At 40.5% G+C, this 70,518-nt stretch overlaps 6 protein-coding genes and 1 non-coding gene across 10 annotated transcripts; 4 read left to right on the top strand and 3 right to left on the bottom strand.

The window, feature by feature from the left end:
* The first annotated feature begins 14,902 nt into the window (after window positions 1-14,902).
* LOC121805591 (stachyose synthase-like) lies at window positions 14,903-18,035 on the top strand. Its single transcript, XM_042205510.1, has 4 exons — window positions 14,903-16,423; window positions 16,500-16,677; window positions 16,757-17,124; window positions 17,205-18,035. The coding sequence occupies exons 1-4, from the start codon at window positions 14,942-14,944 to the stop codon at window positions 17,766-17,768; spliced, it is 2,592 nt and encodes an 863-aa protein (XP_042061444.1). The 5' UTR covers window positions 14,903-14,941; the 3' UTR covers window positions 17,769-18,035.
* A 4,851-nt stretch (window positions 18,036-22,886) lies between these two features.
* Window positions 22,887-22,989, top strand: LOC121758465. Its single transcript, XR_006041473.1, has one exon. It is a non-coding gene; the product is annotated as a U6 spliceosomal RNA (small nuclear RNA).
* Window positions 22,990-26,261: 3,272 nt separating this feature from the next.
* On the top strand, window positions 26,262-27,140 carry LOC121757168 (putative ubiquitin-conjugating enzyme E2 38). The gene has a single exon (XM_042152680.1). It carries the CDS (start codon window positions 26,262-26,264, stop codon window positions 27,138-27,140), a length of 879 nt encoding a protein of 292 aa, XP_042008614.1.
* A 4,879-nt stretch (window positions 27,141-32,019) lies between these two features.
* LOC121805600 (flowering time control protein FCA-like) lies at window positions 32,020-37,463 on the bottom strand. The gene is made up of 12 exons (XM_042205522.1): window positions 37,154-37,463; window positions 36,994-37,064; window positions 36,766-36,844; window positions 35,905-35,987; window positions 35,768-35,819; window positions 35,013-35,089; window positions 34,486-34,552; window positions 34,085-34,164; window positions 33,942-34,006; window positions 33,206-33,272; window positions 32,462-32,635; window positions 32,020-32,368 (listed from the first exon to the last, which is right to left on the bottom strand). The coding sequence occupies exons 1-12, from the start codon at window positions 37,407-37,409 to the stop codon at window positions 32,306-32,308; spliced, it is 1,134 nt and encodes a 377-aa protein (XP_042061456.1). The 5' UTR covers window positions 37,410-37,463; the 3' UTR covers window positions 32,020-32,305.
* Window positions 37,464-42,881: 5,418 nt separating this feature from the next.
* Window positions 42,882-49,151, bottom strand: LOC121805610 (DUF724 domain-containing protein 7-like). 4 transcript variants are annotated; one of them, XM_042205543.1, is made up of 10 exons: window positions 48,588-49,151; window positions 47,867-48,280; window positions 46,882-47,322; window positions 46,191-46,317; window positions 45,889-46,109; window positions 45,180-45,279; window positions 45,069-45,086; window positions 44,763-44,993; window positions 44,375-44,566; window positions 42,882-44,288 (listed from the first exon to the last, which is right to left on the bottom strand). In XM_042205543.1, the coding sequence occupies exons 1-10, from the start codon at window positions 49,149-49,151 to the stop codon at window positions 43,165-43,167; spliced, it is 3,432 nt and encodes a 1,143-aa protein (XP_042061477.1). In that variant the 3' UTR covers window positions 42,882-43,164. The 4 variants fall into 4 exon arrangements, with proteins under 4 accessions (XP_042061477.1, XP_042061468.1, XP_042061485.1 ...); XM_042205534.1 differs by having other exon boundaries at window positions 44,763-45,086; XM_042205551.1 differs by lacking the exon at window positions 46,882-47,322 and having other exon boundaries at window positions 44,763-45,086.
* Window positions 49,152-49,304: 153 nt separating this feature from the next.
* LOC121805632 (nifU-like protein 1, chloroplastic) lies at window positions 49,305-50,704 on the top strand. Its single transcript, XM_042205573.1, has 3 exons — window positions 49,305-49,624; window positions 50,179-50,315; window positions 50,396-50,704. Exons 1-3 carry the CDS (start codon window positions 49,309-49,311, stop codon window positions 50,582-50,584), a joined length of 642 nt encoding a protein of 213 aa, XP_042061507.1. The 5' UTR covers window positions 49,305-49,308; the 3' UTR covers window positions 50,585-50,704.
* A 53-nt stretch (window positions 50,705-50,757) lies between these two features.
* LOC121805640 (SWR1-complex protein 4-like) lies at window positions 50,758-56,447 on the bottom strand. Its single transcript, XM_042205583.1, has 16 exons — window positions 56,109-56,447; window positions 55,933-56,022; window positions 55,803-55,868; window positions 55,659-55,718; window positions 55,488-55,544; window positions 54,738-54,867; window positions 54,518-54,586; window positions 54,250-54,341; window positions 54,094-54,141; window positions 53,753-53,914; window positions 53,446-53,556; window positions 52,210-52,305; window positions 51,657-51,731; window positions 51,508-51,568; window positions 51,340-51,374; window positions 50,758-51,212 (listed from the first exon to the last, which is right to left on the bottom strand). Exons 1-16 carry the CDS (start codon window positions 56,217-56,219, stop codon window positions 51,117-51,119), a joined length of 1,359 nt encoding a protein of 452 aa, XP_042061517.1. The 5' UTR covers window positions 56,220-56,447; the 3' UTR covers window positions 50,758-51,116.
* Window positions 56,448-70,518: the final 14,071 nt, after the last annotated feature.

Below are 70,518 nucleotides of genomic sequence, written 5' to 3' on the forward strand. Positions count from 1 at the left end.
GATGACTGGTTCCCTTACCTTAGCACACACATTCACACGTGCACTGATATTGCAATTAGATTAGGTTTTTGGTGGAGGTCCTCTCACAGGGCCACCGCCTTGCACATCAGCTTCATTATTCCCTGTTTGGTATACTGGTTTATCTGGACGGAGAGGAATAGCTGCAAGCACCGAGGCATTTCTTTTCGTTCTTCATATGTTATTTGGCAGGTTGTTCGGCACCTGCGGATCTTGGTGGCGGCGGGTGTGCTAGTCCCCCTTCATTGGTGCGGTTGCACCCCTGTCTTTGACTTCATGCCTTTGGCTCCTCCTCGCCGGCGAGTTCTGAGGTCCCTGCAAGTGCTTTGGCATACACCCGACGATCCCTGGGTGAAGCTGAACACCGATGGGGCCTTTATCACCTCGACGGGACAGGCTGGCGGTGGGGGAGTGGTTCGGGGCTCAGACGGTTCTCTCTTGGGTGCCTTTTGTACGCCCCTCGTAGCTGGGTCAGCCTTCGAGGCGGAGCTCTTAGCTCTTCTTCACGGGTTGACATTGGCTATGCAGTTCTCCTCGCAGGTTTGGGTTGAGATGGATGTTGCAGCAGTGGTTGGGGTGTTCACTTCAGGACGCGGGGGAGCAGCGAATGTGAGACACCACATGGCTCGCATTCGCACTCTGCTCTCACAGCTACAAGTTATGTTCTCTCACATCTATAGAGAGGGTAACCGGGCAGCCGATTTTTTGGCAGGTAGGGGGTCCAGACCCCTGCCATCACCTTCTTTGATGCAGATTCAGCACCTCGGTATTTGAAGTCGCTAGTGAGGATGGACCAGTTGGGCTATCCGAACTTCAGATTCAGATATCGAGATGGATGACTACTTCACATGGTTCGCGGTTTTGATTTATGGTTTTTTGTTTTCCTTTGGATTTGGCCAACTTTTGGCCATCATCCTTGTTATTATTTCTATGTATAGCTTCGTTATGTTTGTTTTCTCGTTAGTTAGATGGTTAGTACTCGGTCTGTGGGGATACCATATTAGCTCTGTTAGCTCTTGTTATTTGTATCTCTCGTGCGGACCGAGTCACTTTTGGGCTTGGCTGATGTATGTTCCTTTGATGATTTTTGATATAGACAGGTTGGGGGTCTGCCTTAACCCTCCGCCGTGATGGTGTTTGAGGAAAAAAAAAACCCTAAACCCTAAACCCTAACCCTGAACCCTAAACCCTTTACTATCCTAGCCTCCTAGCTCAACTGGTTGAGAAGGGAGGCAAGGATATGGCGCCATCCAGGAGGTCCTGAGTTCGAATCCTGGATGGCGCAACTTGCGATTAATTTCCCTGTGGGCTTACCAGTCTGAGGGTGGTCAACTTACGAGCCGAGTCCCGTCTGAGGGTGGTTAAGCAGCTAGTTCGTGGGCCACGAGGGAAAGGGACAGGCCGGTGCTTGGCCTAGACCCGTCTGAGGGTGGTTAAGCGGCTAGTTCATGGGCCACGAGGGGCAGGAGGAGGCTAGTTCGGACGTGACCACGAGGGGCTGGAAGAGGCTGGTTCGCTTGCCAATGTATCTCGAACTCCGATGTGTGTGTGTAAAAAAAAAAACTAAACCCTTTACTAGCTCAACGGGACAGGCAGGCGGTGGGGGAGTGGTTCGTGGTTCAGAGGGTTCCCTCCTGGTGGCCTTTTGCACGCCCCTTGTAGCCGGGTCGGCCTTCGAGGCGGAGCTATTAGCTCTTCTTCACGGGCTGACTTTGACTATGCAGTTCTCATCGCAGGTTTGGGTCGAGATGGATGCAGCAGCAGTGGTCGCGGTGTTCACTTCAGGACGCGGGGGAGCAGCGGATGTGAGACACCACATGGCTCGCATTCGCACTCTGCTCTCACAGCTACAAGTTATGTTCTCTGATATCTATCGAGAGGGCAACCGACCAGCCGATTTTCTGGTAGGTAGGGGGTCCAGACCCCTGCCATCACCTTCTTTGATGCGGATTCAGCGCCTCGGTATTTGAAGTCGCTCGTCAGGATGGACCAGTTGGGCTATCCAAACTTCAGATTCAGATATCGAGATGAATGACTACTTCACATGGTTCGTGGTTTTGATTTATGGTTTTTTGTTTTCCTTTGGATTTGGCCAACATTTGGCCATCATCCTTGTTATTATTTTGATGTATAGCTTTGTTATGTTTGTTTTCTCATTTGTTAGATGGTTAGTACCCGGTATGTGGGGATACCATAGTAGCTTTGTTAGCTCTTGTGATTTGTATCTCTCGTGCGGACCGAGTCACTGAGAGAGACTGTTGAAGAACCTGAATCTGAATCCAGACATCAGCCTAATGCCTCCACTGAGACTCTAAATCCAACTCAACCGAAAGAGACTGTTGAAGAACCTGAATCTGAATCCGGCCATCATTCTTCTGCAGTTGAGACACGTCCACTGACTGATGCTCAAAAGCAATCTCCCAACGGGGAGGATGTCTCGTTTAGTGATCTTGAAGACGACAAAGATGATGATCCATCAGAGAAGCTATCATCAGCACCTAGGGCATCAACGAGCGACAAAACGTGGGTTCAACTGGACGAGAGCTCTGGATCTCAGGGTCCTAAGTAGAATGCGTGCCAAGGTGTCTCGAAAGATAAAGAATCAGAAGGTGAAGACTCCAACGACTGGCTCACCGTTGATGATACTGATTTCAACAGCTTAGGAGCAGTGTGAAACTTCTCAATGTGCAAATTTGTTTCTCCATTCCTATTTTTTTTTTACTTTTACATTTGTGTGTATAAATTAGCCACCTTGATAATCAAAAGGTGGGTGGGTGTTATCACAATACATGTCAAGAAATATCAGATTCTTTCTTTCTTTTCATTTTAATGTTGCTTATAGTATTTGTCAAACTGTGATATATATGTGTTTGTTAAATTTGTATAAAATCATCAGTTTTTAGTGTAAAAAAAAACACCACTGCAGCCCAATCATCCACACCTGCCAAACCCCCCAGCAGCCCAAACCACAAACCAGCAAACCATGCTCTCACCACCTCCACCCCAAACGCATCTCCAACCTTCCAAAAAAATACAGCAACACCACAAGTCCAGGCTCCCCAAACCCCCAGCTCGTTCCAATGCTATTCCAATCTCTATTTCTAAAAATAAAATCTCAAACTCAAGCCATGGAACAACATCTCAGCCTGCTTTTGTTAAGGCTGTCCGAGAGCTCACGGCCTCTCTCTTTGCCGAAAATTACGTGCCTCTTCCTGCCCAGAAAACCGACGCTACCTCCACCATGCAGCCTTCCCAAACTGCCCAGAAAAATCAGAGGCATCGCCCAATTCAGCCGGTTTTTTATGATGAAAATATGTTGGATTTTCCTCCTCTTGAACGCACCGGACTTATTCACACAGGGGTCACCGGAGGTAGCTCTTTGCAAGGCAGTTCAGCGGCTGCCCCCTCGTCCTCATTGCAGCCCGAAAATGTCAACAACCCATGGAAAAATCTAAGGAAAAGGGACCGAACATGGATGCCAATAATTCGACACAAAATGCTCATCCCGAGAATTCAAATGAAGGACTGCCTAATGTTCATTTTGGCCGCTCAATGGCGATGTTCTTCGGTCGGGGCAGCCGGCAGAGGGTCCGTTTCTTCTCGATCCGGAAAAGGCCGATAAAAGAGGCGAAGTCCTCTACGTTGATGGTAAGCCTTGTCTTTATTTTTCGGCTAATGAGTCCTCCTTTCTTGCAGGCTATTTAGGACCTGCCATCGTTGGCAAATTTTCTCACTCCATCCCTCCTGCCCACCAAATTCAGAAAGCTCTAGGTAACTTAAAACTTGTTTGTGCCATGTCTTGGAACTTCTTAAATGCAAAGCATATTTTCATTCAATTGTCTGATATGCGTAATTATGTTAAGTTACTTAATGGTCCGAATAACTCTCATGTTTGGTATGTCGAGCACTATCCGATGCGTGTTTTTAAATGGACTCCGGATTTTGATCCTTTCTTCGAAATTCCTATAGTTGCCATTTGGTGTAACATACTTTCCTTGCATGTTCACTTGTTTGAAGAATCGTCTCTAATTGCTATTGGTGAAATGCTCGGTAAACCCGTGCATGTTGATAGGGCCACAATCTCTAGATCTCGCGTTTCATTTGCTAGAATTTGTGTCGAGGTCGACTTGTCGCGCCCCATCCTTGAGGAGATAGATGTCAACATTGTGGGGAAACAAGTGACGTTGAAAGTGAAATGGGACAAGATCCCTTTATATTGCTCCGAATGTAAACACGTAGGTCATTCGGCGTCGGCTTGCTACACATCAGGGAGGCGGCCTATGCCTCCCAAGAGGGACTATACCCGAGGCCCGCCCCCACAGAACCGGCCTCCTCCCAACAGAGAGGGAGAATCGCATCCGGCTGGTCTTAGTAGACAGCATCGGGTCCCGAGGCAGCAGCCTTTTGCTAGGCAGCCTTCGGAGAGGCCACCCCCCGTGGTTGGACTGCCACTGCGTCAGGAGAGGCGCAACCAGGGCCTGGTGATTAGAGAGCCGGCTCCTGGCCCCGTCTTACCCCCTGGGTCTTCTTCAGCAGCCTCAGAGGGTTCAAAGGCTGCAGGGGACGATGGCTTCGTCGTGTCTAAGAGGAAGTCCAAGAGGGTAGCTTACCGCGAGAGGCGGCGAGAGAGGCTCCTAGAGATGGAACAGACAAAATCCAACTCGGAGAGGACAGTGTCAGAGGCAGAGGGACAGCAGGGCATGGAGGCGGATGAGTCCTCGTCGGGGAGTGAGCGGGGCTCTAGATCCCGATCGCCTTCTATTATACGCGGCTTCGGTTATGGGCATCTAGCGATGGTTGTGCATGGTGATAACATGGTCGTGGCCTTGGAGGAATTTCCCTCGGATGACGATGAGGTGGATAGTGATGCCCACCGGGAGGCTATGGTTGTGGAGGTACCGATGACGAGGCTTGATTTCACAGACCCAGTGTTGGAGTACATTGGATACACTTCTCCTCCCGCAGAGGGTACATCGAAGAAGGTGAGGCTTTCGGCCTCGGGAGCCTACTGACCCTCCCATGTCTTCCCACTTCATGGTCTGGAATGCCCAGGGGATAGCCAACGCTACTACCCAAGGCACTTTCAAAAATATGATCGATATGTACAGTGTGTCGTTTACCGCGGTGCTTGAGCCACAGACGGATCCCCAGCCTTCTTTCTTTAGTAGGCGGATTGGGTTGCAGTTTAGGTGTTCGAACACAAACAGCAAGATTAGGATCTTCTCTCACAGGGACTGGCAGGTCGAGGTCATTGATGACTCTGAGCAGGTCCTTCACGTCCGAGTTACTGCTGCGATATTCCCTTTTTCAATCTATCTCTCCGTAGTGTACGCTAAGTGCTCGAGGGAGGGAAGATACGATCTATGGAATAAGCTCAGGGACATCTCTTTAGCTACTGACGGGGCTCCCTGGCTCGTTGGACGTGACTTCAACATCTTCTTGCTTGAGGAGGAGAGACGGGGTAGTGTCACAGATAGGCATGGAGAGATGATGGACTTCGCCGACGCCGTAGCAGACTGACAGCTCCTGGGCCCAGGTTTTGATGGCCCACCGTTCACCTGGACGAGGAATGGGCTCTGGGAGAGGTTGGATAGAGTACTTCTTGGGGAGCACTGGACGACCGCCTTTGCGGCTACTAGGGTGACTCATTTGCCTAGGATCTCTTCAGATCATGCCCCTTTGCTTGTGCGGTGTCAGCTCACTACTCAGATTCTGAGGCCTTCGTTTAGGTTTCAGAACATGTGGGTTTGGAATCACACTTTCAGGGATGAGGTTGCCAGAGTGTGGACGGCGGAGACAGGCTTCTTCGGCATGCTTAACCTTCAGTTCAAACTCAGCAGAGTTAAGGGTTTTCTCAAGAGATGGAACAAGGAGGTCTCTGGGAACATCTTTGACAAGCTGAGGGAGGCAGAGGAGGTAGTTGCCGCTGCGCAGGCGGCTTACGACGGGGACCCGACAGGGACCCACAGGAGTGAGCTTAGCCGATGCACCGCTCTCTATCTACTCCGCATTAGGATGGAGGATGATTTCTGGAAGCAGAAGGCTGCCATTCGGTGGGCGGCAGAAGGCGAAAGGAACTCCAAATTCTTCCATGGGTGGGTGCGACAGAAGCGGGTGAAGTCCCGGATTCACGCCATTCAGGCAGGAGGACAGACTCTCACGTCAGAGGAGGACATTAGACAGTCGGCGGTTGGTTACTTCCAGCGGCTTCTCACGACAGACGTTGAGCACTTGGAGCAGCCGGACCTTGATCTCCTGCGTGTTCGCCCAGAGTCCGTGGACCGCGAGTGCCTCTGTGCAGTCCCCGACTCCGATGAGGTGAGAGCGGCGGTCTTTGGCATCAGTGGGGACAGCTCCTGGGGATCGGATGGCTTCTCGTCCCTGTTTTTCCAGTACTGTTGGGACATCGTTGGAGCAGAGGTGGTGGCAGCTGTGGCGGATTTCTTCTTAGGAGCTCCTATGCCCCGCAGCTTCACAGCCACGGCCATCATACTCTTGCCGAAAAAGGCAAGCCCGGCGACCTGGGCAGAGTACAGACCGATTAGCCTTTGGAATGTGACCAACAAGATCATCACTAAGATCTTGACATCGCGCTTGGCGCCGCTGCTTCCACTAATTTTGGCGCCGAACCAGAGCGGTTTTGTAAAGGGTCACTTGCTTAGTGATAATGTGCTCTTGGCTCAGGAACTGATTCACGACATCGGCAGATCGCTCATTAAGAAGGCAAACTCGCCTAATCTGGCCATCAAGCTAGATATGGCAAAGGCCTATGATCGAGTGGAGTGGCCTTTTCTCCTCCTGGTGCTTGAGAGGATGGGATTCTCGCCGGGGTGGGTGAGTATGGTCGACCGATGCATCTCTTCATGCTGGTTCTCAGTGCTTGTGAACGGGGCTCCGGCAGGTTTCTTTCAGTCTACGGGGGGACTTCACCAGGGAGATCCGTTATCGCCATCGCTGTTCGTGCTTGCTGCAGATTATTTTTTGAGGACCTTGAATAGGCTTGTGGACACACATCCGGATATGGAGTATAGATGTGCTAGACGCGTGCCGTTCATATCCCATTTGTCTTATGCCGATGACATTATCATTTTTGTCAGGGCGCACAGATAGTAGGTGTAGAGGCTTGTTCGTTGTCTTGAGCGCTACGCTGTCGTGTCGGGTCAGATGGTAAACAGGGGAAAGAGTCATTTCTACCTCTTTGAGAAGTTCGACGCTTGGGCGGCTGAGGTGGCAGAGGCGAGTGGATTCCAGCAGGGATTCCTCCCTCTCACTTACCTGGGTGTCCCTATCTATAAGAGGGGGCTGAAGGCCGACTACCTTTTAGATATCCGACAGAAGATGGTGGACCGGATTCACAGCTGGTCTCACAGACATCTCTCTCTTGGAGGGCGCCTCGCTCTGATCAAGAGCACCCTTTTCACCGTCCCTCTTCACATCTTCCAGGTCCTGAAGCCGTATGAGTATTGGATGGGGGAGTTGGAGCAGATCTTGGCCTGGTTCTTTTGGGGCACGGTTGGGGAGCAGAGGAAGATTCACTGGGTTAGCTAGAAGAAGAAGATTTGCTTGGTGTTGGATGAGGGAGGCCTCGGCATCCGTCGTTTCCACGAGGTCGTCAAAGCTTTCAGCATCAAGCTCTGGTGGAAATTTCTCGCACAGGATTCTTTATGGGCGCAGTTCACTATGCGCAAGTATTGTTGCCATGCTGGTCGTGCTTTCATTTCCCCTTACTCTCCGCATGATAGTCCTATCTGGCATCGCCTCACTGGTATTAGGGGTCAGGTGCATGGTCTCATTAGGTGGTCCCTCGATGAGGGGCGGATTAGTTTCTGGGACGACGTGTAGGTCGGGGATCTTCCCCTTAGGACCTATTGTCCACCTGGGACTGAGGTTTCTAGGTTTTGGCGTGATCATATTTGGCATGTTGATAAACTGCATGATTATTTGGCCTTGTATGGTGTGCCTTTGTATGTGTTGGGTCCTATCAGGGCTGTTCCGATTGAGGTGGGCAGGCGAGATGTGATGCGATGGAGCCTCACTGGCGATGGCGAGTTCTTGACGGCCTCAGCTTGGGAGCTCATCCGGACACGGTCCCCTAGACATTTCGAACTTCGCATGGTTTGGAATGCTGGGCTGACCCGACATTCTCTGTCTTCATCTGGCGCCTCCTCCAGAGGGTCCCTGTTGAGTGTTATGTTCAGACCCGCGGTATCTCTCTTGCATCCAAGTGTCTGTGTTGTGTCTGTTCTTTTTCAGTCGAGTCGTTTCAGCATTTGTTTGTGTCGAGTCCTCTGGCGAGATCGGTTTGGGATTACTTCGATGGCGGGTTTCCTTACATTAGCACACACATTCACATGTGCACTGATATTGCACTTAGATTAGGTTTTTGGTGGAGGTCCTCTCACAGGGCCACCGTCTTGCACATCAGCTTCATTATTCCCTGTTTGGTATACTGGTTTATTTGGACGGAGAGGAATAGCTGCAAGCACCGCGGCATTTCTTTTCGTTCTTCACATGTTATTTGGCAGGTTGTTCGGCACCTGCGGATCTTGGTGGCGGCGGGTGTGCTAGTCCCCCTTCATTGGTGCGGTTGCACCCCTGTCTTTGACTTCATGCCTTTGGCTCCTCCTCGCCGGCGAGTTCTGAGGTCCCTGCAAGTGCTTTGGCATACACCCGACGATCCCTGGGTGAAGCTGAACACCGATGGGGCCTTTATCACCTCGACGGGACAGGCTGGCGGTGGGGGAGTGGTTCGGGGCTCAGACGGTTCTCTCTTGGGGGCCTTTTGTACGCCCCTCGTAGCTGGGTCAGCCTTCGAGGCGGAGCTCTTAGCTCTTCTTCACGGGTTGACATTGGCTATGCAGTTCTCCTCGCAGGTTTGGGTCGAGATGGATGTTGCAGCAGTGGTTGGGGTGTTCACTTCAGGACGCGGGGGAGCAGCGGATGTGAGACACCACATGGCTCGCATTCGCACTCTGCTCTCACAGCTACAAGTTATGTTCTCTCACATCTATAGAGAGGGCAACCGGGCAGCCAATTTTTTGGCAGGTAGGGGGGTCCAGACCCCTGTCATCACCTTCTTCGATGCGGATTCAGCGCCTCGGTATTTGAAGTCGCTCGTGAGGATGGACCAGTTGGGCTTCCGAACTTCAGATTCAGATATCGAGATGGATGACTACTACATTTGGTTTGTGGATTTATTTTGTGGTTTTTTGTTTTCCTTTGGACTTGGTCAATTTTTTGCCTTCATCCTTATCCTTTTTATGATGTATATCTTTGTTATTTTTGTTTTCTCGTTAGTTAGATGGTTAGTACCCAGTCTGTGGGGATACCATAGTAGCTTTGTTAGCTCTTGTGATTTGTATCTCTTATGCGGACCGAGCCACTTTTGGACTTGGTTGATGTATGTTCTTTTGATGATTTTTGATATAGACAGATTGGGGGTCAGCCTTAACCCCCCGCCGTGATGGTGTTTGAGAATAAAAAAAAAACCCTAAACCCTTCCACATTCAACCACGCCTCTGAACCCACATACATCAAGCCAATACATCACATTTTCATGTATTGGCACTGCCCAAACCTTACTCTCCGTCCTACGAACTCTCAACACATTTGTTGTGTCATTTGCCAACAATGAGGCTGAAATGTGTTCGTTTTGATAAAATAGTAATGATGGATCATCAGGTCCATAACATAACTGTTGTTCGAAACTTGCAGATGTCATCTACTTCAAAACATTCACCCAAGATTCAATTTTTTTCATAAAAACTCAACAATTCTAAATAATATGCATATGAAATACACAAATTACGGAAAATCGACCAAAAATTCCATCAATTTCATCATAACCCCTAATTTCATCATAATCCCTAAGTATAGGCAACAAAACAACAAAAATTGACCAAAAATCCATCAATTTCATCATAAACCCTAATTTTGCTAAATTACGAAAAACCTGTACAAATTAAGCAATAAATGATGTATTTAGCCAAATTTAAGAACAATTACCGGAATATGGTTGCAAAATGGTGGAAATTAGCCGAAAATTACTGGGAATCGTCGGAATTTGCTGGGAATCGTCGCTTGGGTCGCGGCTTTCTATCCGTGCTGCGAAGTGTTCTACCTTCTCTGCCTGTTTTAAAACCCACCGGAAGACGCATAAGCGTTATGCGTCACTAGCCAAAGACGCATAAGCATTATGCGTCGCTAGGGAAAGACGCATAATGCTTATGCGTCACTAATAAAAGACGCATGATGCTTATGCGTCACTAAATAACGACGCATGATGGTTATGCGTTTCTCAATTAACGACGCATAACGGTTGTGCGTCACTCCCTGAGTCGGAATACAACTAAAGCACTTCATTTAAATGGATTCCATTTACATGCTTTACCAAAAAAAGAATTTTTCCGTTTAGAATTCTATAAATTATAGAATTCTCTAGTATTTTGATTCATTGAGAAATAAAGTATAATTACTTGTTCTCATTCCCGGTCCTGGCGGAAATCACCCCCTAGCACCTCAACTAGGGTTTATCTTATTCTTTGTAATTGTTTTTGTTCTTCGTAATCGTTCGAGTGCTCTATTGCTGATCGATAGGATACAAAATCCAATCATGCTTGTGGGAAGGGGATGAGATTCTCAAAGTGGAAGTATTCTTGGAAAAAGCAAAATCACTTTTCTAATCCAATCCAAAAGATGGAATCATGTTCCTCATGTACGTACAGCTTAATGGAAAACATGAATTAATTAAACATTTATATTCCAGCAAATAAAAGAAAAAGATAAGGTGATAACTGATAACATCGTTATTTTCCGATCTAAATGCTCTAGTAAATAGCTAGTACTAACAATTACTCTATTTGTCCGTGATTAAAAGGCTCATTTTTTCATTTTAATTTGTTCAATAAGAATCTCAATTCACTTTTACTATAAATAATAAATAGGCTTTACATTCTATTGTAAAATTAATATATTATATAAGTGAGACACGTTCAATCTATCGTTTTCTATTCACTTTATATTTCTTAAAACGTACATTAAACTCAAATGGAACTCCTATGCGTAGAATAAAGGAGTAGTAGTAATATTTTAAAGAGATATTCCTTAAAGCGAGATTGAAGCAATTGTCTAGCCTTTTAGGAATTTATTTAATATCTCAAACTTTCATCCTATTTATAAAATATTTTTAATTTTGATAAATTTATAAAATATATTAGATTTTTAGTATTTTCTATAAAATTTCCCACAATTCAGAATTCTATCACATGAAGCATATTCATATAGCCAACATCGCCAACATTTAAGGGGGAATTTTATATATAAAAACTAAAAAAGAAAAGATTAAGGTGCTTCTTGATATGATGGAATGGAATAAGGAGTGAATAGAATGGAGATGAGAATAAAATCAGGAATACAAGTGGAATATAAGGAATATAAATGGAATGGAATTGTGTAGCGCGTATAAATTATGTGTAGTGTGTGCGTGTGTGTATAGTGTGCATAGTGTGTGTAGTGCGTGTGTGCAATATGTAGTGTGTGGATTTTTTTTAATAATTAAAAAAATATAAAATTTTTATTTTATTATAAAATTTAAAAATTATAAAATTAAGTGATATTGAATTTAAATATTAAATAATATATTTTATAATTTTGATAAAATCTAAAATAAAAAGAAAAAGAGAAACAAAATGGAATGGAATTGCAATTCCTTAGCAAAATGGAAGGAATGGTTATTCCCATGTGGAATGGAATGGTGATTCCCAAGGGAAAAAATACCAAGCAAAAGAATAGAATGGAGGTAGGAACGTTACTCCATTCTCTCATTTCATTCTACCATACCAAGTAGCCCCTAATAGTGTTGGCCACAAGGCCCAAACTTAAATGATTTTTTTCACATTCAGTTTTTCCAATATAATATCCCACTATAAAAAAAAAAAACTCACAACCACACACGGACACACCTCTAAATAACTCTGCCCCCTCCAATCTACTAGTAGTAGTAATTAGACCAGAAGGGAATTGCCTTGGTCGTATAGTTATCACATTTCAAACATTGTTTAGTATACTATCTACATCCTAGTCTAAGTAACATGTTTCTACGTGGGCACATATGAACTTAAATAGCAAAATTTAGTAAATTTAATTATAAATATTTATGTAGGTGAGACTATAATTACCTTTTCTTTTTATCTCTCTCATACTTTACTAATTTGATATTAAAACATGTCATTTCTAATATCTCTATTTTTATTGGACAGTGCGAGTATTTGACATTACATAGGTTTCATTTTATCAACTCATTCAAGGGATGTAATCAAATGCAAACTCTAAATATTGTACAAACTTCAAACATGATCTGGACCATTAGAAAATGTCAGCAGATTACAAAATAACAGCAACAAAGAATGTCAACACAATGTCAATAGTTGACGTTGTGTTGACACTGTATTGACTTCAAAATCATGAAATTTTACAATGTGCTGACATTGTAATGTTAGTAGATAGTGAGATCCACATTATTATTAGTGTTTAATGAGTTGTAATGGTGGGTCATAATGGTATAAGTGATAAATAAATTGATATATATGTGTGAGAGTTGGGAACAACTTTCCACAAATGAAAATGCTCATATTTTTATAGGATAGACGAAAATGAGAAGTGTATATCTTTTTATGGGACGGATGAAGTATATTCTAACTTCAATTTCGTCTCAAGATATTTTGTCGAATATATATATTGAAAGTTAGGAACATAAAATACTACTTTTAAGTCTTAACTATGTTTAAAATATTCTATACGTATATGGTTTCAAATGCATAAGCAATTTGTTTCGGAATTTGTTTATCATGAAGCTGAGAACTCTGCTGTAAAGTGAGAGTTAGGGATAACTTTTCATAAATAGAAAGTATACATATTCTTATGAATGGAGGGAGTATATTCTAAATACAATTTCGTCTCAATCCGTGACCTATGAAGAAATGTTAATCCAAAGATGATTCCAAAATATAAAAACATATACTCCCTCAATTCCTAAAAATTTGTCACTTATTTCCTTTTTCGTCTGTCCTTAAAAATTTATCACATTTCACTTATATCATTTTTGGCAGTAGACCCCACATTCCAGTAACTCATTCATACTCACATTTTATTATAAAATTAATATATAAATGTAGGACTCACATGTCATTAACTTTTTCAACCCGCTTTCTATTACATTTCTTAAAATTCGTGTCAAGTCAAATGGTGTCAAATTATTAGGGACGGAGAGAGTATGAAACACGAGGATAAATGACTGAATATTTGATTCACATCATACTAATCCAAAGGTTTTTTAGTTCGAGCATTTCTCAATAATCTCAAGTAAAATTTGGGAAACACAATGGATAGAGTGAAAGAGAAAGAGAAAGTAAAAGGGGAGAATGATTCATGTATGCGAGGAAGATGATGGTATGGTATTTTATTTTTAAAAGTTTGAACATATATAATCAAAACGGATGGTCACATAAGTTTAATTTGCCACATAAGTTTTACTTTTTCATTTTGGAAAAAAACTAGAAAAGTCTAAAAGTCATGTATTTGTATTAAAAAATTAAAGTTAGAAGAAATAATTAGAAAATATTAAAAGTTCATGTATTTACATGCAAATGACCCTTTTATGAATTTATGGAAATTGGAGATATTTTCTGGAATATATATATTGAAAGTTAGGGGTGCGTTATATTGTTAACTATTTAAGTTGCTAACTCTGTTAACTCATCGGCTGGATGGAAGTAACTACAAACAATTATAATAAGAATTAAATTAGTTAGTCATAATTGTTGAAGAATTTATAGGAATTTCAAGTTGTGTGAGAATACACCATAAAGTGATGAAGAAATATACCACTCGAAAAAATACAAGTTGATCAACGATCGGTATATCAATATATCAATGAGCATATATTTGCAACTTTTGTAGAGGAATATTTGGTAAAGAAGATGAGAAATGGAGAGATTCTACTTTTTTCCAGGAATTTTATATGTGTGGTCAATTTTTTTACTCCTATTATTAAAACATGATGATAGTGTGTGTACTTTGGGAGGTTTATATTTGGATTGGGTTATCACAATTGTAATGGCAATTTCTGATAAGTTACCAACTTAGTGAATTCATCCGAATAAATGTTCACCGATATATCTTTGTAAATCGATAGTTTTGAGACGCTGATTTATTTCATAACAAAAAATGAGGATTACTGAACAGAATAATCGAATTAGTACAATATTTTTGAAAACTTTGGCATAAGAAGTTGCATGAATTGAAGTGTTCACATATTCCAGAAATTGCTGTAACTGTAACCGCGGTCCATCCGAGAACCTTTTATTGCTTACCTAAAAATGAAGTGGAGTAAGTATATACTCCATTAACTGTTTTAATTGTTTCCATAATAACTGGACTGCCTCTCAACTATTCTTAGCTCTTGCATCTATATCATGCAAGAGCTAAGCATTTCGAAACTTATCTCCGCGTGTCACAAACCAAAATGGTACTCCAGTAGTAAAAAACAGTCCAAGTTCTATATGCAATAACTTAATAGTAGTCAGGTCCCTAGGAAGAAAGCAATCTAGCTGGAACAAAATAACTACTAATAGAGAAGCTTCGAGTAGTATAGTCGTCGTCTAACACTCGAGTCATTTTCCACTCCATTGTTATGAGAATGAGCTTTCACAAACCATTTCAAATGGTATAAAGCTAGCTAGATAGAGCATAAACCGCCCAAATTCTACCCTTCCCACCTTTTCGTTATGATTCTCTTTTTCTACTTGAATAATTCCATCCCTCCCAAAATCTCTCTCTATATATATACCTACCTCCCATTCCTCATTTCCCATCAGCACAACCTCTTTCTCTCTCATCTCTAAACTTACTGTTTTCCCACTCTCCAATGGCGCCACCAAACGACCCCGCCAACGCAATCTACACCTCTCCTAAACCAGTGAAAAACGACACTGTCTTCGACCTCTCCGGTGGAAAGCTCTCCGTGCAGAACGTGCCGCTTCTGTCCGAGATTCCGGCCACCGTCATCTTCCGGAGCTTCTCCTCCGTGGTGAAATCTTCCTCGGCGCCGGCGGAGGTCTTTGACCGAGCACTCTCCCTCTCCCACAAGGGCGGCTTCCTCGGCTTCAGCCAGCACACGCCGTCCGACCGCCTCACCACCTCCATCGGAAAATTCATCGGCCGCGACTTCGTCAGCATCTTCCGGTTCAAGACGTGGTGGTCTACTCAGTGGGTGGGAACCTCGGGCTCCGACATCCAGATGGAAACTCAGTGGATCATGCTCGACGTCCCCGAGATCAAATCCTACGTCGTCGTCATCCCAATCGTCGACGGCAGCTTCCGCTCCGCCTTGCAGCCTGGGGCAGACGGCCACGCGCTCCTCTGCTCCGAGAGCGGCTCCTCCGCCGTGAAGGCAGCTACCCTGGGGGCTACTGCCTACGTCCACGTCTCCGACAACCCCTACACGCTGATGCGGGACGCCTACACGGCCGTGCGGTGCCACCTTGGCACGTTCCGCCTCATCGAGGAGAAGGCACCCCCACCTCTCGTCAACAAGTTCGGCTGGTGCACTTGGGACGCCTTCTACCTCACCGTGGAGCCCGCCGGGATCTGGCACGGAGTCAAGGAGTTCGCTGAGGGGGGGCTCTCCCCGCGCTTCCTGATCATCGATGACGGATGGCAGAGCATCAACATCGATGGTCAAGACCCGCACGAGGACGCCAAGAACCTTGTTCTCGGCGGCACTCAGATGACGGCCCGCCTCCACCGCTTCGAGGAGTGCGAAAAGTTCAGAAAGTATCAAGGCGGATCAATGGTGGGGCCCAAAGCACCCCCATTCAACCCAAAGAAGCCCAAAATGTTGATCAGCAAGGCGATCGAGCTTGAGATGGTTGAAAAGGCTAGAGACAAAGCGGTGCTGGCCGGCGTAACCGATCTCACTGAGTTTGAAATTGAAATTCAGAAGTTTCAGAAGGAGCTAGACGAGATGTACGGTGGAGGGACCGACGAGAAGGGGTCGTCGGGCAAGAGCTGCTCCGGCTGCTCTTGCAAGACGGAGGATACCGGTATGAAGGCATTTACCAAGGATTTGAGGACTAATTTCAAAGGATTGGATGATATATATGTCTGGCATGCATTGGCTGGTGCGTGGGGTGGGGTTAGGCCCGGGGCGACTCATCTCAAGGCTAAGATCGTGCCTTGCAAGCTCTCGCCGGGGCTGGATGGGACCATGACGGATCTTGCTGTCGTCAAGATCATCGAGGGCTCTATCGGCCTCATCGACCCCGATCAAGCTGATGACTTCTATGACTCTATGCACTCTTATCTTGCTAAAGTTGGGATCACAGGAGTCAAAGTGGATGTTATTCATGTAAGTAGTTCCTAAATTTTCTTTGAAAAATAAGTACTACTACTATTTGTATTTGACACGTTTTTTTTTTATGTAGACACTTGAATATGTAAGTGAAGACTATGGGGGCAGAGTTGATCTTGCAAAGGCTTATTACAAGGGTTTGTCCAAATCCCTTAACAAGAATTTCAACGGAACTGGTCTTATTTCCAGCATGCAGCAATGTAATGACTTCTTCTTCCTTGGAACTGAGCAGATTTCAATGGGAAGAGTCGGTAAGATCCTTTTTTCCATTAGTCCATTTATTCTTTTTCATTAGATACAAACATGCATCCGGCTTGATTTTGTAAACAGGGGATGACTTTTGGTTCCAAGATCCAAATGGCGATCCAATGGGAGTTTATTGGCTACAAGGGGTCCACATGATCCATTGTGCCTACAACAGTATGTGGATGGGACAATTCATTCAACCAGATTGGGACATGTTTCAGTCTGACCATTGTTGTGCTAAATTTCACGCTGGATCAAGAGCTATTTGTGGAGGCCCAGTTTATGTCAGTGACTCTTTGGGAGGCCATGATTTTAATCTTCTGAGAAAGCTAGTTTTCCCAGATGGAACAATCCCTAAATGTGTGCATTTTGCTCTCCCAACCAGAGACTGCCTCTTTAAGAACCCCCTCTTTGATAGCAAGTCCATCCTCAAGATTTGGAATTTCAACAAGGTACAACAAGGCAAAAAGAGGATTTCATATTGTTTAATTATAGTAGCACTAATAATTTGGTTTATTCAATGATTGTGCAGTATGGAGGTGTCATCGGGGCCTTCAACTGCCAGGGCGCTGGGTGGGACCCCAAGGAGCAGAGGATCAAGGGCTATTCCGAGTGCTACAAGCCACTCACCGGCTCAGTGCACGTGTCGAATCTTGAGTGGGATCAAAAGGCCGAAGCAGCTAGCCTCGGGGAAGCCGAGGAGTACGCTGTCTACCTAACTGAGGCAGAGAAGATTGTTGTGACTACAAAGGAATCGGATCCTATTTCGGTGACTCTGCAGCCGTCCACGTTTGAAATCTTTAGCTTTGTCCCGATCAAAAAGATTGGCCAAGATGCTAAGTTCGCGCCCATTGGCTTGACCAATTTGTTTAACAGTGGAGGGACGATCCAAGGACTGATATATGACGAGTTCGTAGCCAAGATCGAGGTTAAGGGTGAAGGTACATTCTTGGCGTATTCTAGCATTGTCCCTAAGAAATCGTATGTCAATGGAGTTGAGACTGTTTTCCTATGGTTCGGAGATGGGAAGGTGCAAGTTAGCATTCCTTGGTACGAAGAGTGTGGAGGAATTTCTAACATAACTTTTGTGTATTAATCAAGGGTCGTTTCTCGGTAGCTCAATAGCAGAGTGGTCAGTTACATGAGTGATTGGTCGCAAGTTCAAATCCAATAATCTATTGAGGCTTCCGAGTTTGATAAGTTTGATCATGAAGCATATGGTAAGAAAGTAAGTGACTGCCTGATGGTGCACCAGGCTAAGAAATTATGATATGTTTTTTCTTTTTTTTTTTTGTATTGATTTGGATTTTGTTTTGTATAAATAATGTCCCGTTTAAGAGGTCAAGAGATGTCCTGTTCAACATTCTGCTGTGCAAGAATTGCTCTTTCAGCTTTAATCTTAATTTTTCTAAATTCTAATTCGAGAATTGCTATCAATTTCTGGTCCACGGACCTTCATTTAATTCGCACTAATGAGATAAGAAATTAAAAGACGAGGACTGTTGAATTATTGAGATAAATCGAACTAATTTTGAGTCTCGTCTTGTATACTTACACAGATATTTTTCTGCTTCAAAACGTTAAAATCGCAGTCATGCTTGATGGTTACTAATAAATGTTTGCTTTATGACAAGAGAAAATGGAGAATGAGATAGTTGTGCATTTAATTTTTTGGAGTTATGCCCATGCAATCATGAACTACTCATCGAGCTAGGGGTCAGTGTGGACTCGGGAAAGAGAGGAAAGGAAACTGATATTTGGCAGCTGTGAAGTTTGTTGGTTGAGCATTCATGTAACCTCTCATATATTAGCTAGTTGATGCAGTTTGAAGAGTTGTTGTTGGAAGTGAATGCAGAGATGAACGAGCTATGGCTTGCAATATGAAGTTGTTGGATGAGCAATGTGAGAGTGAAGATGTGTGCAGTGCACGAGAGAAGGTTTGTGACAGCTCAACTCCAGCTCACTCCACACGAGCCAATTCCACACGAGCTGAGCTCGTGACTGCACCAGAGATCACAACTAAGGAGTGGGACCACTTGTGTACTTGGAGAGACGTGGTGATCAAAGGGATGAAGAAGATATTTGTTTAGTAGAGTTAGTTATGTTTAAGCATTGTAATCTTGTTTATCTTGTACTACATTGATTAGTTTAGGATTCTAGATTGTTCCAATGCAATGCATATGTATGAACTCAGTTGAGCAAAATTCACTAATCAATGAAACAGTAGATTCAAGCTATGAACTACTTTAGCAAAATATTCCAGTACACTTTCTTCTTCATGTGTTACGTTGCATGTTTTCATGGTATCAGAGCAGGATCCTTTTGATCCTGTCTCTCCTACTCCTTTAATTTTCTTCTTGTTTCTTTTCAAAAATGGCAGAAGCCAATGAATCAACACTGTCACCTATCTTTTCTCAGTTACCTCCCATTTCAGTTAAGTTGAATGATGGAAACTTTCTCATGTGGCAGCAACAAGTAGATGTTGCAGTTTATGGCAACAGCCTTGAGGGCTTTCTCACTAGAGAAACTGACCCCCCAGAGGTCACACTCTTGGTGGTGATGGTGAATCAATGATGGAGAATCCAGCCTTTGTGGCATGGCAAAGGCAGGATAGAAGAGTTGTTGGATGGCTCATGTCCTCTCTATCTTAAAATGCCTTAACCTTGGTGGTGGGGCTTAGATCTGCAAGAGACATTTGGAGAGCGCTTTAAACCAACTTTGCAAGCCGCTCAACTGCTAAAGTGATGCAATATAGGCAGCAAATGCAGAATTTGAAGAAAGTTGGCCTGATCATGACTGAGTATTTGGGTAAGATGAGAACTTACTTTGATTTGCTTGGATCTATTGGATGCAGGAGCTCAGAAGGAGAGCAAGTCCTACACATCCTGGGAGGTCTTGGTCAAGATTATGACCCAGTAGTCTGTGCAGTTACTTCATGCTCAGTTTTGAGTCCAGAATGGAAATCACTAGAGCTCACTCAATAAGCTCAGAAGGATCTCAGCCAATACTCAATCTTGTTCAACAACAGCCTGGGCAGAAAAGAGATCAGCAGCCTTTCAGCAACAGCAATAGATTTGAATCTGGAAATGGAAGAGGTTTTAGAGGAAGAAACCAAAGAGGTGGCCGTTGAGGAAGAGGTTTTGGCAGAGGAAGTAACAAAATAGTGCATCAATTGTGTGAGAAACCTGGCCATTCTACAACAAAATGTTGGCACAGGTTTGAACAAAACTACACACCACCTCAAGTCCAATTCAGAGGCAGTGCACCACAACAGCAACAGCAGGGATTCTTTAATCCCTCAGCACATCTGGTGCAGTCTGTTCCAAGATCTCCATCAGGCTCCTTCTCTATTGGTGCTCCATCAGAATTCAACTATGGCTCTAGTTCCTCATCAAATTGGTATCCGGATTCAGGGGCCACTCACCATGTCTCAAATGATCTCAACAATCTCAACATCAGCTCAGAGTACACAGGAGGTAAGAGTCTCTTGCTTGGTAATGGAGATGCTGTTAATATTGAAAATATTGGAGAATGTGCTTTTAAATCTCATTCAACTAACTTTTCCAGAAAAGTTCACCTTAAGAACCTCTTACATGTTCCTAACATCACTAAAAACTGCTCAGTTTATCTAAGTTTGCACAAGACAATTCTGTCTTTTTTGAATTTCACCCAAACTTTTATTTTGTTAAGGATCTGAGCACAAGGGAAATTGTGCTCAAAGGAACACTTGAGAGAGGTCTTTATCATTTTCTAGTAGATCATTCACCAATCAAGCGAAGCACTAGCTCCAAATCTCCTTCTAGTCAAGATTATCCAGTTGTCCATTCCCTGAGCTTGGCCAACTCCAATTCCAGCAGTAGTTCCCCTCATGCTCCTAGTCAGAATTTGTCTTTATGGCATAGTATATTAGGACATCCTACTCTTGATGTAGTAAATCTTGCTCTAAACAGTTGTAATATCTCCTACGATGAAATGAAAAATCATTCACTTTGCTTTCCTTGTTCTGTTTCAAAGGCTCACAGATTACCATACACTCACTCTCTTTCAAAGTATAATTCTCCTCTTGAACTTATGCATAGTGATCTTTGGGGCCCATCTCCTATTAAGTCTAGGAATGGTTATTCATATTATGTCTCCTTTGTTGATCATTTTTCTAGATTTACCTGGATTTTTCTTCTTAAAAATAAAAGTGATGTAACTGTTGTTTTCAAACAGTTTAAGGCCATGGTTGAAACCATCTTAAGTCTAAAGATTAAAATCCTACAATCTGATTGGGGAGGTGAGTTTCAGGGTTTATTACCTTTCCTTAAGGAGTGTGGGATTGTTCATAGAGTCTCATGTCCATACACACCACAACAAAATGACTTAACTGAAAGAAAGCATAGGCACATAGTTGAAATTGGTTTAACTCTTCTAGCTCAATCCTTTTTGCCTCAACGGTTTTGGGATGATGCTTTCATTACAGCTGTTCACTTGATTAACCTTATGCCATCCAAGGTCATTAAAAATTCCTCTCCATATGAAAAGCTATTTCTCAAGAAACCAGACTACTCAGCCTTAAGGGTCTTTGGGTGTTTGTGCTTTCCTTTCATTAGACCCTATAACAAACATAAATTTCAATTCAGATCTGTTAAGGGAACTTTTTTGGGGTATATCTCATCTCACAATGGATATATAGCCCTTCTTCCGGATGGAAGACTGATTGTCACTAGAGACATCATTTTTGATGAATCTGTTTTTCCATTTTAAAACCCATCTACTGCCTCATCCACATTTGATAGTATTTGCTTCTCTTGTTTCCTCTAGCTTCTGTTCCTATTCATTCTATTCCCATCACTCCTCAGTCATCTTCCCCTGCTCCTAGCTCATCACATCTCTCACCACCTTCCCAGCCTGCCTCTGACACAGCTTCTGAGCAATTTCAGCCAAACACTGAGGTTCTTAGTTCAGATGTTCCCTCCTCTAGTCAGTCACATTCTGATACTAACTCAACCTCCCATGTGGCCCCCAACCTCCATACTCACTCGATGACAACCAGATCAAAGTCTGGCATCTTCAAGCCCAGAATTTTCACCATTACAACCTCACATTCTCTTTTGCCTAAATCTGCTCTTGAGGCCTTACTCATCCCTATCTGGAAATCTGCTATGCTGAATGAATTTATTGTTCTTCTTAAAAATAAAACTTGGATTTTAATTGTTCTTCCACCAGGCAAAAACCTTATTGGTTGTACATGGATCTTTAAGATCAAATTTCACCTATCTGGTGCTATTGCTAGACATAAAGTCAAGTTGGTTGCTCAAGGATTTTCTCAACAGCCTGGATTTGACTTCAATGAGACTTTTAGTCCGGTTGTGAAGCCTACTACAATCAGAATTATTCTCAGTTTAGCAGTCTCCCTTAGCTGGCAGGTAACTCACCCTGATGTGAATAATGCCTTTCTGAATGGAGAACTAAAAGAGAATATATACATGAAGCAACCTCTAGGATTTGAACAAGGTGGCCCTCATCTTGTATGTAAGCTCAACAAGGCCAATTATGGCTTAAAGTAGGCTTCTAGAGCATAGTTTTACACTGTGCATTCTGTTTTACTCTCCCTGGGATTTTCACAATCAAGAGCAGATGCCTCCATGTTTTTTAGACACCAAGGTGATGAGGTGATATATCTTCTGATTTATGTACATGACATGTTTATCACTGGAAATGCTCCTACTTCTATTCAACTGGTTATATCACATTTAAATTCTTCTTTTTCTTTAAAAGATCTTGGGGAGGTGAGCTTATTCTTGGGTGTTGAAGTGGTCAAAACTGCTGATAATGGACTTCATCTATGTCAGCCCAACTACATCAAAGATCTCTTAAAGAAAGCCAACATGACAGGAGCTAAAGGGTGTCCAACTCCCATGGTGTCTAACCGTGAATTGAGCAAGAATAGAGGTGAGCCTATATCTGATCCAAAGATTTATAGAAGCATAGTTGGAGCATTGCAATATGCAGTTATTACCCAGCCAGATATTAACTTTGTTGTCAATAAGGTGAGCCAATACATGGCGGATCCATTAGATACACATTGGAGAGCGGTAAAAAAGAATCTTGAGGTATCTGTCAGGAACATTAGATTATTGGATTCAGATTCGCAAATCAAATGGAGATATCTCGGCCTTGTCTGATTCAAATTGGGCTGGTGATTTGGATGATAGGAGATCAACAACTGGTCCCTTCGGGGACATCCGATAAAATTGGAACGATACAGAAAAGATTAGCATGACCCCTGTGCAAGGATGACACGCATAAATCGAGAAGGAGATCAATAACTGGGGTGTGTGCTTATCATGGAAAAAATCTCATATCCTAGCGTGTTAAGAAACAAACTGTGGTGGCTAGATCAAGTACTGAGACTGAGTATAGAAGCCTGGCTCAAGCAGCATCTGAAGTGGCCTGGCTGACTGCAATGTTGGGTGAATTGAAGATTAAAAGGAAGCATGCTCCAGTAATTTGGGTTGACAATATGAGTGCCATTGCATTGGCATCAAATCCAGTACTTCATGCAAGGACTAAACATATTGAGTTGGATATGCACTTTGTCCATGACAAAGTATTGAGCAATGAATTAGAATTAAGACATGTGCCCACTGCAGATCAGATAGCGGACATATTCACCAAGCCATTGAGTCATCAACCCTTCGTGAAGCTGAGAGAACGTTTGGGAATGGTTTCTCTAGCTTCCCTCGGATTGAAAGGGCGTGTTAGAAGTGAATGCAGAGATGAACGAGCTATGTCTTGCAATGTGAAGTTGTTGGATGAGCAATGTGAGAGTGAAGATGTGTGCAGTGCACGAGAGAAGGTTTGTGACAGCTCAACTCCAGCTCACTCCACACGAGCCAATTCCACACGAGCTGAGCTCGTGACTGCACCAGAGATCACAGCTAAGGAGAGGGACCACTTGTGTACTTGGAGAGACGTGGTGATCAAAGGGATGAAGAAGAAAGTTATTTAGTAGAGTTAGTTATGTTTAAGCATTGTAATCTTGCTTATCTTGTACTACATTGATTAGTGTAGGATTCTAGATTGTTCCAATGCAATGCATATGTATGAGCTCGTTGAGCAAAGTTCACTAATCAATGAAACAGTAGATTCAAGCTATGAGCTACTTTAGCAAAATATCCCATTACACTTTCTTCTGCATGTGTTACGTTGCATGTTTTCAGTTGTAACATGCACAAACACACACACACGAGTTTGATAGGAGAGCTCTTGCTAGAGTTAAAGTTGAGAGCTCTTCAAACTGTAGTGAGGTTTCATCTTCACCGTGGACGTAGGGAAAACCTTGCCAAACCACGTCATTGTTGGTGTGCTTTACTTCTTGCTTGTTGTGTGTGTTGAATCAGCAATCGAATCGCAACAAATTTCATTCACAATCAATCGGCTTCCTTTAATATGACTAACCGAAAAATAGAATATATCCAAACTAACACTTGGAATTGAAAGCATTGGACTAAATTTTGATTTCATAATGTCGGACAAAAATTTTCCAAGATAGTGTTCAATTTATCTCTTTAATTATTACTCTACATGCTAATTTCCTCTAGAGATCTGCTTCTACAAAACATTTACACGTTGCTTAGTGATATTTAAGGATCATTTTGAGTAGATTATTTGAGAATCAACGACAATCAAATGAACAAATAGAGACAGCAACCCGCAAAAATTAAAGTACTAATTAGAATTGTTCATAATTTGAATTTATTTAGGTTTATCTCCAACCATTTAACTAAATTTAAATCTATTTTTGATATATGTCACATTAAAAGTAATTTTACTCTAACTAATTACATCAATTTCAAATCCAAAAAAATATTCCAAAATAACTTTTTTTATACTTTTACAATATTACCTATATATTTATTTAAATTACATATTAACCCCACAATGCTTTATCTATAATATATACTCTCATCGTCCCATAAAAATATGTTCACTTTCCATTTTCATTTGCCCCATAAAAATATAGGCATTTCCATTTATGGAATGTTGTCCACAACTCATTACTCATATACATCAATTTATTTACAACTTATATCGTTATGGCTCACTATTACAATACACTAAACACTAATAATATTATGGGTCACACTATCCACTAACACTACTTTAACTACATTTTTCCGCATTTCTCTTACGTTACCACTTGTGCGTTAATTCTCATACCATTATAAATGCACATATTTTTATGAGCGAGTATAAATTAAATAATTCAATATAATTTGCTTATTAATAAATTTATACTATTAAATATCAAGTTATATATTATAATATTACAAATTATTGAATAATAATAATAGTTTGTCTAAAACATATTATAAAATGAATTTTAATTGATTGAAAATATGCACCAACTTATTAATTACTTAAATTCATTTAAATAGTAGGAGTATAAATTAAACATTGAATGATCTACACTCTCCGTTCCACAAGAGTATGCACCTGTTCCTTTTCAATCCGTCCCACAAGAGTATGCAGTTACCAAATTTTGAAACTATTTTCTCTCTAGTTGGTAGGATCCATTTTTCCCTAATAATACTTTATTTACGTTTTCATTCTACTTCTCTCATATTTTACCAATTGTACATTAAAACTCGTGTCCAACTAAAAGTGCATCCTCTTGCTTAATTCAAAAATACACAAAGCAAAATGGATTTAATTGTAGTTTTCTAAAATTAAAAAGTAATTTGCGTTTGCTACAGAGTTACATCAAAAATGGGATGTTCCTGGTCAAAAATGCAAAAAAAAATACAATTTGGGATGGGTTTTGGAGTATGGTTGGAGCTCATTTTAACTGCAAAGATGGGTTATGGAGTATGGTTGGAGATGCCTTTAAAGTAAACACTCCCTCCGTCCTATAAAAATATGAGCATTTGAAATGACACGGAAATTTATGCATAATTGATAAAGTAATAGAAAGGAAGAGAATGGGTAGTTAAATTAATGTCAGTAGATAATGAGACACATATTATTATTAGTGTTTAATGAGTTGTAATAGTGAACCATAATGATATAAGTTGTAAATAAATTTATATATATGAGTAATAAGTTGGGGGCATCTACTAATATTGAAAACTACGAAATTTAAAGATTTTATACGATTCTAACACTAATAAGGAAAAATATCTAAAATTTAAAATTGTTTTACAAAGTAAAAAATTTATTATAGGAGATTTTTTTTAAAAGCTTTTTGGCCTGAATAGCCCGATGGATTAGCGCGAAACCTGATGAATTAGGGTTAGGATTTAAAATTTGCAACCCGAAAAATTCATAACTTGAATAGCCTGCACCTAAATAGCCAGACAACCCTAACAGATTGGCCCGAACCTGAACTTATTATACGCTGAAATAATAATGTTGACGTTTTTAAAAAAATAATTTTATCTTCTTTCCCTTATTGTTTTCAAGATAATCAACGTTATCTAAAAGGAATAGGATACAAATCCAAACAAAATCAACGATATGTATGCACGGACCTGAAATCTATCATTATAAAATCAGCATCTTATTAAGTCGAGGAAGAAAACAATATACACAACGTAGGAACATGGATAAAGCTCTTCGACCAGCTTCGCAGAACAGCAAAACTAGATCGACCGGATTCGGAGAGATCGAAGAGATAGAAGATGAAGTTGGAAGACAATACAACCGTTTCAACAACTTCGAACTCGTCTCCTCCAGCCCATGCGATCACCATTACTTAATGGAAACGCAGTACCTGTGCACGAAGCTCATACACATGCACAGATTTAGAAAAACGATGGAGGAGGAATGTCGCCTCTTGGAGAAGCACATCCCGAGCTCGATTTTTGTACGGACCTACGAACACAGGATCGATCTTATGAGGGCAGCTTTCTTCGGTCCACCAGGCAGTGACTATCAGCATTGTCTATTCTTCTTTGACATATGCTTTCCCTTAAACTACCCCCGTGTTCCTCCAAACATCCATTACCTGTCCTATGGGCTCGACTGGAACCCGAACCTACGACCCAATGGGAGGGTTTGCCTCGACCTTGCAGAGACATGGTACGACCACCTCAAGCAGTTTTGGCCTGGCAGCAATAAGAAACAAAAGCGGGACTTCAGTGTTTTGCAGTTGCTCCATGCCATTCAGAATTTGATCTCGTGCCGCTCAGGGCCACTGGAGAAGCATAACGCCAAGGCTTTTGCTAGAGCTTGTGAGAAGATTACTAGGATTCTGAGGAAACCTCCGGTGGGTTTTGAGTATTTCGTAGCGGGACACTTCAGGCAAAGGGCTCATCCAGTCCTGCTCAAATTCAAGGAACATGATTATGAAGATGAATTTATGATTGACTTGTTTGTCAGAATGTTTAAGGTGTTTCAGAGGAATGGAGCTTATTGCAAGCACCATCTGGATTTCTTAAAATCAAGAAATCGGTCACTTGTTGATGGGGATCAATATTGACATACCTAGTAGGAGTATTAGGTTGAGCTACTAAGTAAGTACATAAAGATTTTGATTTTGTTCAGGAGTCTTTTATTCTAATGGAAATTTAAAAATAACTTTATATTACAATCAACCACTTTTTTGTGTATAATCATAATATCTTTTGCTTTTACAGACTATTTAGTACTCTATGGTGGTGTTGGGTTGTCACGACTAATTATTATATGATAATCTATCTCGGATTGGGTTGGCTATGGCTAATTATCACATGATCATGAGATTCAATCTCAAGAACTAAACATAATACGTATTTAATCATGAGATACAATCTTGCAAACCGAACATCTCCTATATTGCATGATTCTGCTTGACTTCTAATGTTACTTCATGTGGTCAGTTGTGAGACACTCCCTATGTTCCATGCCATTTTGGTGCGTTCCATTGTAATGAAGTCATTTCCCTTTTTAGTTAAGTCGACACATTTCATCTTAGTTACTCCCTCCGTTCCTTATTAATTGAGGCGTTTCTTTTCGGCATGGAGTTTTCTCTCTCTTTAACACATTTTTTCTTAAATCGCGTGCCGAAAAGAAACGCCTCCAATAACGCGGAACGGATGGAGCACTTTTGTGCTTTAATGTGAAGTTATGGCTAAATATAACCTTAAATTTTTACTGTTACTTTTGGATGATTATAAAAACAGCCGGGGCATCAGCTATTGCCGCAAGAATGCAGTCAAGGAAAACCAGTAATGACATGACACCACTCATAATAAGAATGGTATCTTACTTCTTAGATTCAAAATCATTGAATAAGAAGTAAGAACTAACAATCAAAAAGGTTAGCAGAGTTTTATAAGTAAAGATGCAACCGATATGGAAATTCAAATCTTTATCAGTTCTCTAACCACATAGTGTTTCAGTATCCAGAAACTAATACAGATGTTCACATTACCTCCCCACAAAGATAAGACCACACCTCATAGTGATAGTGCATAATGAAATTAAACATAAGGAAACTCATATGTTGAACATTGGCTTAGATCAGAGTTTTTCTTTCTCTTTTTTTGGATTAGAGATCTTTTTAAGATTCTTGTATAACTTACTACTACTATTACATAAGTATCTATTTCATATGACCTGAACATCTATGGATTTCTGCACAAGGAACCTAGCATTTGCTTGTTGCATAGTCCAACTCTATGAAATCATTTCATGTAGAAGAAATAATTGCAAATGAATCAAAATCCAAAGAAAGTATACAATTGAATCCATTGCATTCTAGCTAAACAATATTATTGAATATTCGATTCAATCAATTGAATTCTTTCTAAACAAGAATGTTGAATATCTGATGCTATCGACTTTGGTAATATTTAGCAGCAATAAAACAGAGCAAGCTGCAGCTTTAGCTTTATGTACACTATACAATTTATAACCTCATTCAAACTTTATGAACAGATGAAGCTGTTTTCTATTTACCGACCTATTCTTACATCAAAATTCCCAATAAGTAGCATCAGAAAATGATTGTGAATTAAGGGATCAAACAATATATAATTGACGAAGACCATATTCATGAATCATATCGCCTACAGAAACCCCCAAACAGAACTCATAGAGAAATTAACGAATCGAAGGTAACAAAACAGATCGGCAAACAATAGCACAATAAACTCCACAAACAAATCCAAAAACCAAACCTCTAATAACAGATCCTTTGGTCTGCAATTGAATCTGAGAACAATTCTGTCCGGCATAAAAGCTCCAAACTGATCAGAAGCTCAGGTCAATTAAATTTGAAAAGACATATCACGAGTTTGTGCGTGAATCTAACATTGATTTTGAGGCCATTTGCGTTTACAAAACTGGAGGGAATTCGACAACTAAAATCTGAATTTCCTCCACAACGTTAGGCTCACGAACAAACATGAAATATGCCTTCTCTCTCGGCTAGCTGTCGGAGGAATTCATTTCTGGGCAAACAAGAACCCCGATTTGGATATTAGTAAGATTTCAGGCAAACAGCGCTATGATAGTCTTGTGCGCAAATTAACAATTTAGGTGTCGTTGGATTATGTGAGACCAAACGTAATACTCCCTTCCTTCCACTTTAGCAGTCCCGTTTACATTTTTTGGGTATCCCATATTTTGCTGACTACTTTGCCAAGCAGCTGCGGTGGGGCCGACAGTTTTCCGTCGGCGTTTTAGAATTAATCGATAACTTTTCCTGCACATCGTGTTTGCGTTGAAAGGGCGTTACAAGTACTTCCGGATGCGATCGGATTCCGCCGGCAAGCCCGGACATTCGCCGCTACAGAAGTGCATCGTTGCTCTTAGACAGTTGGCTTATGGAGGACCGACCGACATACTTGACGAGTACCTTCATATCGGAGACACGACTTCCTGCGGATGTCTGAAATATTTCTGTCGTGGGGTCATCCAAATATTCGGCTCAACATATCTTCGAAAGTCGACCCATCTCGACTGCCTAGTGAATTTGCATGGGAGGGTGCACGGCTTCCCTGGAATGTTGGGCAGCATTGATTGCATGAATTGTGAGTGGAAGAACTGTCCAACTGCTTGGAAATGGATGTACACGACCGGGTACAAAAGAAGAGAATCTCACGATAATCCTCGAAGTCATTGCTGACTATCGGCTGTGGAGTTGGTATGCCTACTTCGGGATTGTCGGGTCGAACCAGGGGCGTAGCCAGGATTTGATGTAAGGAGGGGCAAAAATATATTTGTAAACAAATTTTATAGTAATGAGAAAGGGCATTTAAAGGAGAACTTAAAATAAATTTAAAATTTGAAGAAAAATGTCATTGATATAAACTTTTGTGGAGGGGCAAATGCCCCACCCCTCCATGTGGATTTGCCTATGGGTCGAACAACGACATCAACGTCCTACAGTCGTCGCCCCTCTTCAATTACCAGTGCCTTGTTGTGGGTCCGGTCATCAATTTCGTAGCCAACAGCAACCAGCATGATATGGGCTACTATATGGCTGACGGGATGTACCTCAGGTGGCCCGTATTTGTGAAGACGGTCAGATGCCCAACGGATCCTAAGAAAGTTTACTTTGCGCAACAGCAAGAGGTTGCGCGTAAAGATGTGGAGTGGGCGTTTGGTGTGCTCCAAGCGCGATGGGCAGTGGTGAAGGGTCCAACACGACTGTTCTATGACGACTATATCACTGATGTCATGTATGCATGTATCCTCATGCATAACATGATAGTCGATAATGAAGGAACATAACTCACCAATTGGGGCAATGAAGATGCGGTTGGACCAAGCCACGGGGTGGCCATCGCCTCCGTACGGATGGGTGTACCGCATGGCGCCCTGAGAGGATCTAAGCCTTTGTTACTATGCGTCAGCAATAAATCCATATTCAACTCCAGCACGATATGATTGAAGAGTTATGGGCACGTAGGATTGCACGTTGATATCATTTGTATTTTATTTGTGGAAGTTTATTTATCGTTGCATTTGTTTTCCAAAATTGTAATGCAACGAAGATTTTCCAAAACTCTCATCAATGTCAATGAACTTCGATTTTGTTGTTCTATGAAAACATCGACAAATTAAAATAGGAGAGTGAATTAAAATAGGAAGGCTGCTGGGAGGTAGGCTTAATGCTATGGGAGGGTTGTGGGAGGATTGAAGGTGTTTATGGGAGGGCTTAATGATGTGGCAGATGAAATGTTTTGGAGGGTTGTGGGAAGACTGTGAGAGGGGCGCAACCACTGTGAATGCTCTTAATGGCTAAAAGTACTCCATTCGTCCCTTATAATTTGTCGCCATTTAACCCGACACAAATTTTAATAAATATAATAGAAAGTGGGTTGAAAACTTAGTTACATGTGACTTTTACTTTTATATATTAGTTTTATACTCCTTTCATTCCTTAAATTTTGTCACACTTTGAATGGACACAGGTTTTAAAAAATGTAATGGAAAGTGCATTGAAAAAGTTAACGCAGAATGAGTCCTACTTTTATATATTAGTTTTATAATAAAATGTGAGTATGAATGAGTTGGTAGAATATAGGGTCCACTATCAAAAATGGTAAAAAAGTGAAATGCGACAAATTTTATGGGACGAACGGAAATGGAAAAATGTGACAAAATTTAAGAGGATTGAGAGAATAATAAAATGTGAGTGGTGATGGGTTCTTGGAATGTGGAGTCCACTACCAAAAATAAAAAAAGTAAAAGTTGACAAATTTTTAAAGACGGGTGAAAATTGAAATAAATGACAAATTTTCAGGGACGGAAGGAGTAGCTACTACTATCATTTTTACTTTTTCTAGTACGTAGCTAGTTGTAAGTCAGTAACACTCTTTTTGACTGATCAAACATATTGGTGAGAGATTAGCTCACTGCACCAATAACAGCCATACATCAATAACTACTATATATCATCCACTTTCAATCATATTGGTGAGATTAGCTCACTGTACCAATAAAACCAATACATCAACAACTACTATATATCATCCACTTTCAATCATATTGGTGAGAGATGCAGTGCGGACTTCACTATTGGACTTCAACAAGTAAGTTCATAACCTAGTCAATGCAACAACATATTTCTTCAAGCGCACACACTCTACCAACCAAACAAAACCCAAAGTACGAAGGAATCATCGAAAATGGGATGGTTACGTATATAGCAAAAGATGCCAGCATCATGAATTAAAGTTGTGATTTTTTCCATCCATCCCTCACTTGGGTAGTTGGGTTATTTTTGGGTGACTAACAGAAGATGAGTTGAAGTAATAGACACAACACGAATATACACGCTGCAGCCTGAATTGGCTTCTACAAGTTAGCTTGTGTAGATTGACAAAATGGTGAATCTAGCTCCCCCCCCCCCCCCTCAGTATTATGAATTCTATGCAACAGAAACATATACAGAGTACTATTTCAGCGAAAAATGTGCCACAAAATACAAGTCACTTTTCATACGTTACACCCTCAACTTCTACCCCTGTCATCCACATACCATACTTAATAATTAACTTTAACTGAAATACAAGGCAGTCAACTAAAACTAACCAAACATGATTCCAACAGCTTCGCTTCCTTTTTGTGAACTCATGTGAGAGCAGCTACCTTTTGCGCTTCAGATACCTCCTGGGACAAAAGTGGCTGTAAATTTGACTCGTGCAGGTGCTGTTACTGTTCTTCTAGTTCATCAAGTTCTTCTTCATAAATTGCATACTCCTCAGGCTTCTCCCACTAATATCATATAATGGGTACCCACCACTATCCAAAGATAAGTCGAGATCCAAGGGAAAGGGAAAAAATGCAAAAAATGGAAGAACTTCTTACCATGCTTTCACATGTCACACAATTATAATAATACAAATCGCCATCTGGAGAAACATGCTCACTCCAGTCACATTCTATAGAGTTCTCTACCTCAGCACTGGAATCAAATGCACTGGATACAGGTGCAGAATCATTGCTTGCAATTGTTTCTATCTTGCATCCTGAATGTGAAGGCTGAAGATTTGGATTTGGCGTCATTGCAGAGTGAAATAACATATACCTTTTGTCAACAAATTTGTTGCCAAATCACATTTCCCTTTCTTGTGGCAATTAAAAGATAGAAGAGGAGGATTTATCGATCAAGCATCAAGCTGAGGGATGAATCTATGATAAAAAAAAAGGACTCCCAACAAATGAGATGAATTTCAAGCACTTAGGATTAGAAGAAATCAAGCATCAGGAAAGTAACATTGGCATGGCCAATGCTGTTATGCGGCATGAATAGGAAGCTTACATTGTTGTTGGAAAAGGAGGTGCTTTTCAAAAATCGAGCAAACGACAGAAAAAAAATTGTTCCAACATTTATGGATTACTTGATTTTGGTGTAGTTTGGCACGTCCAAACAAAACGGTTTCCAGAATTAAAGTTTCAGCTAGAGTTTAGCTACAAATCAAAAGATCTAGGTCTAAGAGACAAAGTTACTTCAACTCCAAACACACATCCAAACAAGATATGAAAAGCTTAGAGTAAAACAATAATCATATGACTTCCAGTGGGTATGGATGACCAGAAAGAATATGCTACCTTCATTTGTTGCATTTCAATAGGCAGCATACGCACACTAGCTGGATCATTGGAATATAAAGCAGGCCTGAAGAAAACCAAAGCATTAAGCTAAGAGTAACAAGGATCAAAAAACGAGATTAGTGCAGACAATATATCCACGTATGTGCATGCATATACATAAGCATATTTTTCATTGTGTGTACGTGGAAGACCTGACAAACAACAACCAGGCTCGATCATTCACAAAGCTATCAGCATCAAGAAGAACCCAAAAGGCAAACAAAATAAAAAAACTCCGAGAATTCTAATGTTAATCTCCATTGAGTTTTCTTCAATAGTTAGAGAATTTCTGATTGTCAGAGAACTGAAGGGCAAGGGGATTGTTCAAGAAAATTGCTTGTTGCTAACTTCCACTTTCACTCACATTTCTACTTATGTTTCTCACATAAGCTGTTGAAGTATTGTCCCCGGAGTTATCAACTTATTCTTTGCCAACTCATGTTTTGAAGATGCATTATCAGTAAACAATGACTTTATGCATGCACGCATAATGCTTGTTTATAGCTATATATACACTTAAGTGAAATTGACCTGATATATTGAGAACCATTTCTCCAGAACGATGGTCATCCATCTATATCACATAACAGAAAAATAGAAGGGACACTGCACATCTCTCTTGTCTGTGGGATTAGAGCATAAATCTACTATCAGAAAACTATGAAGAGAGAGGATTATGAGAATGTGTAATAACCTTGAATCCCCTATCCGTGGCTTCTTCGGATCTGCAAACCGCACTATCAATGGTTGTTCACATCCCTGGGGAAAAGTATATTAGGATTCACTTTTAAAATAGAACAGAATTAGAAACACTGACATGGAAGCATAAAGCCTTACTCTCATCACATATATTCCATTTAATGCATGAATTGCAGCAAGTGCCATATCTCTAGAAATATATTCGACAAAGCCACATCCTTGAATGCCAGAGAGAGTTCAATATGAGGAGAAAAAGGTCGAAGATACAATAATCAGCAAGCGATGATTTGCTTAGTATTTAAGAGATGCAAAGAAAAACAGATGGCAGTGCGAGTGGAACCAACTACCAAAAGAAGTTAGCCGAAAGTTTCCTTAATAACCAATTTAAGTTGTTGGTTTTAGGGTGCACAAAACTATACCAAAAAAGATCTACTTTAAGAAGATTGTTAACAACCACTATTCACTAGAAATAGTTTCCCGGGCCTCATGCGACCCAAATGAATTAGACAAGGGAGCTCAAAGAATCGGAAGATGCATACCACGATTTTTCTTGAATTCGTCCCGAACAATAAAAATCTCTTGAATGACACCATAGGGGGAAAATATCTGGAAATAGAAACATTTAGTTAGCACATGAAAAGCTAGAATACCCCCTCCCCCAAACAAAAGATAAAAGAAAAAGATTGGCATAAAGTATGTCTCTTTTATTTTTATTGAAAATAAAACGCGGAAGCAACTTGTGTGATAATGTTCAGGAATTTGAGGCTCAAAGCCACACATTCTCAAAGACTTGACACTAGTTCAACTAATTGATGAGCCAACTCACAGTTAATGCAATTATGCAAAAGCAATGATGCATACAATTATGAGCCAACTCATCAATGGAGTCATTCCCCACCCGGGAGCAAGCTTCAGTGCAAGAAAATTAATAACAAAGCTATGCAAGAAAAAACAAGTCTGCGCAAAGACATCAGTGAACCCGGGCATAATTCCTATGAAACCTCTTTTACAATGGGATGGGATTATAGTTCTGAAAAAGAGTAGAACACAGTTTAAAGGCACACACTTCTTCAATATCCCTTCTCGCAGCCAGTCTATTCAAGCAGCCAACATACAACTTGTGGAACTGTGCACCAAAGCTCCCTACACAAGGATAGACATACTGGATCAACAAAGAGGCAAAAAAACATTGATATAAGTCAGAAAGCATGCATTCAGAGATATCCAAGCAGGCATTAGCAAAAATAATTTATTCTCATGCATGAGTATTATAAACCATCCTGCATGGAGGGGATATTGATAAAGTCATAGTAAAATTATACTCCTACCTTTTACGTAGCCCAACTATCAGGAAAAGGTTTTCTTTATTTCACTCCAATGGGAAACTAAATAGAGAATTCAATAGATGTTGGATTGAGCTAAAAGATATTTTTGCCTATCACCAATAGCATTGCTCCGCTGTTAACAGAAAATAGCTAACTTTGGCCAAGAAAACAGTACATTAATAATCAAGCAATACTAATCCTCAAAAGATAACAAAGAAACAGTTTAACCACAAATAAAGTAGAAAACTAATGAATCTTCCCAAATAACAATTCTTCACAAGAGCAAAACCATTTGGAGAGTGAAACACAATAATGACTGTAAAATTCAGGAAATGGAATCTTGAAAATAAAGTCTAAGGGCATTGCACTGCGAAAGCAACTTAGCATACCATGTCACAAATTATGCATTTATTTATTCAAATGGATGACAACTGATTATATTAACTAACACACTACAATTTAGAAACAGAAAATACTAGGAAAGGGTGTATACTACCAAGGCGTTCGCGTTCCCTTTCTGCATATTTAACTTTTAGAGGAATCGCTGCCTGAAAAAAGTAGCATGTATGAATATATATTCAGATAGTTAAACTTTGAAACCATTCGAAATTGCCAGAGCAAGCGATAACTAACCCCAGGGAAAGTATAGTGACAGTTAAATGCTCCCATTGCATGCTCAGCTTGGTCAATCCTTGCATACTTCACAAAGCAACACTCTAGAAATAGATGAGCCAAAAATTCATGTAAATATATTCCTATGCTATATGTCCAACTATAAGTAATCCTACAAGGTTTGGCAAAGCATCTACAGGAGTATCTGATAGATAGCAGCACAAGACAGCATCAGATGAGATGATTAAGCTGAATAAAACACTGTGGTATTGCACGAAAAGGTAACAGCCCTCCAACTTCAAGAATGACTTTTGGTACAACTCGAAGAGTATTATAAAACATAGATCATCCCATAGTTCAATGAACAAAATAAGAAAGCCATAAAAAAATTTATTTTACAAATGCAAATTCTTATACTCCCACTTAAGTTAACTATGTTACCCTTGTTCTAAAAGTAGACTTAGTCTCATCTACTGAGATTGGAAACCTTCAACTGATAGCTTTTTGAAACAGAAACAAATTATACCCTGGGAATATAGTAATTCTTTCTAGTCTATAGACCCTGTACAGTTAGTTAGTCAGGCATGACGCATTTATAATTTACAACCTTCAATAAACCAAAACACAAAAGCAAGGGTACATTGTCACAGAGAAGAAACAGACCATATTTTACAACTGAGACTATGAAACTGAAGCCACATTATCAGTGAAAGGCAAATTATGAAAATAGAAGCAAGACAAAGTACTTAGTCAAATAGTGGTTTCCAATCAAATTTCGATTATAACAATACCCCTGAGTGTATTGAACCAACCACACAGTATTATCTGACATAAAAAAAATATGAACGCAACGGTAGAAACCACTGATTCATTGATCCATACCCTGCTGTAAACCGGTCCGCTTATCCTTGAGAAGAACAACCTCAATAATATCTCCAAATTCCCCAAAAACAGCGCTAACCTTAATAGAAGCCAAATATCACAATGTTCAAAATCAAAAAACAGGCAAGATATCTTAACATAAAATCAAATTTGGAGGCAAAATTGTGCTTCAAAGTTTAAGTAGCACATCCGTGATCATCAAAGTTATTTACTCGATATTTTACTTACATCAAGTTCAGTAGCTGTTTTAGGTATCCCCACAACGTATAGCTTCACAAATCCGTTGTAATCAACACTGTCTGTAGAAAAAGTCGCACTCAAAACGCCGAAGATACATAATTAAAGTAGAAAAAAAACTTTTCAGATAAATTAGAAGCTGCAGAAATACTGGAGTGAGGAATTGGTCTCTTTTTCCCAGAGAGAGGCAGCGAATGTTTGGAGTCGCCGCTGAGGTGGAAGCCAGTGGACTCGTTCAGCTGACCGTTTAAATTTTGGTGGTGGCGGTGGTCCGATTGGTCCTGGTGCTGGTGGCTGCCGTGGAATTGGTCCTGCCGTTCTTCGTAATGGTAATAGCCTCCATCGGCCGGAAACGGCGGCGCTGGAGTGCAGTGGTCGGCGCTCCTCTCTCCACCGTTTTTCTCCATAGTTTTTCTGATAGAAGTTGTAATTACTATTCCAGCCCTAAACGACTTTTGGCATTGACTTCACTTTGTGATATTTAAGAAGTAGACCCCAGATTCTACAAATTTATTTCACTCACATTTTTTATAATAGATAGGTGGGACTCATATTACACTAATTTATTTACCTTAATTTTCTTTACATTTTTTAAAATTCATGCCATAACTAAATAGAACTCCTATTACACGACGGGGGGAGTATTTAGGAATTCGACTACCCATGGATATTTGACCTAAAATTTCGTCTAAAGTATACACCCTATACTCGACTCAATATTTTTTTCGAGTACTCGAATACCTGTCACGGGTATCCAAACCCGACGAGTCGAATACCCAACTTTTTACGTATATTAATAACTATTAAAAAAAATTAAGAATAAAAATATGATAAATTTTCAAAAGCTAAAATTATCTGAATATATTAAAATCCTTTTGATTTGTATGCTAATTATATCTTTTGACCTTAAAAATCTCGATTGTATTATCGAAGGAGGTCGATGACTAGTCGAGAGGTGGCAAGAGGGAGGGAGTATGTGAAGGCAACAACACAACAGATGCAGAAACTTAGAGTAAGAAATGGAGGAAATGATAGTGTGGTCACTTTGACGGAGAGTCGGAAGCCAAACTATCATTTTTGGTACATTTGAAAATATCTTTTTAGGTCTCTTAACTTCAACTTAATATCATTTGAGCTATTTTTGGACAGAAATACCCTTAAGACTATGGAGGGTAATTTAGTCTATTTCCTCTCTCTTCATTAAAATATTTAATTTCCCTCTCTTTCTTCTTCTCCGTCATCCATCTCTATCTTCTCCTCATGTCAATCATTCAAATCCAAGTCGATTCCTACACCAATTTGAAGAATTCAAAGCATCAAACAAAACAACCCAAATTCACTTTTCTATCTAACTCCTCGTCACCCCAATTTACTTTCCCACTCTAACTCCTCATCACCAGATCGTTAAAGCGCTCATCACTTTTTCTTATTGGAGATTCTGGACTTGAATTTGCAACATGATCAGGAGGACTTTGAGGAGTAGGATTTGGACTCTGAGGTGGAGGAACGTCATGATATGCTTCATCGTCCACATTTGATGATTCATAAATATCATCTTGAGATAGATGCTCGACTCATTTCCTTTTCAGTTCCATGATGCATCAAAGATCATATTTTTTTCTCAGGTAACTGGTGCAATCGTTGTCCATGTACAATTTCTCTTGTGATTGATGTTTAGAAAACAAGATAATACTTGTTCACCTTCATCTTTAGAAAAATGTGCTTCATTTTGCTTCCCTTCTTTATTTTGATGGTTGTAATCCCTTTGTGAATGATTTGAATTCTTGCAATTTTTGCATTTGAAATAATACTCATTTGTGTTATGATTAGTCTTTTTTGCAAAATTTGAAATAAAGATAGAATTCCTCGATTGATCTCTTCTTCCTCTTCCTTGGAATGATCCACCCTTATTTTGAGATGTTTGTCCTATAAAAGAATTCCCTCTGTTTTGTTGTTGTTTTGGGTTAGAGAAATTCATCAACCCAAATGCTTGCTCTAGATGCCGATTCGAAGACTTTCCAATTCTTTCTTCATGCACTTGAAGAGAGCACGTGAGATCGTATAGAGTATATGTTGATAAATCCTTAAACTCAGCGATAGTGGCTGAAAGACTCGCATCTTCCTAGTCTTTACTTTCATCATTTTCGTTTGTCGTTGTGGCTTACTCAAGTTGGATCGTTAAACTGATCCAGCTAGCCTATATATGCCTGCTACATGCAAACTGCAGGTGAGTGGATTCAGTAAAAGCACAGGCTGATCAACTCGACATGGATTCGACTTTGAGTGAGATGAACCGAAGATCTAAAAAGATGTGTTCTCTCTAAACCTTAACCATTAATACTATTAACTAGTATATGGAAGTAAGGATCGATCCCATAGAGATGAGGCGTTTTGGCTATTTGTTTGCTTGACACGACTTGGAGATGGCTGCTGCCACGCTTTCTAGGGGTGGGTTAAGTTAACTTAACTAAACTGATCAACTTGCGGGACGAAGCTAAACTACTTGATCAACTTAAATAAACTTTCCATAAATGGACAAACAGAATAAAAGGGGACTGTCAGTCCCCTGCAAAAAGCACTGTAAAGTAAAAACTTTCTAACAACTTCATCTTCTGCAACAAATCAACATGGAAAACAGAGTAAATAACAGATCTGAAAAGCTAAGGAAGATGAAACATCAGAACAACTCATAAAATTAAATCTACTCCTAATATCTAAGCTACGACTACGTAAAACACAAAACTAACCCATGCTCATGCATGAAACGAAACATAAACTACTAGATCTAAACATACTAAAGACTCTCTACCATAAAACATCAGATCTGACCAAATCAAAATAGAACAAAATATTTCTAAGCTAAGACATGCAAAATAAAAGGGAAGCCGAAAGCATATCTGAACACATCATACATGAAACAGAACACAGAAGCTGGAAATGGAAACATAACTTCAAATTTCACTAAATCAAAAACATCAAAAGTCGATAACATCGAAAGTGGACTGAAAGCAAACAAAGAAAGCAGGAAATTGTTTCATCACCCGTTCTCGGAGTGGAATAACAGAACCGAAAGCTAAAATGCAAGAAACTAAACTAAGCTAAGACCAAATGTGTGCATGCAAGGAATCAAGAAACAAGAAATGAAAAGAGCTCCGATTTCAGCCCTCGAAGAGAGCTGAAATATTCTAACTACGGAAGCTTTTGAGACCCCCTCCCTACACTACTGGCTGAGACTCCCCTTTTTATTCATGTGTTGGGCTTCCTTTATATAGAGAGGCGTATGACTCTGATCCCTAGGGGGTACCATCCTCTCTAAAATGTCATTGCTGCCCTTCACATTTTGTAGGTGGGGTCTCTCGCTCTATCTTCCAATGCAGAACTCCTGCTGGCTCCGTTTGATTTCTGACTTGATCAACTCAATGCCGCAGTTTTTGCCTTCTTTTCTTGATTCGTACTTCCACCCAATTGATTTGCTCTATCTTCTGAAAATGACGGATTTCACACACACATGGCTCAAAAGTAGACGTTAGTTCATGGTTTTGAGTGCAATTTTACCATAGAACACATACATGAAACGAGCCTCATCAGTGGCAACAATGTAATCATATTTTGGTGGAAGACTTCGAAGGACTTTTGAACAATTTTCTTTTCTTCAATTACTTCTTCAATACTTCTAATTTGATTCATGATCCCGGTAACTCGGGTAAGATAGATCTGTATGGTTTCACCATCTTTTTTTGATAAATTATCAAACTCTCTCCAAACAGATTGTAGTTTGATAGTAGAAGTTACCTTGTCATTGCCGTGAAATTATAATTCAAGATTCTTTGGCTTGTTTGACACCATGGATCCTTGATATATGGACGCTCAACACTTGTTGAATGAACCTCAAGGAGCTTGCATCTTTTTTCACATTTTTCTTAAAGTCATTTTGTTGATTTTGGCTCTACGTCTTTTCTTTCGTTTGTTGTTGTGGTGGTTCTTGAAATAAGAGTCTCATAATAAGAGTCATATTTTGACATTTTCGTTCGCTCCATAATAAGAGTCATAATATTTCACCTTTCCATAAATGATAAATGATAAATGATAAGTATGTTCCACAATCCACTAATTTATTGCACTCACATGTGATAGAGTTTACAATGGTATGTATTAGATGCACACAAGGTACATGACTCTTCAATGAGTACATGAATGATTTGACAAACTTAATTGTGCAAATTATATTTCAATATACATATATTTCCCTTGGTTTCTTGCTATTCTTCTATTCGTCATCACTGTTTGGAACATCAATCTGATTTCATGTCCGAGAAATCAAGTGGACGTTGGTGGCCTCATATGGATTGCCGATGAAGCTCCGAGCAATGCGTTGAGAGGTATGTAGGCATCTCTGTTTTGCTACGTTATTGGCTATGACGTAGATTGGAGGGTTGCTCGTACTATCTTTTTTAGTCCTTTGAATTACTATTGTTTGTGTGGATGTTTGAGGAGGTCCTTTGTTGAATTATTTAATTGAACTGAGAGCTTAGCATCCAATTTTTAAAACATTGGTTGTAATCATTACTTTGAATAGTGGGACAACAAAACCCCAAAAATGAGTTATAATAGTACGCATTTAATTCAGGTGACCGGAATTGATGATATTGAAACACTTCAAACACCAGATGCATAAACTGGTGAAACAAAAAAAACGTACATTATTTTCCCCATATACATTTTGATAGATCCATTAGCTATACATTCCAATGAGCTCAAAAGCAAAAGGATAAAGATCATCATCATCCTAAGATTTAAAATGACTTTGAGATCAAACACCAGAAAGGGACACCTCAACCGGCCACGATAACTACAATATTAAGGAAGAACGTCTAACATTGTACGAAAATGGCACTACTTTCAGCTATCAGTTCTGAGTTATGACAATGAATTAACAAGACGATGTTAGGAACATTAAATTAAAGGATCCAATGTTGCGGTGTCCCAAGTTAGGTGTAGAAATTGAATGGGCAATTCCTCTAATATTTAATACTCCTACAACTTCTTTTGCATGCACATGGCCAAGTAACATGTATGTCAAAAGTGCACCAATTTAGAGGATTCCCAGAGATCAGATAAAGCGCTAGTGAGATTCTAACTCCGGCTATATGAACATGTGATGCCCGTTATAAAGGTTCTTCAATCACTCCTAGCTCAAGTATTGTCAAGACTTTATAAGTCGAGCTACCCAAAATGTGCATACCCTTCAACAACAATTTGCAGATCAAAGTGATCATGTACATATCAACTCAAGCATTTAAGCAGTAGCTGGAAAGCAGTTTTTCATTTAACATTTGACACTGACAATTAAACACTAAATTCATCAAAGTGGTCCCTTTGAAGACGGAAGGCAAAAACAGCGGTAATACTTTAACATGGCTGCTCTGTCACAATAGATAAGATGATCAACATCTAGACCAAGATTTCCAATGCAAGGCAATTCACAGTCATCCATGCTATGGGTGGGAGATTCTTATTCTATTTTCAGTATTGAACATATGTTTATCCACTACCATTGCACATCACAGGTAATTATCGAGTAACAAAATATTATGTGCACTCACATGGTATTAATAATGAAGTGAAGCATAAAATATAGTTGTAACACAATAATACCCTCCCAAATTAAAGCATAATATATATAAATTGGCACTGACAAAAGGTTGGCTGAGAGAATGCATTCGGCCATCAACTAGTTATTTATTTTATGATCTAGGAATTTTAGTTCATGGAATCCTGAGGGCGGGGATGGCGACACCCTCCCACCAGCCATACGTACCAGCCGGTTGCAGTGAGAGTGGAGGTGGAGGTGGGGACTTTTTGTGAAGCACAGGGCAACATATTAAAACTCATGGCATTTAAACGCAGTAAAAAAGTACTACTTACTTAGTAGTCTCCTAATATTCTAATCCCATGACATACCAAAATCGGTGTGCTAAAACATTCATTTCAGCAACAAACCGACACTTCAATACTACAACTACTGATCATTAGCCAACAGATGTTAGCACCTTTAAAAAAAACAAACATATACAAAACATATCACCTACAGCTGCAACTTTCTTCACCAGTCAACCAATTTTTGGCAGACCTGTGTGGAACGAGCTTCCTCGTTCTTGAATTTCACAAAATAGAAGAAACTTTACCTTCAAAATCATTCTTTACAGTCTTGATGCTATCTTTCGTTTCCCTCAGCCTAACCTGCAGGAAAGCAATCTCTTCTTCCTCTCTTTCTTTTGCAGACTCGGCTTGTGAGCGCTTTCTCTGCAACTTCATTATATGCTCGTTGATCTCCTCAATGTCTCTTTCAAGCCTAGCCTTTGTGTCTCTGTGACCTGTGATCTGGCCATTTATAGTTTCTGTGTCATTTGCAAGCTTCTCTTGCTTGCACTTGATAGCAAGCAGCTCATTTATACAATCCTGAATGGGCCCGACTTCAAACCCCTGTTTTTCCAAATCTGTGAGTGTGTCCATTATATCATCCATGATGCTTACAGGATCAGTTAGCTGCAATTTGGAGGCTCTTTCGACTATGCTGGAAAACGTGACCATATAGCCTATAGCCAAGCCTTCTCGTGAACTTTCTCTGAAATTTTCCAAAGGCTGGAAATGTGGCTTCTGTGGCAGCCTCTGGAAAACTTGAAAGGATTGAATAGTCTTCCAAAGAATTGTGTTTTTCTCAAAAGGCAGCTTTTCTGGCTCGCTTAGCACTAGGGCAACCTTATCTACTGAAGCAGCATCAGGTGTTCTTCTGTTTTCTGGCTGCTTCTCATTATGCTCACGAACCGTCTCCCCCACAGAATGTTGATGTTGACTTGATATCATTGAGATTATATCAACCTTGGGAGTAGTTGCCAGTGCTTCATTTTCTGGCCGCTTCTCTATATCCTCATCCAGCACAACAGCTACATTGTTTTCCATACAACTTTGAGGAGGTTGATAAGGTATCACGGGGCCTTTATCAACTGTAACAGAAGCTTGTGCTTCATCTTCTGACAGATTCTCACTGTTCAGATCGAACAAAACAACAGAAGTCTCTTCCACAGAAGGCATGCTTTGTCTTCCACTTTCTGATTGCTTTTGAGTGCCTTCATCAAGAACATTACCAGTGATGTTGCTCTCAGAAGGAAAGCCTGTATCTACCAAACCAGAAGATTTTATTTCACTTTGTGGCTGCATCTCACTAGCTTCATCGTGCCCGACACGGCCGCCTTGGGTATTACCATTCTCAGTGTACGGTACCATTACTGTATCCACAAAATGCAATCCTGATTAGAGTATCATAGTCAGAATGAAAAAGCAAGAAATCACACTAGTAGACATGTAAGTTTACCTGAGCCATCAATTACAGATGACATGTGCATCTCGTCAATCCATTTCGAAAGTGGTTCATTATCAAACTGATTGCTGGGTTGAGGTTCAATAACTTTCTCTACATCCAACGTGAGGTGAGGTTCAATAAATTTCTCTAGATTCAATGTGGGGTTAACCACCATCACTTTACCTCCAGAAACACCAACAGAATCTATACAAGCAAGGAACAGTTATCAATAGGCTGCTAAAAGTACATGTAATGAAAGGAAAGGAATGGAAAGGAAAAGCAACAATAGATATAGGCATCATCCTTTTCTCTGAATCTTGAGATATAAACAAAATATCTTTATGCAACAGTTATCTAACAAAGCCAGAGGTCAAGTTTTAACCCCATAAAAGTATCTCACCTCGAACTTTGACTGCAATTCTACCACCAGTAGTAATCTGCATCTGTCTCCTCTTGAATGAACAATTCTCTTCCAGCCTGACTGGCTCTTTTACATCAGCCACCTCATGCTCACTACCCAGTATTCGTTTTGGCATTCTCAATTTTCTTTTCCCAGGACCAGACTGACCATTAGCTGTTATTTCCTGGTTTGGCATCATCATCTCCTGATTCAATATTGATGCCTCCATCCCTATCACCACAACATCATGAAGTTCCTGTGAACCATCATCTAGTCTGTTCAAATTGATATCACCTAAACTCTGACCTCCATGTTCAGCAGTTCCTACAACAAGAAATCATTCTTTAATTCATGCATAGAAGCAAAGAAAACGAAACATTTCTTTTTGTCCAAGGGAGAATATGAAGCGCTCCATACCTGTGACCACAATCCCTGTGCTTTCAAGCAAAAATTTTCTTATTTGCCTCACTCTCTTTCTCTTCTCATTGATTTCTCCAATTCCTAATTGTTTTCCATCCTACAAATGGAAGAGATGTAGTGGTAAGCAGAATGAATGGCAGCATACTGTATATTCTATCTTTTCTCTTCTAATTCATGAATCCCCCACTCAGCAGCATGCCCATGGGAGGTGTAGGGGGTCTAGGATCTCCCCATAGTATACATTAAACATCTATTTCATAAAAACCTTAGACCAACCGAGTGCATCATGTCGCCTGAACAATGTCCCGCATATTACATTCTTTTACAGTTTCAGTGATTAAAGAGTAGTCACACCAAAAGTTTATTCTTTCTCAAGAGGAAGTCCTAAATGTATGATACATCCATCCCTATTGCTAAATTCCATATACGGTTGGTTGAAGTGAAAAAACTATCACACGAGTGTGTACCTTTGGAATATTAAGACAGTGAACGAGTATTAGATTTTCATAAGTAATTTGTCAATACTTTAAGTTGCAGCTAAGTTAGTTGTATAATCAAAGGTCACACCAAATCACATACATTATAGAAGAAAAGCTATTATTAGTACCAAACAAATGAACAAACATATGTCTTAACAATAAACAAAAATCAACCAACACATCAAATAATATGTAAAGTTATTGAATTATTCATATTTGTCCCCTACCGTGATTTTCCCAGTCGTGAAATCAAAGACTGGATGTCTCTGATCATTCAAACTAATAAAAGCCTCATTGCTGGAAGGTCGACTCGTATTACTCTCTGGTTTTCCTGAGCTCCGCATTTCAGCACATGGCAAACCTATGACTATAGGAAGTTCAGTTTCACGTTTTGCATGCTCGTTTTGAGCACCTTCTTTAGTGTTTCCAGCTGTGTCTAGTTCCTTCTCTGCAAGGTCTCCCAGTTTTCTAATTGAACAAAAGGACTGGTGGCAACTTCTGAGAAAAATGGGCATAAAAGAATTTATACCTCCACTACCAAGTTGTAGGATTTCAACTGGCAATATTTGTGCAGCGCTCTTCCCCAAGATGGTGGATGTGGATTTAATGTTTTCACTGGCATTATGCGGTGTACATCCATTCCTTTGCTTTCTTTGCTGCATGATTTAAGGGTAACATATCGAAACTTAAAAACCAATAACTTGCAGCACATCAAATCACAGAAGTGAGATGAACACAATCATATTTTCACAATACATTCCTGATCCAGCAGTTCCTACGGTTTGAACTAGGTCAGAGTAGAAGTTTCATAAAGTACTACTAACACATCTGTACTAAGTATGTCCTACAAAGGTCAAAGAACAGTTGTCAACCAAGCTTATGATGCTTAGAAGTATGTCCAGCCCGCATAAGATAAAATACATTCAAGGTGTGCACAAAATCTGTTAGTTCTAGTCTTGTCTTTCATATAGTCAGAAAGAACATTGCTGTAAATTGCCAGAAACATTTGGTAAACTGTGTCTTGCCACAACAGCCAGTCACATTGACCTAATAAGAAAACATTAATGTCTATGCTAATGGGTATTAACCTCAATAAAGAACATGTTTTCACCGATTCATCATTCACGAATTATGAACTCGGTCACCATGGATAGCAAGTATCAGTATATCAATTACCAAAGAGAAACAATATGCAATATCCAAGGGCACGTATGACTTACAACATTTTCTTCCCATAGATGATCAGAGCAAGATTGATCCAACGTAGTTTGCGCTAGAGATATTTCCATATTATTTAAAGATTCTGGGATTTCAGGACCGCATAAAATTTCTATTTTTGATCCATCACACCCATCCTTTTTATTTGCTACCACTACATTTCCTTCCCTGAGCTTTTTAAGAGGATGAGAAACAGAACCCCCTGAATCAGATACATATGCTCTCTTTTTTGTCAAAGGTACAGTTACACGGGACAATTTCTGATTCTCAAGAATAAACTGCTCATATTTATCATTTCTTGATATCAATGATGACTGTGTTTTGCCACAGGTGTCCTCTTCATTCACTGAATTGCTCAGAGGAGCAGCTGCCACAGAGGCACTAGAGTTATCAGGTGTTATATATTGACATACGTCATCGTCTAAGGATGGGACTGAGGGTTCCTGATACAGTTTCCAAGAAAACAGACTTAAACATCTTACAAATAATAGTACTCTATATTAGGTACCAAGTTTCTGATATCAAAACAACGCACATAACAATGAAAGAACAAAGCCCATCTACAAGATGCTCGTGATACTGTCCACATAATAAACACTTTCAAAATCAATTAACAAGATTCTAAGAAACTCAGTATTAATACTCATAACATAGTAGTACCTTTTAACTAGACAAACACAGTATGACAGTATCCCATTTGCATATGGCTGGGGTACTAAAAATCATACAAGAATGTTTTACACATAGAAATACAAGAGGCAAAATAGTTTTAACTTTGCAGATAGAGAGCATCAACACCTAAAGGTCGATAGTATTAGTAACCAGAAGTGCTACTTTGCCATGTGTCACATGCACAACAAAGACAGAAAAGTGGCAGTCCTGTCTCCTTTCTCAGACAAGAGTATTAGTTGCTAATGACATCAAACAGATAAAGTAACTTTAAAACTATAAAAAATGAAGGAGCATTTTCAAGGGAGTAGACAAAACCTGGGAAGAAGTGAACCATTTGTCATCCTTCCATTCCATATGAAGTCTTAATTCTGACTGATTGAATTCCTTATCGCAATTCATTTGCTTAAAGAACACAAGGTATCTACTGTTCTCAAGCTCTTTTGTAATTATCCCACTCCACCAGCCAAAGTCAAAGAATGCATCCACTTTTTCAAATAAAATTAATTTTTTATCTTTGAGAAGTGGAGGGCAAGGCCTGATGTGCAAAGAATCAACTCTGGCTTTAGCTGAACTGTGGTTATCTGAGTTTACACTATTGCACTCCACCAAAAATGTCAGATTCCCCAGGTCTTCAAGAATTGTGGCTGGATACCAAACATCCTGAAATTCTTCTCCGGCAAATGACACTTCCACCTTTCTTCCTACATCAAACATCAATCCTGCTATATTCTTCGCACAATTACAAGACCGGAAAAGGAAGCAGAACATCAGTAAACAATAGCAGCAAACATGGCCTTAAAATCAATTATCACCCAACTTGACTGAAATCAATTAACATCAAAGATAAATTGTTGCTGATTTAGCACAGTTTGCAACGTGAAAAATATAATAACCGAAAGTAACCAAGACAGAACAGAGCAAATTACTTCAAAATTGTAGATGTACATGCAGCCACAAAATCGCAAACCAAATTGACATGCAATTGAGCAGAAAACGGAAATTGAAGTGAAAATTGACATGCAATTTTTGAACAAACATGTTTCTGAGGACGGAGCCAGTTCCCGTTCACCCAATCGGAGTGCAGCCTCAACTCTCCAAGCCCAAACTCGAGCTCATCGGGGGGGTTGGGAAATGTGACGACGTATCTCTCGTCTCGGGCGACCACGCCGGTGACAACGCCCGTCCACCAGCCGTCCTTGTAGAAGGCGTCGACGACGTCGTCCAGATCGTAACCCTTGAGGGGTGGTTGTTGGAGCGGCGGGGCGGGCCTTAAGGAGGAGGCGTCGACGTACTCCCTCAGCCGATCCAAGCCGTCCTCGTGCGCCAGCAGGTCGTGATACTCCACGTAGAGCTTCCTCGACTTCTTCTTATTCGGAAAATTGGGCGGCGAGAGGACGGTGGCAGAGAAGTATACTCCCCTGAAATCCTCCTCGTCGGTCTTCACCTCGACCACGGAGCCTATAGGGAAGTAGTGGTGTCGGCGGCGGCGGTGGCCGTGGGGAGTAATCTGGGATGGGGTTTGTTGGAATTGGAATAGAGGGTGCGGTGCATCACCGGCCATTGTTTGAGCAAAATTTAAGATGCGCGAATTTGTGGCCATAAATTCCCATTTTCGGAACGTTTTGGATACAACACTAAATGTTTTTACGGTTTTACTTTTCCTTTATTTTATACTCATCCTATCCAACTATTCTACGGAGTACTAATAAAAAAGGAAAAGAAATATAGAGTGCTCAAATCGCTTCGACAAAACGACTATGGCATCCATGGCGGCGACGGCGAGGTCAACCTTCACAGCCGGAGCTATAATCTCGTCTTTCAAATCTTCGAAGGTCGAATCCATCGGATTTCAGTCAATCAAACCGCTCAATATCAGGCGGTTGAAACAAAATCATCGGAGAGTTTATGTTGTGAAAGCATCGGCCTCTGGACTATACTCCGCCGAGAATCTCGAGCTAACTGTGGAAAACGTAGACAAGGTTCTCGACAGCGTCCGGCCGTACTTGATCACCGACGGCGGGAACGTCGATGTCGTGTCGGTTGATAACGGCGTCGTCTCTCTCAAGCTCCAGGGTAACCCGTAACCCTAATTTCCCTTTGAATAACTGTTTTTGGTCTCACTCAGTATGCATATAAAACTGATGAATATTGGGAGTACAATATTACGTACTCCTACGTAGTAAATTGATTGATTCATTTGCTGGGGTTATTAGGGATTCAATTCGATTTTTTTTTTGCTTGTTTTTTTCTGATTGGACAAACCTCCACGCCACTTTCATGTAGTAGTGTAGATGTTTTTTGTGTTGAAGAGGAAGAGAAATGTGCAGAATTCAGAAATATCATTCAAGGAATTGCCTTGATAAAGAGAAATGTGTAGAAATGATCTTGATATAGATGCTACAGTAGTGAATTTAAGGACCATATAACTTGTGCATATCATCTATGTAAACATGTACGTGCATTTTTGTGCGATTTTGTGCAACGAAGTACTCCATGCCTAGTTGAAACTACTAGGTGTGGTTTGAAAAGGCACACCTCCATGCCTAGTTGAAGCAAGCTAGTATTAATTTTTCTCCAGCAACTATGAACTGTGTCTGTATATGCATTTGTGCTTTCTTGTCTAAAAGGAGCTTGTGAAAGCTGCCCTAGTTCAACCACAACAATGAAAATGGGAATTGAAAGAGTTCTTAAGGAGAAATTTGGAGATGATATCAAAGATATACGTCAAGTATACGACGAGCAGATCACTGAAACTACCGTTGAGGTGAGGTCATGCGATGCATCTATAATCTTGAACTGAAGTGTCTGCATGAGTTGTAATGTCATACATGATCACATCTGCAGGCAGTGAACAATCATCTAGAGATATTAAGACCAGCCATCAAAAACTATGGTGGGAGTGTGCAAGTGTTGTCTGTCAAAGGCGGGGACTGCACTGTGAGGTATGTCGGGCCTGACTCTATTGGTTCAGGGGTCAAAGCAGCCATCAAGGAGAGGTTCCCTGACATTGCCAATGTCGAACTCACCAACTAGTTATTTGGCTGAAGAATGAATCTTGAGTATGGATGTTTTGTACATTTTGCTCGATTCAAATTGCAGTTCAATGTACGAAAGGAACGATTAAGTCTGATTTACTTTTATCAGTTTGTCTCACTAGCCAACTTACAACCAATAAACAACAAGGGAAGTAGCAAACAACCAAAGTCTTATCAATACCAATTTATCTTTCGGGAAATGGGTGTATAACGGATGAGTACTATTTACATTGTTACTATAAACTTGGTCAAATACCGGCGAAGATCACCACAATCATTGAAGTAACATTTTCTAACCAAAATATCACCTCATCTCGCCTCCGTCTGCACGGTATGGTACTACTGGCTCAGAGCTTTGGCTTCTTGGTTCAAGAATTCTCACATCTTCTCACTCCGTGGGGGAGTCAGGTTAGAATGTCAAATTACAACCTATCAGAAGCTCATACATATATCTCCTCAGAGGAAGTCTACTGGTATTGTCTGCAAATAAGCCATTAATGGAAAGTGCTTCAGGGATTATATATATACATTCACATGTATATATTTAATAAATCAGAAGCATTATACTTTCGTGGTCTTTTGGACTGAGCTGGGGAAGATGGAGCATCCGATGATCGTCCCGGACCCTTCACAAAACCACCAAAATAATTGCAATGACGTGCTTTAGTCTATGATTACATATTAATCAATAAAAATATGATCACAGATTGGTAACATGCATCAATAAAATAACATGGTGAAATTGGAGCATACCTTGCGCTTCTGCTCCCTTTTAACGAATCTTTCCCCTAAAAACCATGTGGAATAATTAAATGTTAAAAATTAAGATGATAGCATGCAAGTGATCAGATATGGGTAGGCAATAGCTGACTAGTGAAAAGTTCAAAATCATGCCTAAAAGGTCGTTAGAAATAGTATTACCACCAATCTGCAATGATTCAGGTGTGAATGTTCGATCAAGATCTGCAGCTCGCTGTGATTGCTGGTGCAAGAAATGCCATTTTATACATCAAGGGAGCAGGATATAGGGGACAAAATAGAAGCTTTGTTTAGTATACCACATTGCATACCTTGGGAGGTGTACCAGGAGTTTCAGCATATGAACTGTCACGAAATGATGAACCTTCAGCTTCCTTGTATTGCAGCTAAAATTGATGGTCAAAATCAGAAGATATGGACAAATCAAAAATATGTGAGGCTAACATGATAATACTCATTTCATGTAATCAAGAAAAATGTTGTGCTTACACAATTCGTGATGGCAATAGGGAATATTTAAAGATAAAAAATTTGATTTTTTAACGATCATTGAATATTTCATGCGGTTGATGTTATTTAGATTGAGCCCATATCAGATACACAAAAAGACAGCAAATAGCTAAAAGAATGAGCAACCATAAGTGACAACTATCACTCAAGAAATGATTTATTAAGTTCTCAGAAATACTAACAATTAGCTTTTTCTGCTACCCAAAACATGCAACCCCGACAGATTACAAAACAATGAATGAAACGGATATATCATAAGTCATGGTTACAATCACCAAGACAATTGACACAGGTCTAGCCAGCTAACTTAAATTTCAAATGTAAAAGGTGATCCTAACAGAGCACAGTAGAAACCTGTTTCTGAAGATTTAATAGAGTCAATATCTCCTTTCTTAGTTCAAGATGCTCAGCACACACAGCCTTCGTGGGGACTTTTGGTTTCAAGTTCACCTGTCAAACATGAGCAGCTATGTCAACCATTCATATGAATTATTACCGTTTTATATTAATAATGTTTAGAGTGCTCACACAATCCCATTACAAATTTCAGAAATTAATTAGCCACCCAATTTTCAAGTCAATATAATGTACTGTATTTAATAGAAAATTGCAGTATAAGCCTGGTGGGGATCGACCATCGCAGGGCTATACGAGAGGGCCGATAAAAGTGGCGACATTTGCTGAATTAGCGATCATGAATTATGATAGGGTTGGAGTCGAAGAGATAGAGTTGAAGATAGATCTGTCAGAGTTTGTTTAGGAATAGAATCTTGATAGTTATGTTCTTATTCTTTATCTATTTATTCTTGATAGTTATTAATTCTTATCCAAGCAGGATTAGGAGTTTCAATTTGAATAACCCTGAGCATGTACAGGGAAGCGGTGTCTTGGACATTAGTTAGTCTAGTCAGGGATTTCGCAAGAGAGTCGTCCGTTGTTCGTTCTTTTATTCATTTCAAATATTCAAAAGTGACTGAGTCATTCTGTCGGGCAGTTCGTGTGCATAGTTTATGCTAGGTTATTTGTGAATATATTCTGTCTTCTGTGTGCAGATTAGATTACAATGTCTTTAGCATTCGGTCGAGCAGTTGGGTGTGTGATCTTCTAACCTAACAATTGGTGCAGTGAGCGTAGATCCGGGTAACTTAAGGAAAGGGGCTTCCCAAAGATGTGACCAAAGCGGTGCAACCAAAAATGTGGGACCAGAGGGCAGAAAATGGATGGTGGGCCTTGTATTTGGGTTTGCCAATAGGCGTGTGCCATCCGTGGATATCTGGTTAAAAAGGGGGGTGGATTGCAACGAATTTCACATCGGTTCCTCATAAAATTGTGGAATAGCATATAAGTGGGAATCAACCATTTACTTTTGGGTTAAGTTAGAACTCACTATATTATATTTATATGTTAATCAATGCTAATCTCTTGCATGCATTTTTTCTTTGATAACTTTTCCTTCTAGTTTCTATTTCGGTGAGGAGAAATGGAGAATGAAGATCATTATTCAATGAGAGATGAGAAAGAGATGAAAAATCCAAACTACCAAAATTTCTTTCTTTTTTTGGAGGGAGGGGTAAGAAGCATGAAACAAACCCCAAGATCTTGTAAGGTCTGCTCTACCCGCTTGATGGTCCGGAGTCCTGCTGAAGAACTTACAGCTTGCACCATTTGATCAAGTGCATAAGTCCGCAAATATACACGTAGCTGCATATTTTCTCAAATGGATTAGCGACAGCAAAGTTATCATCGAAGCATAACATTTGCAAAATAGATACAGAGGTACACCTGGGGAATAAGAAAGCAAGAGATAGCCTTGAACTTATAACACCACATCAAAATATGTCCCAAACAGGAATTAAGATGCAATTTAGTATACGAGGAACTTTGTATCAGGACTTACCATGTGAAGAGAAGCCACAGCTGTAGCAGTTTCTGACACTGGATTTGCTGACAGAAACTGAGGGTTTATGCAAGGAGCTGTGGTATCAGCAGTCAAGTCATCTTTGTCAGCATTAACTGGTTCACTCTCTGACAAGGCAGGCACCGGTGGCTCCTGAGAAGCCTAAAACCAAACAACAAGACCAACAGATGATACCCATTCAGTGACTGGGGGAGGGGACTTAGCAAATAAACACAGGCCATATGCACAAGATAGTTTTCTACACGCGCTCCCATAAAGTTAGATATAATAGAATAAATGAAGAGCCTGCATTTCCAGGAAGTATGTGAAATTTTGCAGACCTTTATAGCTTTCCGAGCCTCAGTTATTCTTTTGGCATGAGCAATAACCTGAAAAGTATAAGTTGGGGGGATATGATAACATGAAAAAAAAAGATGAAGATTATCTCAAACATTATCTGTTAGCATGGACAGAAGGTCGAGTTGAACTGCTCAGACCTCAACATCCTTTCGCTCTTGCTGCTTCGTATGAGATAGCAGTAAACTCAATGCACGCTTGCGCTCAGTTTCTTGAGAAACATTGTAAGGTTTCCTTCATAATTGGAGACCGTTCAGATGGTGAGGAGAATGAGTCATATTTCTAATCAAAATTAAGAATGGGACACTCCCCTACTGTAAAGACCAATCTCCAGGCAAGCAACAAAATAACATCATTGAAGAATGCAATATTACTATATTAGATTTAGAGGGTGAGGATTTTATCAAACCTTAAGAAGGGGATGTCCAGAGACTTCACCAGGAGATGAGGCCCTAGCAGTCAAGATTGCACGAGATACTACCCATAAACGGAAAACAAGAAACAATGAATAACATAAATCTTAAATTAACAAAAAAGAAATATACTAACATTCTTAACCATGACGTGTCAAATTCACACAACAGTCCGAGCAACAACGAAATCGTGAATGAGATAAACATAGTCATACCACTATAATAACGATCTTTAAGTTCCTCCACAGTTTTTGAGGATGGGAACCTATCTGCTATCAGGACGAAGCGGAGATCAAACCGCTCACATAGGTCAAACAGTTGATCTGTCTCTTCCTTTGTCCATGTCTAAAGGAAGGAAAGAAAAATATGAGCCTGAGCACTGGCCGCATGGGAAATCAACTGAGATAAGCTAGAAAAGTATGTGTACAAATTCACATAGGAGCAACCCAGGCAAATATAAAACGAATGATGTCCTGCGAGGTGGTTCGGAGTTATTGATAGGATTTCAATACTAAAATAATACCACTCTATCTGGCATATTCTGTGGAGATTTATTTTTTTGTGGAACACATCATTGCTTTGCTTCTACAAGCAATGCATGGACTAAACTCCAAGTACAACTAAAAATCACCGCCATGTGATTTTAATGCAACAAAGAGCAAAAAGTTAAGCAACAGCCCACGGTATCTACAGTCCCGCATGATTCTTGACCAAAAACCATCTCCTTCAATTATCGAAGCAGCAACTGAAAGCTATTTGAAATAAGATTGGAAGGTTAACCTATTTCTGGACAGATATAGTAACTTATATCCTATGGTGGCGCTAAACTACCTAAACATACTTATATAGTTTGTTCCCAAACTAAGGGGACCAATATAAAGTCTGCAAAAAGAATCAAGTTCTTAACTCGATAAGTATTATAAAAGAAAGACTAACTACTGAAAACTGAACTCCTGATTACTTACATTATCAGTCAAATGTTTCTCATACTCTTCGTCAGTGTACTTGATCACATCAACAGACTGCATAAGATAAAAAAATGTTACCTATGCAACTAAACAAATCTACGAGAAATAAGACTAATCATAAGAATCACAAGTATTCTCGGATATACACAAAAGAATTATATAGCTTACTTTGTTATATTTGGCAAATGAATAATCACCGGTTGGCGGAACACTATTTACCACTCGAACCTACAAATACAAAAACCCAAGTACTTGAAAATCTTACATTAGCACAAATAGATTCGTAACTGATTGGATACCCAAAAAACATACCCAATGGTAAAGCTGCAGATTATCTTTCCGGGCAGAATTTGAAAATGGGAGCCACTGCCAAGTAATCTACATATACAATGCTATACTTTAAGTAGCTATCACTCACAACAAACTAACTATACAAGCGAACCTTCTCATTTTCGGTCTGCACTTTTCGCCTCAAGTGATTAGCATCAATGGCGGGCATCAGAGGTGCCAACCCCCCTGTCAGAGCGTAAACCTACATCATATCAATCAACTTACTCAAACGCAATCAAGTAATTTCATGACAATTGGAGGAATTACAAAAATTAGGGTTCTTAAGACCTCGCGCGAAATGCCATCCGGTTTCCTCTGAGATTCTTTAGGAGGCTTCGACTTCTTCTCCTGCATAGACAATGTATTCTTCGGCAATCCTAATATATCCTTCGCGTCCATCGGTAAAACAACGGTCTTCCCCCCTCTCCAAAAAAAATAAATGAGCTTCTTACAGCAAAAACGGATTCCGCGCCCAAAAATATTGTTAAAAAATGGTCTAAATCAGTGCCGTAATACTATCTGAACGTTTCATTGGCCAGCAAACGGTGATTTTGAGGTCGAATTGTCTGAAATTTCGATAAAATTAGGGCTTTCTGGAAGAGGAAATGGGGCTTTTACCAGGCGAATGATGACAGTGGATCTAATTCGACCCGTTTATCATATCCGCACCCGGTGTTTGATCCGATCCGATCCGATCGAACTTTTATTAATCTCTTTTTAGGAATAAGTCACTCCAAAATACTAGTAATATGTTTTTTTGTATGTCGAATGGGCTGCAAAATAAGTTTGGTAAGTCATTTTTTTCATTAATTAGCTCTTATTTTTACGTCCTTCTGTATGTATAACTGATTCCAAGTTTAAAATTTGAATGGTGCCGTGGAATTATGCATGTAGGTTATTAAATGTATTAAAATTACATATAATTCATTCCACTCAGTGACGGAACCAGAAAATTAAATAAGCTGGGGCTGAAATTTAAAAAAATTCATAATATTGAAATATTTAATTTTACATGTAATATTTGTTAAACTTTTACGTTACACTAAATGATAATTGTTTTCGACGCGTCATTATGCCTTGAAATCGCGGATGAATAGCCTCATTTTCAAAAAAATTTAAATTCCCTTCTCAATGTGTCACTTTCAAAATTTTTAAAATTCCATTCTCAATGTATTCAACTAAGATATGATACATTCGATAGAAGCTGATGCAACAAGGAAGAATTCAATCAAACGGTATACCAAAGGAAAGCTTTATTTTTTGTGGTAGAAACTAAAATTTTTGTTAAATTTTCCATATCTTAAATGCCGGAGAACTCAACTTTACAATTGTATGACCAATTAAATTAAAAGGCATTGAAGAAATTAGGCAAACAAAATTTATATACAAAACAAGAGACATACTGCACTCTAACAAATAAAACATGAGAAATTGAGATTTGAGTCTTGAGAGTTAAAAAACCAATCGAAGCTCTTATTAAAATTCATAAGAATAATGAAGCACTTGTATTGAAAGCATCAAACTGACACAAAAAATAATTACAGACACCCAACAACTATGAATACTATAACTACAAATGCTATCAGTCATGTAAAATAATCCCTTGACTTCACATTAGTAAACTCCAATTTTAGTTTCAAGTTTCAACCTTCTTGAAGCATAATAGCTGAGACGAACTGCACTAATAAACCTTAATTTACATACCCAGACTGACAAGGGCGCGGCTGCAGAACTCTGGCGTCGCCTGCTTGCGTTGTCTCGCAAGTTTATTAGTCCAAAGGGCCAAAAATAGAAAGTAGCCCAATAATAAATTAAAAGTCCTAAAACAAATAGGCCCAATTCTTCTTCCCCAATTGTCGATTACAGCAATTAGAACATAGGTTACAGAGCAGCGGCGGACGGTTGGAGTACAGGGCTCGGCGGCTCGCTCTGGGGCAGAGACCGGTTGGAGCACGGCGGTATAAGGGGTGGTCGGGGTTGGTGCCGACCAAACCCTCACTGGCGCGGGGGCTTGGCTCTGTGTAGTATGCACTTTTTATTAGCACTAAATAAACCTGCAAGTATACAGAGTATATATAGCATAATTAAAGGTTAGTACCGGATATCGAACATAGGGAAAACAATCACAAATTGGCTACCTCCTACTAAGCTTCTTTCACTATTTGAAAAACCGAGAGAAATTTGGATTTTTGAAAACAAGAACTTGAAAGCAAATAAACAACTAATTGCAAATAATTAAAGAGGTAAAATCTGATAGATAAGAGAATTTCAGGGATGTGCGTTCACATTTATGGTTATACAAATTCCAACTACAATACCCTAGCACAGTTTATACTTCGATAGAACGAGTCACATAAGTTTTGCCCATGCGGTACAAGCGTAGATTACTAACACTAGGGTTGTCAATCCTAGATCCGTAACTCCTAAAAGCTCCTAAGACCCTTGAAAAGTCCCCACTCTCAATTAACAATGTCGTTTTAAGGGAAGCTAATTGTAGTGTCTACTAAGTGGATCTAACTCGCCAACCTCCTCTCACGATTATGTATCAAGTTATATTAAATCATCACCGAATGTGTCACTTAAACGTGAAGTATTATGGAACAACTTAGGGAAGAAACGAAGTAAAAACAAAACGGATATTAAATAGAAAACAGAATTGTATAACCAAAGTCGTTACTAACACATCTCTATAATCCTATGAATTTAGTTACACATAATTGAATAATCTAAAAACATAGAATGAAGGGAAAACAAAAAGAACATAAGCACTAAAGCAATAAAACCCAAAGATTGAATCCTTGTAGTCTTGATTTTCTCTTGATTCCTTCTTCAACATCTTGCACAATGAAGAACTCTCTCAATTTTATGCTCTAGAATTATTAGGCAAAAAGAAGATCCTAATAAAGAGGTTTGAGGGGATATATATAGACAGAAAATTTCGAGCATCATGAAATAAGGTAAAAGGTGGTTAAGTTTGGTAAATCTTGAGGGGAAAGTAGGTCAAATTCGTGCGCCGCGTTTTCGCAGCGGGCCGCTGCACCTTGGCCAGCGGTCGTTGCATGTTGATCCGTAGCCTCTGCCTCTTGGATAGCGGACTCTACACTATGTTGCAGTGGTCGCTGTGAATAATCATGTAGCTTCGAAAACTCTTCGAGCGGTCGTTGCGCACTCCCCAGCGGTCGTTGGGCGTGTTCTTCATTTCACCACAACTTTCTCCGGAGCAGACCGCTACTGGCTCAGCGGTCGTTGGGCACCAGCGGTCGCTGTGCGTGTTGCAGCAGACCGCTGGGCTTCTTGAAGGCTCCAGCCTCTAGATTTCCAACTTCGACTTTTTGCTGTCTTTTTAGCCTCAAATATGCACAAATCTCACAAAATACGTACAAATACCAAAATAGAGAAAATATGCAAAATATGGACATGAATTGTGATTTTGACATTAAAAACGGACCAAATAAAGGACTTAAAATAGGGTAAAATCCGAGCGTATCAACTCCCCTAAACTTACATTTTTGTTTGTCCTCGAACATAACAATAAAGATACAAAATAGACGCACGGAATGCACAAGGACTAGACGTCATAATAGCCTCAAAGTATGGAATAGAAAGATCAAGCATGTATTAACACAATCAAATCAAGCAAGGCGTATTAGTCCACTTTCATTACTAACTCCTGGAACACCTTGAATTCATGCACTCACATGTGGCAAACTTCCAAAGATGGGAAGTGGTTTTTTCTCTCACTCTCAAAGTGTATAAATGTTAAGTGTATAAGCATTCAAATCATGCATCATGCAAAGTTTACCATAGGCTTGTTCAAAGTCTAATCCCTCATCTACTTGATGTGATTAAGAATCAAAAGTCCGAAATGTCTTTATTTTTTGTTGTAATGTGGGTTCTTTGGTAGGTGAGGAATATTTGGCTAAAAAGTGACTCAAAATAAAAATATCCCAAGTAGAGTTAAAATGACTCCACTTTTCTAAAAACCCAATACACTTTTAACACTTATTTTTCTCCTTCAACACACTTTCCAATCCTTTGATTTTTCTTTTCTTTTCACAACCTTTCACAACTTTTCTTTTCTTTTTCTTTCTCTTTCTTTTTCTTTTCTTCTCATAAGCATCATTTCTATATCAAGCACACATTTTGAATTTTTCTATTTCACAACTTGTAATTTTCTACATTTAAGGACACTACTTTTTACAACTTTCCTCCCGATCTCTCCAATTCCTTTACAAAAGATATAGAATTCTATACTAACCCAATGAATTGTCTCAATTTATTTGGCTTCCAAAGAATAGGCTTAAAATTGGCTCCGAAGTGAAAAATTTGAGAGGGTCGAAAATTTTGGAATAAAAGTAGCTAAGAAAAGATGGCCTAATATCCTCCTAAATCAACCTAAACACTATGTAAACTTAGGCAGACTAGGAGCAAGTTCTAGAAACATATACATGAATGCAGATAATCACACAAGAAAGAAATTAGGCTCAAATCTCACAAGGTATAAGCATGATTCAAGGTGAACAAGCAATTCACTAATTATGCACCTTTTCACCAAACCATTAAATCAAGACATCAGGCTATACTTAATCAAAGATGAAAAGAACTTCATATCATTGGCAACTCGGTCTAATGTGTCCCTAAAGATGCGTGTTTCTAGGTTCTTCATGCTAAGTTCATGACATGGATTCACCTTCGGGAATTTAAAACAAAAACTTTAACTAAAACGCTAAAAACTAAAAACCTAGACTCACGATCCACCACTTCATCCCCACAAACTTATTTACAACAAAGTGTAAAATCAGTTTGTAGAGTCGGTAGGGACGTGAGTAAACTATTAAAAAAACATACCTTGAAAAATTTCGCGTAGTGGCAAGACGGGACGAAAATTCAAAAAATTCAAAAAATCACGCTGGAAACTGCATTTGGGCAGCGGTCACTGGGTGTCTACCAGCGATCGCTTCGACGAGTCAGAGCCTTTCCAGAAGATGGTCAGCGGGCCGCTGTGGACACTGCAACGGTCGTTGGCGAGAGTCTAGAAACTTGTGAAATTTTCATCAACACAAAAACGAAAAATAAACCAAAAGTACTCAAAAACTTAAGCAAAAAATGTCAAAACATAAAAGTTAAATTGTCTTAACACAAAAATAAATGATACAAGTGCTCATTTAAGTCATGAGCTTGACTTCATCATTCTTGAGGAGAAGAGAAACGGGCATTGAGGTCTTCAAAAGCGTCAATGAGATAGGTGATGTCGCCCCTCATGGTTTGACGCTCCTCTCGAGCCTTGGCGGCCATTTTTTGGAGCACGGCAAGTTGTTGACGTTGATGAACATCCTTTAGCCATTGATGCTCCCAAAAGTTTTGCTCTGTCGTCCGCTATTCGACTTGTGCCACCCATCCTTATTGATTGAAGGCATTGGCTTGTTGTTGCTCCGCCCAACGGTTGTCCCAAGTGTTAGACATGTTTTGCATATAGGAGAACATCTCTCCTAGTCCGGCGGAGGTATCGGCTTGGAACTCCTCGGCAGGATCCGGTCTCCCTTGTCAGCGGTTCCTCCTATTGCAGTGACGGTGGCCCTCAACTTCTTCTTCTTCTTCTTTTTCTTGCGGTGGTGCCCCACTTCCTTGAGCATGTGAATGCTCTCCGCCCTCATGGTATTGATCGATGGCATCGAAGGCGAAGTCCTCCTCGGGGTCGAAGATGGGGGTGCGCAACGGCATGTTCCTCTTCTTGAACTCCCCTTGAATGGGGTTAGCCTCAATGGCTCTCCGGTGGGTGGCAGTGTCGAGCTTCCAATTGGCCTTGTAGTTCCACATGTCGACCTTAGTCAAATATGGGATTGGAACGGGAAAGTGATCCCGCTCCACTTAGAGAAAGAAGGCTTGACCATTTGAGTCGGTCTTCAAAGGCCCCGCCGCAAAAAGTATTTTATAGGTGATAAACATCTAACCCATGTCCGGAGTGAAGTCCGTGGTCGGGATGTCGAGGTGTTCGGCAATCGCCGTGATCAAGCCCCCGCAACATATGGTGCTCCCGTCCTTCTTCGAGATGCGGTCGACATAGATGGTGAAGAGGATTCAAAAGTTAATCCTCTTCTTGTTGAAGAGACTCCACATCACGTCCAACTCAGTTTGGGAGAAGCTTCCACCATCGGTTCGAGCAAACATCAATAAGGTCATAGCCCGGTGGAGGTACGTTAGGACGGGGTTGCAGATGGAGGAAAACTTGGCATAAGCTGGGATGAAGTCCTCTCCCTCGATAGTCATGACACCCCAAACATCGGAGTAGTTGTACTTGATAAGGCTCATTTCATGCATCGGTTTAGGGAGAAAATGCACGCTACTTGATCAGTTTATCGCGCAAAGCAAGTGTTAAATATGCAGGAATGCCGCTTGACCAAGGCAACAAGGCCAAACTGATCAAGCGAGTACAATAGGCGAAAAAGGCCAAATATCGGGGGAGTTGATCAAGGGGAGTAATCAAGCAGTCAAGGAGGGGACCACTGTTTCCAGAAGAAGGACACATGAGGCTATGAGCTGGTGGTGCGCATCATTTTGTTACCAAGGACAACGTTCTAGAAGGGGACACGTGTTGATATATGAGACGCAAGGACGGAGCTGAGTCACGAATCTATTACTGAAAAGAGTCGTCATTCTAGAAGGAGAGCACGTACCAATCGATGAGTCGCTCACTCTCAGCATGAGCGAATATTCCCTACCAAGATCGTTATCCAGCTGGAGGTTGTGCCGAGCCTATAAATAGAGGATTGCCGCCACATTAAAAATGGGGGATCCTTTACTTCCGTCTTTAGTTTAGTTTAGTTTAGCTCTCTAGTTCAGTTCCCTAGATAGCTTAGATAAAGTAATGCTTAGTTAGAAAGGGCGATTGAAGGATTGCTACAGAATACTTGATATCTGTCGGCGTATTCTTAAGTTTCCCACTGAGGATTTCCTCGGTTTACTTGCTTTCGTAGTTCCGAAGTGTTAGCTTAGTTTAAATTTCACGATGTACTGTTCTGAGTTTTAGTTTTAATCAAAGTTGTTTTCGTTTTCATCATCGTGTTTACATTTCTGAGTAGTTAATTTTCATTCCAGTCTGAGATTTACTTGACCCAGTAGTTAAAGTTCCCTTGAGCAAGTAGTTAGTTACATTTCTGCATAAGTTAAAATCAGTAGTTAAAAACTCCCAAAAGTAAAGCGTGGCAGCAGCCAACCCCCTGTTCACTACTCACACACTTGATACACTAGCTTCTCTGTGGGATCGACCCCGAACTTGCCGCTTTATTGTTAAAGTAGTGTAAAATTGGGAGTTTATAAATTACATTGGTGGCGTGCGAAAGTGAGATCAACTTGATCAAGTGGCAACGACATTTGCTAACTGATCCATCCGGTTCAGTTATCTCTTCCATATAACTTGAAAAAAAAAACCGCATTTTCGCAGCCCGCCAAAATAGCGCCGTTGCCGGGGAAGTATGGTGTTATTTTATGTTTGTGTGTAGCACATAGGTGTATATAATTTTGTTTCTTTCTTTTCTCATTTGTTTTTTCTTCTGTTGATGAGAAGGTACCACCGCGACAACCACTAGAATCAACCTCTTATATATACAGAGGCACTAACGCTCATTGGAGAGTCCAGGAAGCCAGCGTAGTTACCACTCGTTACAGAGCCGCACTAGCAGCAGCAGTAGCCGCTGATCAACTGACCAGCGAAGAAGAAGGAGAGCAGAACGCGCAACCTAGACCACCACCACTTGAACAAGCAAAAGAAGGGATGGCCCTCGTCGACAACAACTCAGGAATTGGCTATTTGCACGCTCATGACGAGAAGGAGCCCACACATGCCATTGTCGTTACTCCTGGGATGCGGACCATCGCGATCAAGTCAGGAGTACTGCTGTTTTGTCCCATTTTTATGGCCTTTCAATAGAATGCACGTACGCCTTTCTGGAGAAATTTTGCCGATACTGTGATATCCAGCCTGTACCGGCTGGATCTACGTCTGAATATTATAGGCTGAAAGCCATCCCTTTCGTTTTGAAGCGTGAAGCTGGAGTATGGCTGTCGAGACTGCCAAAAGGGTCCATCAAAACATGGGCCGAGTTCCGAATGATATTCCTCGATCGCTTCTTTCCAGCGTAAAAAACGAGTGCCCTCAAGCGGAAGATTACAGAAGCCAGACAGGAGTACGATGAGCCCCTCGGCCAGTACTGTGATAGATTCCAAGGGCTACTTCAAGCATGCCTGATGCGAATCAAATTGTATATTTTTATTCTCCTAACTTTACATGATCTTTATAGTTTTATGCTCGCAAAAGTATGTTTTTTATGGTGTAGGAAAAGGAATGAAGCTCGGGTGGTGAAAAAGTTGTGCAAAATTCCCAAGTTAACAGACTGGCCAGAAAGTGCTCAAAATGAGGCACCCGGCCGGGTGTATTTTATGCCTAATAATTCCACCCGGCCGGGTATGATTTTCAGAATACGAAAATTTCAGTAAGTCCCCAAAATTAGCCACCCGGCCGGGTGAATTTTATGCCTAAGAATTCTACTCGGCCGGGTGAATCAATTCAAACTGCAATATTGCAGTTTCATGGACGGTTCTTAGAGGGGAAATTGGAAAAAGAGAAAGAGAAAAAGATTGAAGGGACGTGGCAGAAAAAGAAGGGAAAAGGTTGAGAAGAAAGGTGACGTGAGGGGAAGAGCATTAATGATTGGAGAGAATTTGAGAAAAGGGGTTTTTTTGACTAGGGTGACGTTTTGGGCAGAGAGAAAAAGGAGAGAGAGTTGACGGCTGGAAAGAGAGAAGAGAGGAGGAAGGTCCGGCCTACTCTCCGACTATCCGACTCCAAATCCCAACTCCACTCAACAAGAGCTTGAATCCTAACAAATTCACCATGTGTTTAGGCTAAGCTTCCTTTGTTTCTCCAAGTTGTAATCTAGGCTTGTACGGATGTTTTCACACCATTGATATCATATGTTTGTGTCCAACAATGTGCTCAATATTTATTCACTATGTTTTTGGCTAATAACGTAGTGATGTTAATTCCTCTACTATTGTCTCTTTAACATAGTTTAGGAATGATTGATTGTTGGATTGCTATCGAATTAGAATTGTTCAGAGGATAATTTGATAGTGGATTAAGTAGGTGACTATAGTAGATGATCTTTTATTCCCGCGCTTCCGCAGGAATTTAATATCATTGAAAATTAATTCATGGAACAAGTGTTCAACTGACTGTGAATTATACGTCGCAAACATGTTCAGTGCACGCGATTAGGTTGATGTTTTAATCCTTTCGTATGTTTCATTGTTAAAGGTGTAGAATAATACAAGCCTCGTGAGCAACTTGGAGTGACATCTTTCTCCATTTTCGTACCTTAGTTTGTAAATTTAGTTTATTAATTTTGTCAATTCTTGTTAAATAACCTACGCCTCCCTGTGGTTCGACACTCGAAGTACTACAGTCGACTCTGTACTCTTGCAGATAGATTGTAATATTAGAGCTATTTTATTAAACTTGTGTGTTAATAATCCATTAATATAAAAGCTCGAAAATCACACATCAATGCCCTAACCACAAGCTTGGGGAGTGGGAGATCTACTCGATCTTCTACGGTGGACTGACAGTCGATAGCAAGAATGATCTCAACCTAGCAGCCCAAGGGGATTTCTCAAAGACCCCATTCAGCCAAGCCAAAAACATCCTGGAGAGGCTGATCGAGGCTAAGCGGTCGTACGAGACATCCCGTGGCCAGTACAGAAGGGGTGCGGTGCACGCAGCCGAGGCGCGCAATGACGAAAAGCTGGAGGCTCGATTTGAGCAGATGGAGAAGAAGCTGCTTGAGGCAGTAGAGAAATCCAGAGCACCTCCGCCACCTGCACCCAAAGAGCAGCAGTATGCGCCGCCACCACCGCCGGAAGAGCAGCACTATTACTATTGCGAGTTTCCCCCTAAGGCGGAGCCGCAAGCCCAAGTGAATGCCGTAGGCCACTGGAATGCGAATGGCAACTGGATCCAAGGCAAACAGAGAGATGCGCCGTGGAGAGACCATCCTAACTTCAGATGGAGTGATCCAAATCAAAACCAACCACCGCAACCAGCACAACAGTATTTACAATTCAGCGAAGGATGGAGGTAACAGGATACAAGACGGTCAGGGGAGCTGGTCCGCGGAGCAGCAGGGCAACTGGTCAAGTGGAGGACAACCTAACTGGTCAAGTCGACAACAGGAAGGAAACTGGGGGTACCAACACCAAGGCCCTCAGTCAAGCAATCAGGGAAGACAATCAAATAATCAAGTGGTAAATTATGTCCCGCCGCATACGAGAGGAAACCAACAACCCCAAGGGAACCCACAGTACTTCCAAGAGAGCCAATAAAATCATTTCCTTCAGAACCAGCCAGAGCAGTATGGACCTTCCGGCTACCATCAACAAGGCCATGGAGGAGGTCGTTTTAATCAGAGATATAGCAAACAGCAAAATGAAGGTCTAGGAGATATGATGATCCCATATCAGCCCCATGATGCAATGCGAGAAATACAAGAAGCCCAGAGAAAACAGAGGGCTGCACTAGATATGCTTACAAAGCAGTTATCTCAGGTCGCTATGTCACTGGGCGAGCTGAGGGTGAATGAATGAAAAATTCTGGCTACAGTACATCCACCTACTGGGCGAGAGAATGACAATGCAGTATCTCTAAAATCAGGAAGAGTTTATCAAAGCCCATCTGCGAGATCCCTGAACCTTTGTGAAAATCGTGTTACCAATTTTACATGGTATGATGCAACCTCCTGGATCTCTTCTCTTCGTCGGCATGATTCCAGATATCAGCTGTGAGCAATTCGTGCTCAATGTCACAATCCCATCATCCTGAAGTTTCTCCTTATTCGCCATCATGTCTTTGAACAACTTGAAGAATCTCGGGAAATTGGTGAAAAGATCCACAAATGAGATGTCTACATTCACCTTTCTAATCACGTTCATCATCTACTCAAAACTACTTTCTTGTCGCACTCGCTTCTTTCTCGTGAAGGGATATGGAGGCGGTGGAATGTCGTTAGGAATACTGGACTTGCTCTTCTTAGGTTCTGTCTCATTGACCTTTTTTCTTTCTCTCCTGCTGTAAGTCTTCCATTTAACTTAGATTCATCGCATTGTTCCTTGCTGCCGGATGCAGCCTGTTCTTGACCATGTTAGGCATCCTGCACCAACGCGGGACTTCCCTTACATGCCTCGTCCGCCCCTGCGTGCGAGGAATGCAAGCCTAACATCTCATCCGCCCCTGCGTGCGAGATGTCGGAAGTACCTTGGTCGTCCATTAAAGGCATTGAATCCAAATTTCTTCCGCTTCTTAGGGTGACTGCTTTGCAATGTTCATTTCCCTTGGGGTTAGGCATTGTATCACTTGGAATGGTACCATGAGTTCTTGTATGAGAAGCTGTAGCAAGCTGCCCTATTTGTGTTTCCAAATTCCCCATCGAAGCCTCGAGCTATCCAAACTTCTCAACAGTTTTCTCTTTGAAGAAATCTTTCTCTTTTTGACTCTTTGACATGAAAGCGAATATCTGTCCCATCTGATCTTCTAGTGAAGGTTTCTTATCAAAACCAGGGGGTTAGGAGTTGTTTCGCCATTGGTTCCCACCATTGTTACTTGACCCAGCTTGGTTCCAATTCTCTTATTGTTGAGGCTTCCAGTTCATATGATTGTTATTGAATTGACCCCATTGGTTAAAACCTTGGCGGTTATTGCCTATGCAATTCACATCTTCAACTGTTTTTTGGGATTGGATCATTTGACATTGATCTGTGTGATGCCCACCTTGACACAGTCCACATTTAACCATTGCAACAATTTGAGGTTGTGGGTTTAGCTGCATGGAAGATACTGCTTTAACCACCGATGTCATTTGGGTGCTAATATTAGCTAGTTGTGCCTCAACCGCTGTCATTCTTTCAGATTCTACTGAAGCTCCGAATGTATTTCCTTTCTTCTCAACCACTCTCCTTGGATTGTACCAGTTTCTTTGATTATCTGCTAGTTTTTGAAACAAGGTCCTCACTTCCTCATGTGTCATATTATCAAGATCTCCACCAGTACTTGCATTTATAAGTCCCATGCTTTCATTGTTTAAGCCTTGGTAAAATTTCACAAAATCACGGTCAGGAGCAAGACCATGGTTGTGACACTTTCTCAACATCTCAGTAAACCTTTTCCATGCTTCAACAAAAGATTCATCATCTTGCTGTCGAAAAGATGTGATGGCATCCCTCAATCTCTCGATCTTCATTGGTGAATTATATTCCAGGAGAAACTTGGATTTCAGATCTTCAAAGGTCGCCACATTGTACCTCGAAAGTGAGTCGTACCACTCTCGTGCTTTGACTCTCAACGAAAAAGGAAAGAGAGCTCTCTTGATATTATCATGTGGCATATTCGCAGGTCTGTGGTTCATGGTCAACTCATAGAATGCATTGAGGCGGCTTATGGGCTCTTCGTCTTCACGACCATGGAACAAGGTGCCACCATTCACCAAGCTGATGTATAGAGGATATGTAACTGAAAGCCTGCAAGACTGCCCATGTGTGCAGACACTGGGGTCCTTAGGCTGATCTTATTGGTTATTCCCCTACATAATGCAGGGTGTGTACTCGTGACATTAATGTGATTGCTTTATTCTTGTATTCTCTTGCTGCACATTTTAACCGCACTTGGCTCTATGTGGGGGTTTAGTACTTGGTTCATTTATGAAATTTCATCCCATATAGCAGGTGCACAAAGAATGGCAGGAGTTTGCCACTGAAAACATTGTTGTGACCGTTTGGAGAAGTTGTACAACTGTTTTGCGGCAGCCTCTATTCAGCCTGAGGGATGTTGGAGGCACAGCCACTCATACTTGCCTAATTTGGGAATTCTTTGGTCTTTATCAAAAGTGGCATTGCCTCCTTTCCTTGATTCAAAATTTTCCAACAAGCTCTCTCGTCTCTATTAACTCATATGATCTGTCTTGGTTTGTAGGTTGGGAATTCGGTTGCCATTGCTATTAGGCTGTGAAGTGGGTCCACTATTCTGGGCTGAGAATCTATGCTAAAAGAGGCCCGAAGCTAGTTTTCTTTCCTCTATAGTGTAATAGAGTAGTTCTATTGTAATTTCCCTTCTTTTTTTTTACTATAGTTAATGTATTTCGTTTTCTTTGTTTTCATCGTCAAGCGATTGTAACCTAAGACTTAGCTTGAAACTTGTATAATGTATTCCGTTTACTTAAGAAATAAACATTACACTTTCGCTTCATTTGATCCATCCTCGTTCTTTAAATTCTCTAGTTTTGTATCCCTTCGAAAACGTTTTCTTTTTCCTCAACCACAGTTTGAGCATCGTATTCTCATTGTACACAAATAAATTGAAAGGATGTAGTTGTTCTTCGTTCTAATTTTATTTCATAAATCTCGAAATTTTAGCTCGCGGCTATTACATTCTACCCTCCTTAACAAAAATTTCGTCCTGAAATTTTGCTTAGGTCATTCAAACAGTTCCGGGTACTTCTCCTTCATCTTACCTTCAAGCTCCCACGTCGCTTCCTCGCGGCCGTGGTGATTCCATAGGACTCTCACTATCACGATAGTTTTATTTCTCAACTCTTTTACCTTTCGATCTAAAATTGCTTCCAGCTTTTCTTCAAAGCACAAATCCGGTTCTAGCACCATTTCTTCTTGGTGTACAATGTGTTTGGGGTCGAACACATATTTCCTCAATTGCGACACATGAAAAACATTGTGCACAATCCCAAAGCTCGGCGGAAGTGCTAATCTGTACGCCACAGGGCCGACTGTTTCTAAGACTTCATAGGGTCCGATGAAATGCGGTCTTAGCTTGCCTTTGACGCCAAATCTCGTTGTCCCTTTTGACGGGAATACTTTCAGAAAAAAACTTTGTCTCTCGCCTTGAACTGTAGATCGGTTATGCGAGCATCTGTGTAAAATTTATGCCTATCCTGAGCTTCCTTGATTTTTTCTTGGATCTGTCGGACAATTTCTATCATTTCCTCTACAGAGTCTGGTCCGAGAATTCTTCTCTCACCGACTTCATCCCAGTAAAGCGGTGATCTACACTTCTTCCAATAAAGTGCCTCATATGGGGCAATATTTATAGTTGTCTGGTAACTGTTGTTGTAGGCAAACTCTATAAGTGGCAGTACTAGCTCCTAGTTTCCCCGATGGTCTAGCACTACGGCTCTCAACATATCCTCCAATGTCTGGATTATCCTTTCGAACTGTCCGTCCGTCTGTGGATGGAATGCTGTGCTGAAATTCAGCTGTGTGCCCAGTTCTCGCTGTAGGCTTATCCAAAATCTAGAAGTAAATTTTGAATCTCGATCCGAAGTGATTGTTACTGGTACGCCATGTAAGCATATGATCTCCTGCACATAGATCTGAGCCAACTTGTCTGACCCATATGTGATTCGGATTGGTATAAAATGAGCACTTTTGGTGAGGCGATCTATAATCACCTAGATGGCAGTATTTCCTCATTGGGATTTTGGCAATCATGTCACAAAATCCATTGCAATGTGCTTCCATTTCCATTCTGGAATCTCGAGAGGTTGCAATTTCCCATAGGGTCGTTGATGTAAGGCCTTCACTTGTTGACATGCCATACACCTTTCTACAAACGACGATATGCTTCTTTTCATGCCATCCCACC

This window comes from Salvia splendens, chromosome 1 (assembly GCF_004379255.2).
Source record: "Salvia splendens isolate huo1 chromosome 1, SspV2, whole genome shotgun sequence".
Classification (NCBI taxonomy): Eukaryota; Viridiplantae; Streptophyta; class Magnoliopsida; order Lamiales; family Lamiaceae; genus Salvia; species Salvia splendens.

Bases quoted from the DNA above. Each gene is read 5' to 3' on its own strand.
- LOC121805591 (XM_042205510.1), top strand. From the start codon at position 14,942: ATGGCGCCACCAAACGACCCCGCCAACGCAATCTACACCTCTCCTAAA. The intron at 16,424-16,499 runs GTAAGTAGTTCC...TTTTTTATGTAG, and splicing joins TCAAAGTGGATGTTATTCAT to ACACTTGAATATGTAAGTGA. The intron at 16,678-16,756 runs GTAAGATCCTTT...TTTTGTAAACAG, and splicing joins GATTTCAATGGGAAGAGTCG to GGGATGACTTTTGGTTCCAA.
- LOC121757168 (XM_042152680.1), top strand. From the start codon at position 26,262: ATGGATAAAGCTCTTCGACCAGCTTCGCAGAACAGCAAAACTAGATCG.
- LOC121805600 (XM_042205522.1), bottom strand. From the start codon at position 37,409: ATGGAGAAAAACGGTGGAGAGAGGAGCGCCGACCACTGCACTCCAGCG. The intron at 37,065-37,153 runs GTATTTCTGCAG...CTTTTTCTACAG, and splicing joins GAGACCAATTCCTCACTCCA to ACAGTGTTGATTACAACGGA. The intron at 35,820-35,904 runs GTTAGTTATCGC...TACTTTTTTCAG, and splicing joins GTCACTATACTTTCCCTGGG to GCAGCGATTCCTCTAAAAGT.
- LOC121805610 (XM_042205534.1), bottom strand. From the start codon at position 49,151: ATGGCCACAAATTCGCGCATCTTAAATTTTGCTCAAACAATGGCCGGT. The intron at 47,323-47,866 runs GTTTTGTCTACT...AAACTGTATCAG, and splicing joins AATGGTTCACTTCTTCCCAG to GAACCCTCAGTCCCATCCTT. The intron at 45,087-45,179 runs GTATGGAGCGCT...TTCTTGTTGTAG, and splicing joins CACAGGGATTGTGGTCACAG to GAACTGCTGAACATGGAGGT.
- LOC121805632 (XM_042205573.1), top strand. From the start codon at position 49,309: ATGGCATCCATGGCGGCGACGGCGAGGTCAACCTTCACAGCCGGAGCT. The intron at 49,625-50,178 runs GTAACCCGTAAC...CTTGTCTAAAAG, and splicing joins CGTCTCTCTCAAGCTCCAGG to GAGCTTGTGAAAGCTGCCCT. The intron at 50,316-50,395 runs GTGAGGTCATGC...TCACATCTGCAG, and splicing joins TCACTGAAACTACCGTTGAG to GCAGTGAACAATCATCTAGA.
- LOC121805640 (XM_042205583.1), bottom strand. From the start codon at position 56,219: ATGGACGCGAAGGATATATTAGGATTGCCGAAGAATACATTGTCTATG. The intron at 56,023-56,108 runs GTCTTAAGAACC...GATATGATGTAG, and splicing joins CGGATGGCATTTCGCGCGAG to GTTTACGCTCTGACAGGGGG. The intron at 55,545-55,658 runs GTAAGCTATATA...TATCTTATGCAG, and splicing joins CATTTGCCAAATATAACAAA to TCTGTTGATGTGATCAAGTA.